This window comes from Macrotis lagotis, chromosome X (assembly GCF_037893015.1).
Source record: "Macrotis lagotis isolate mMagLag1 chromosome X, bilby.v1.9.chrom.fasta, whole genome shotgun sequence".
Classification (NCBI taxonomy): Eukaryota; Metazoa; Chordata; class Mammalia; order Peramelemorphia; family Peramelidae; genus Macrotis; species Macrotis lagotis.
Genome location: NC_133666.1, coordinates 6,879,261 through 6,951,349, shown reverse-complemented (window position 1 = coordinate 6,951,349; position 72,089 = coordinate 6,879,261).

Here is a 72,089-nt window from a genome sequence, read left to right as displayed (position 1 = left end):
GCCAAGGCCACACAGCTAGGTAATTATTAAGTGTCTGAGATCAGATTTGAACTCAGGTACTCCTGACTCCAGGGCCGATGCTCTATTCACTGTGCCACCTAGCCTCCCCGACCACCACCTACTCTTGAGATGTCTTCTCTGACCTCTGGTTCAGCCAACACTGATTGGCTGTTCTCTCTCTCTCTCTCTCTCTCTCTCTCTCTCTCTCTCTCTCTCTCTCTCTCTCTCTCTCTCTCTCTCTCTCTACTGAAACCTTTTAAAATAATTTTTTGTTTTATTTCCACCCTTGCTTTCCTAAGTCTGAATAATGATTCCTCATAGGCAGAACCCAACTCAAGTAGCCAGCAGCTGCAGCTACCGTGTCATAGATTTTAACATCTGGGAATATTCAACATTATCATCATTTTTCCCCTCAATATGTCTTAATATCTCAACCACTTGTATTTCCACAAAATAAGTCATTATTATTTTGCCTAATTCCATAAAGAAACTCCTTGGTATCTTGACTGATATTTGAGTGAAGAAGCAGTATTGTGCAATAGCTAGAGAACCTGCCTCAAAACTGGGAAGACTGGGTGAAACTTCTGCTTATGACACATATTGGTCACACACTGTATGACCCTGGGCAGGTCATTTAACTTCTCAATGTGAACTAGAGGTACCTACTCACATTAGTAGAGAGTTTCCCCATCCGAGTGTTTACTATACCATTGAAATCAAATGCCAATGCCAATCCTTATGGTTTCTTTTAGTGTAAGGGGGCTGGAGTTTTGGAGTCTGAAGACCTAACTTCATTTCTCAACCTAACTATTTTGTGACCTTGGGCAAGTTAACCTCTCTGTGCCTCAGATTCCTTATCTATCTATCTGTCTATCTATTTATCTGCCTATCTCTCTATAAATGAATGAATGAATGAATAAATAAAAATGAAGAAGCTGAACTAGATGATCTCTGAGGTTCCTTCTAGCTTTTTTGCCCTATGAGGATAATTTGGAGAATATTGGTATTTTCACTATATTTATCCATTTACCTATAAATATGGAATATCCATATCACTTAATGAGCTCATTTTTACATCTATTTTTTACAACTTTTTATATGTTCCATATATAAATATTTTATCTTTTTTTCACTTCTAATTTGAATCTTATTTTCTCAGCTTATTGCAATGGCTAAAATTTCCTATACTAGATCAAATGAAAGTAAAGGGAGTGGCATTCTGGTTTTATACCTGCTTTTAATTGAAGTGCTTCTAAAAAGAGAGGGAGAACCCCTCTGTCACTGGTTGAGTGAGTAGACAGTGTACGGAATGTAGGGTGTTGGTCTTCACAGGGTGTGGAGGGGGGCCTTTAGGGAATCCATTACAAAGGGGGAATGGCCCAGCCAATCACAAGACTGGAAGAGTTTTCCTAATCCCATTCCAAGGGTGCCAAACCCCAAACCAGTTCTCAACCAGTCAAGAGTGATCTAGAGATCTTGACCTAATGCAACTGAGTGATTGAATATTAACCCACACACCCCCTGTGACGATTGGGGTTCATCAGCATATCATTCGTCATATGATGTAGGGGGGGATCATGTTAGGGGCATGTCATGAAATGGGTGGACCTCTTAGATTGTAACTTAAACTCTGAGAGCCTAGGAAAATCCAAGAGTGGGGGGAAAGAGTTTCTGAGGACTATAAATTGCCTGACTTCCAAGACCAATTCATGCCTCAGATGAGGTATCCGGATCTTGCAAGGTTAGTGAATAAAATGTACAATTTTCTCTCACTCCAGCAGGTTTTTCTTTTCATTCATTTGTAACAAAAGGATGTTGCTTCTGACCTCTTTCAGCTTTCTCTTTGTGCTGACTTCTATCTTGGTTAAACAGGATAAAAGTGCTAGCACAGAGCCTGGAACTTAATAAATGTTCACTTCCTTCTACCTTCCATTCTTCATTGGACATCCTTTGCACCCAAGGTCTTGAGAGGATGGGACAGAGGTGGCTCCCCCGGCTTTTTACTGGTTTCCCATTAAGCAACCAGGAATTACTATTTAGCACCTACTCTCTAAGTGCTAAGCATAGATTCTGTGCTACCAAAACAAAACAAAAAAATAAGACAAGACACCAAACCCAAGGGGCTTATATGTTAGCATCTTACAGAAATGGCCACCTCAGAGGGATAAGCCTCTACCTTAATTTGACCAGACCCAGGCCTTTATGTATTTCCTGGTCATCTCCATATAGACCTCCCCCACCTCCATTCACCCATTCTTCCCATTCCATTTAGTGCATTGTCTTCATTGAGATGGGGAATGGGATTGTTTTACTAGCTTGAATCCCTATCCTCAGCTCTTAGTGTAGGATCTTGTGAGCACTTAGCAAGCACTTTTTATCTTTCTGTCTATTTTCAAGTGGTGCTGCAGTGGATAGAGTGCCAGACCTGGAGTCAGGAAGACTCATCCTGCAAATCCAGCCTCAGACATTGACTAGTTTGTGCACATTCCTTAACTCTGCCTCAGTTTCTTCATCTATAAAAATAAACTAGAGAAGGAAATGGCAAACCACTCCAGTATCTTTGGCCAAAATAACCCAAATGGGGTCATAAGGATTTGGACATGTCTGAAAACAATGAACAATTATCTGTCTTTCTATCATCTATCTATCCATCTATCTATCATCTAACTGCTATTGGTAAAGTAGATATCACCTCTTCACTCCACATTTCCACATCACTTTCTACAATTTAGTTACTTTTATCTATGTATTCCTAAAGCTTAACATTGTGTTTGTAAATTTTGAGGAAAATGTGGGAGTTTGGGTTCCATAAGAATGTGATGGGAGGATTGTGAGTTTACGTTACAAAGACCAGGGTCTGTCTATATTGTTGCCTATGGGCAGGTACTGAGTTAAGATAAAAGATTTAGCCTCCATTTGATTAAAAAAAACTGCCCCAGCTGTTTTTAAGTGCACCCAGTCTTGATCTAGTCCTTTTCCATGATCAAGGAGATCCAGCTGTTTTTGCTCTTTAGTAAAATGAGTAGGGAGGGGGAAATGTATGGGAACCAATGTATCCATTATATTTGTTTTTGTTTTGTATTTTAGGTTTTTTCAAGGCAAACTGGGTTAAGTGGCTTGCCCAAGGCCACACAGCTAGGGAATTATTAAGTGTCTGAGGCTGGATTTGAACCCAGGTACTCCTGACTCCAGGGCCAGTGCTTTATCCACTACGCCACCTAGTGGCCCCTATCCATTATATTTGTGACCCCAGCCTAGGGTTGGCATGAAGGGGGAGGAACAAAGCCTTTCAAAGTGAATAAAAGATCTTTCATTTCTGGAACTTCTTGCCCCCTCTCCCACCATGAGGGAAGTGTGCCATTTTGTTAAGATATCTTTTTTTTTAGGATTTTTTTGCAAGACAAATGGGGTTAAGTGGCCTGCCCAAGGCCACACAGCTAAGTAATTATTAAGTGTCTGAGACAGAATTTGGACCCAGGTACTCCTGACTCCAGGCTGGTGCTTTATCCACTGCACCACCTAGCCACCCCTTGTTAAGATATCTTAATAAAAACCATTTTAGTCACTCTGGGCTAAGTATTCTTGAACCATTTATAACATACATTGTAAGCACTTAAATGTTCTTTCATTTATTCATTCATCCATCCATTTAGTCATTCTTTTTGATTTTGAAAATAAATCATTTATCCTCCTTTAATATCATATTTCCTCTTTTATTCTCTGTGATCTTTCGAAGATCACTGATAGGGGTTCTCTCCACAATCCCAATGTCCTTCAGTACAGGTGAGTATAGTTCAACTGGCCCAGGTGGGGTTCCTACTAGTTCCTTTATTTACCTTGAGATTGAACTCCTTAATATCCATGTTTGTTCTTTTACAATTCAGATCAGTTAGTGTTGCTCTGGGGTCTACAGAAAAATAATTAAAATAGAGAATGATCAGATTCGTCTATCTCTATTTCTTCTTACATTTGTCCTCTAAGTGACTTTGTGATAAATATAGCACCACACCCAGGGAAGAAAGAGAAAGACCATACACAGAGAAGACCTGCATATCCTCATGCAGTTTCTTGAAGTATATTTTGTGCAGCAAGAAGATATTATGAGAGGCCTGGGGATAAGATGGGACACTCCTCAGGTCTATATTTCCAATTGGATCTCTATCAGTTATCTGGGTAGTGCTGAAGCCTATGGTCCCAGATCAGCAACTCCCAGAAGGTTGAAGAAGGTTGCAACACCAAAGATGCTTCACTAGGCTGTCCATTTAATACAAAAAAGTCCCACCCATGACACATGTGAAGAATATTTCAATTTCATGATTCCCATGGATTCTAGGGCAGGATTGAGGTGAATGGGATGTCCAGAAAGGATAATATAATTCAACTTTTTTATCTCCGCCTAAGATGCAGAAATCTATTATCTCTCATTCTAGAGATTGGCACTGCAAAAACCCTCCTTAATGCTGGGCTGAGCTTAGCATTATCACACTTTTGGAAACAGGGAGAGATGTTCCCAGCAATTCAGGGAGGTATGAAAATGTAGTGAAATTGCCATAAATTGAATGAATTGGGGGATGGGGGAGAGGTGAGATCAGTAAATAACAGACCTTCTAGCATAATTATTTTATCTCTAAATAATAGAATCACTGCCAAAAGCAAGAATGGCCTTGAGAAATATTCTCTGGAGCAAGGACAAGAGCACCTTGACTTAAAGGAGTTAAAACTTTCTCTTGATACATTCCTAGTAAATAGTGTCTATTCTTTCACCAGAAGGAATAATGATCTTTTAAACTGGTCAAATTGCTAAAGGGCAAAAATCCAGATAAACCTTATTAAAGAGGAATATAGCAGTCATTATGGAAATGGCCTGCCACAGTCATAGTTGTGTTGGCACCAATACAAAGAGATATATAGTAGGCTGACCAAACTATAAAGCTTGTTCTACCCATATATCTTGGACTTCAAAAGGATCATGAGTTGGGTTCACAATTAAATAGCTGGAGGAAAGTCAACTAAGTTATTAGGAATAGGATGGAGTCCATCTATTGACCTGGTCCAATACAAAGATCGATAGGCCATGAGTTCAAATTCTGACTGCAATTTTCTGCCTGTGGGATCATGTCGCTTATTTCTTTGGACCTCAGTTTCCTCATTGCAAATTAGGAGGAATTGAATTAGAAGGCTTTTAATGTCCCTTCCATCTCTATGGTCTATTACACCAAATATCTGGGTTTTTAAAAAAAAAAAGTTTTATCTTTTTAACACCAAGATTCTTCAGCTGATTTTTACATGACTGAACCATGGGATTCTTGTTAAGTCATTGAATTCTTCTTTTCAAAGAATTGAAATTAACGATTGATTAAAGGGCAACTCAGATGTTCATGGTGGATATAAATAGGCTGATACCTTACCAGAGAGGAATTATGCAAGTGGAGCAATAGAAAGGATATCAGAGAAATAAGAGAAAGAGAAGATTGACTAGTTATTTAATGGGAGGGTGGAATAATTGATGAACAACCTATATGCTCCACTGGTCTTCATGAAATCTCAAGAATGTAATGGAGACCTTCAGAATCTCGGATAGATAACCTGTGGAAAATGTATCTCCATGCCCAAGGATACTCAGACATGGAAAAACTGAAGTCTGTACCATTGGAAGGAGTAACCATAATGTTGAAATACATGATTCAAAATATATGAAAATGTTGGAAAATGGATTCCAAATATCAGTGTTATTTATAATGCCAATTTTGACTCCTTTCCTACAATCTCTAGTTCAGCTTGTTCATTGCTTATTCATTGTGAATTTTCAGACATTATGCTAAAGCACTAGTAATTATAAAGGGAAGGAAAAGATAGCTTCTGCCCTCAAGGAGCTCACAACACACTACCACTTTCAGAGTTGAGTCTTGGATTAAAGAGCAAAACCCAGCAATTGGAGAGATCTAGGGTCAAAACCTGACTCTGACACTAGTGATAAGGCCTTGGTCAAGTCACTTGGCTTCTCTGAGTCCTCACTTTCCTCACCTGTAAAACAGGAATGATTTCTTTGCAATAATGCTTCAGAGTTGGAAAGTACCTCAGAAGATAATCATGTTCATGTTCATATGAACTATTTGTGCCAAGTCTGTGGTAGAAGCTTCTAAGCTCATATTGATCTGATCCCAGCCAGTCAGACATACTGCACCTTGACCCCAACATAGTGATATCATTTGGTCTTCTTTGGGTAGGAAGGACAACAACCATCCAATAAGCATAAACATAATACTATTTATATAGAACATGATATCTGTTGTCTCAGGTGCTCCTCACAGTAACACTATGAGATAGCTGCTGCTGTTATCCTTATTTTGCAGATGACAGAACTGAGTCAGAGAGGTTAAGCAAGTGACCAGGGTCACATAGCTAGTATGTGCCAGATTTGATCTCCTTGACTCCAAATTCAGTTCTCTACATACTGTCACTGAGTTATGTATAACTCAACCTAAATCCTCCACAGGATAGCAGCCTTCAAATGTTTGAAAGCATCTGTCATGTGGCTCTTAAGACTTCTCTGGCTTAAACATACCCAGGTTTTTCACTGATCCTTGCTCCCTGACATCCCGATTTCCCTTCTTTGATCAACTGCCCAGCTTAGCAATCTCCTTCCTTAAATACTGAGAGGGATGAAGAAATGGCTGGGTGAAGACTTCTCAGGTTCTTGGGAAAGTGACCTCTGCTCTGTCTCTAGAAATACTGTAAAATTGTCCCCTTCTTGATGATCTTGTAAAGGTCTTATCTCTTCACAGAAGAAGACCCCTGCAAAAATAACCTTACCCAGTCTTGCAAAAAAAAAACCAAACCAAACAGGACAGGTTATCAAAGAAAGAATTTTGTCTTGCCTTATCAACATCTGTGAATTCTGGGCAGAAACACCCTGATGGGTGGTTGCAAGATTGTGAGCTCCAGAGGGGGATAGGATGGGCGTGATTGAGGAAATGCAGTTAAAACTTGTTTATCACAGTGTATAAAAATCTGTCTTGCTTCTTCCATTTCACCTCACTCTACCAGATTTGCTAGTGGAGATGATGCCCTATTTCTGCAGAAATGGAATAAAACTGCTTTCTCTTTCTACCCTGAGAAACCTCTGTTTTAATTGATTGTGTTGGTGGTCATCTGTCCCATACAACATGGTACTACAAATGTACATTGAACTGCGCAGATGATCATGGAATCCATAATCAATTGATGAGATTTAAGGAAAGAGGGCCCAAATCTGGGACTTGGAGGAGATACTTAGTGGAAATGACATGAACAAAGACCCAGCAAAGGACACTAAGGAGTGGTCAGATGCAAAGGAGGAAAACCAAGAGAGAGAAATTAGTGCAAAGCATTATATGGCAATACATCATATAGTATTAAAATTGATATATAAAAAATCAAAATTGTGCTGGTGGAAGAAAATAATACACACAATGACTACCATAATGAACAATTGAAACAATGCTATAAAATTATAATGATTAAACTTGTTCTCAAGAGATCTGATCAAAACATGTTATTTCCACCTTTTAAATTTGTTTTTTTGCTTTTTCCTTCCCAAGGATTTTTCCCTTTTTGTCTTGATTCTTCTTTCACTACATGACTCAAAAGACACTATGTGTATATATGTATGCATATGTGTCAATATGCAAATGTATACATATATTACATTCAAATATATATATATATAAAACCACCGACTTTGTGTGTGTGTGTGTGTGTGTGTGTGTGTGTGTGTGTGTACTTAAAAAAGACCCCCTGGCTTAGATTTGGAATCAAGAAGCCATATTTGAAATCTGTCTCTAGCACTTACTAGCTTTGTGACCATAGGCAAGTCGAGTAAGTCACTCAACTGCCAGAGCTCAGCATACCATCTATAAAATGATGGTAATCCTAACCCAAATGGCTGTAAGCCTCACATGAGATCATGTATAAAATACCCTTTGCCAACTTTGAAATGCTTTATAGATGTCATTAATTATAAGTAATTTTACTTGCTTGGATTTTTTCCTCCCAGAGCAAAGAGTCTTGGGGACATCCAGGAGTCCCAGACAACATTTTCAGAAATGCTGATCTCCTAATTTATATAGGGGAAGCTGTGACTCAAATTAAAATTACCATTCCAATATGACTTAGGGAACTAACAGTAGAACATGAACAAGACAGATTAAGCTAATTTCAACTCCAAGGCCAATGATCTTATACCGGTCTGCTTTTGAATCTAGTCCAAATCCTCCCTTGCCCCCATTTTATACATGTGAAAATTGAGGACCATAGAAGGAAAATATCTTCTAGGACATCAGACTTGTGAGTGACAGAACTGGACCTCAAACCCAGGTCTTCTTACTTCCCCATCTAACATCTCTGGCTCAGGAGCTGCCTCTGAAGGAGAGGCTACTCCAGGGAATAAAAATTTTGCCTTGGAATCAGGAGTGGAAATAAAAATGAATTTATAAAAAAGATAGTGATTTCAAGCTGGCATAAAGAATGAAACAGTCTGATCATTGTGTTAGCTGGGGCCCTGCCAACATATACCCATAATTTACCTTAAAGCTGCAAAATCTTCTGTTTCACACTCAATCACAATGTAGGGTTGTGCTGTCTTGGGCTCAATAGAAACCGTAGAGGGGGAGAAAATTAAGGGATTGAGGAAAAAGTGGATGGGGAAAGAGCAAATTTCTGATGAAGGAAACAATAGGGAAAATGAACAAGAAAGCCATTGATTTACATATATTTTTTAATTCACAAAAGAAAGGTTCAAGAACAAAAATTTGAAGAGGAATACAAAAGAGTGATACGATTTTGATGGATTGGGTCAGGAAATCTGAAGGTCAGAAGAAGTGGAGGTGGGCAAGGAAAGCTAAGGTTAGAAAGAAGGTTTGTTTGGTTTTGTTTGTTTTTAGCTATGTTGGGGAAAAGAGGAATATCAAAACTGTTGCCTAGGGTGGATGCTTTAATAACTGACAGGTGAGTGAAGGCAGAATGACTCAACTTTAAGCATCGGTATTCTCTGCCACAAATAAATTATCATTGACATAACAGAAGGATGTCAACATAATAGGACATAACAACAATGGCTAATTGGACATTAAATCACATAGAAAGTGGGAAGATAGTAAGAGAGCTTGCTGAATACCAGTCAGGAAGCCCAGAAGAATTAGATCACAGGGTACTGAAATATCCAGCAAACGGGATTGCTGTGCCACTGTCAATAACCTTTGAAAGATCCTTTGAAAACAGAAGAGCTATAAGGTTTAGATTTTCTCCCAGACTGACTGCAAGCTGATTTTGAGGCAGGAGTATGGTGGCCAAAAAAAGATTGACAAAATATCAGACTACATTAAGAGGCATAGTCGACTGCCCTGTTCAGACCACATCTGAAGATTTACATTCAGTTCTGGGTGCCAGATCCTAGGAAGGATATTGATGAACTGGAGCACGTTCAGAAGAGGACAATCAGATGATGAAGGACCTAGAGCTCATGCACTATAAGCATCTGTTGAAGAACCAGTGAAAGATTGGCATGGAAAAAAATACATAATTGTTGCCGTTGAGTATGGAAAGGGCTGTCACAAAAGAGAGGGGCACCATACCTCAGAGGGGTGGATTTCAACAAGTGGAATTGGTTGCCTCATGTGGGTACAGTTTGAATTAGGTCCTTCTTGGTCCTTGCCAAATTCTGAAATTCTGTAATCATCTGACCTAATCCAATCCAATTTGACAAATGAGGAAACTGAGACCTGGAGAAGTTATAGAAATTGTCCACTATCCCACAGTTTATAAAGAGAAGAGATGAGATTGAAGTCAATGTGTTCTGAGTCAATCCAGTTGTTATTACTAGTTCCTGACAGCAAGAGACCAAGTCAGCAGCAAAGGGAGATGCAAGTCAGTCACTTTCTAGCTGTATGACCCTGGGCAAATTTACCTTTGATAACCTCTAAAAGGGCCCTTTTACCACCAAATCTATAATTGTCCTTGATTTTGTCTTTTTCTTTTTTCTTCATCAGCTTACACATCTAATGCTGGAAAGTCAAATCCAATCCCTCATTTTATGGAGAAGGAAACTGAGGCAGACAGGGTTGTCCTGGGTTACATAGCAAATAAGTATCTGAAGTAAGGTTCATGAGAGATAGGATGCCCTCTCTCTCCCCAATAACCTCACCCCCATGATTCCAGCAGCTTTATCTTGGAACATCAACAAGCCTCTCTCTCTTGTCTTGTCTGTCTCTGTCTCTGTCTCTTTCTCTGTCTGTTTCTATTTCTTTGTCTTATTCACTGTCTCTTTTTGTCTGTACACTTTCTTTTAGGAGTCAATAGAAATCAGAGACCTTGGGCCTGGTGTTTCAATCAGCCTCACCAGTTCTTTCCCCTCCCACTTTGCCCCAAGACAGTTTCAGAGAAGTTCTGATTTTTAGCCACCTGAAAGAGCCCTACAGTTTTCACAAAGGGGACATCTCCATATCCACCTCTGTAAAATACAGGAAAAACTTGTGACTTGGGGATGTCTATGATGTCTTCCCAATACATAAGTCTTCCTTGTCTCCTATTTACTACAAACCTAAAGCTTAATATTAGCCTGATTGACTTTAGTTATTTATTTCTCCATTAGCACAAAGGGATTGTGGAAAGACAAGGTGATTTGTGGGATAGACGAGGACTCCTTTCTAGGTACAAATTATTTCTCTCAATGAACTTTTTTTGATCCTTCTCCTTCCTAACCTCTTTGTAGCATTTGACCCTATTGATCATGGTCTTTTCTTTGATATCTTCTGATATGATTTTTATGGTGCTGTTGTCTCTCAGTTCTCCTTCTGCCTGTGTGACTTCCCATCAGTCCCTAGAGCTGTCTCACATACACATCATGACCCCTACTTGTGAACATGCCTTATAACTCTTCTCCTGGACTCTCTTTTCTTCTCTCTCCTAAACTCATCAAATCCCATGGATATAATTATCATCTCTTTGTAAATGGCTTCCAATTCAATATACTTTTCCCTAGTCTCTTTCGTGAGCTCTGGATGGACATTTGAAACTTACTATGTTCAGAATAAGTATTAATCTCTTTTGGACCAAACCCATTCCTCTTCCCAACTTCCGTGATCCTAAGGCCCCACCATTCTTCCAATAACTCAGGTACACAACTTCGTTTTATCCTTCACTCTTCACTCTCCCTCAACTCACATAGACACTTAGTAGCCAAGTATTATTGATTCTGCCTCACATCTTTCTCATAGTCATCCCTTTCTCTCAATGCATAGAACCACCACCACCACCACAGATCAGGCCCTCATCTCTATTTGTATGGGCAATTTCAATAGGGTCTTAATTGGCCTTCTTTCATGTCTCTCCTCTTTTCAATCCACCCTCCACATATTTGCCCAAATGACATCAGGTCTGACCAAGTTACTCCCCTCTTCAATAAACTCCCAACAAACCCCTTCAGGATCAAATATATACCTCCTTATTTAAAGTCCTGCATAATCTCATTCCCATCTACCTTGCCAGTCTTGGGAAAGTAATTCCTCCTGTATCCACTTTTCAGTGCAGACAAACTGGTGTTCTTACTATTCATTGTTCCATTTTTCATTTCTTTGACTTTCCACGGGCTGCACTTTCCACCTGAATGCTCCCCCACATCCAACCTAGAAATACTAATTTCCCAGGTCCAGTTTAAATTCAACTTTCCCCAGGAAGTCTTTCTAGAGACTTTCCCACTGAAACTTCATTTTTTTTTAAATTTATGCTTGTGTAATAGAGGACCTGGACAACAAGGACCCAATCCTGAGAGCAAGTACGGTAGGGTCTATCTGTTGACAACTCAGGGAGGAGGTTAGGTGAGTCTGCTTCCAGAAGAATAAGAGGAGAGCTCCGGAATTCCAACTTCTTACCCAGATCTTCATTGATCTCATCTATGTGGTTTAGTATTCATTATTTGTTTTTACTTTTAAAAATTCAATTTTATTTTTATTTCTGAGGTTTTTCCTCTCCCATATCATTTCCCTACTCATTGAGAAAGCAAGAAAGTAAACAAAACCTACTATACATATGTATCATCACAGAAAACAAATTTCTGCATTAACCTTGATCTAAAAACAAACATAAAAAAGGAGAAAAATATGCTTCCAATTCCTTGCTACCACAATATATATAAATATATACTACATAAATAGTATATTATATATGAATATATATATATATATATATATATATATATATATACTATAAATATTTTCATATAGATCCTTTTCCTTTTTCTTTGATCTCTTTGGGATATGGACCTAGTAGCAGTAACTCTGAGTCAAAGAATTCCAAATTTTATTCCAGAATGGTTGGAGTAGTTCAGAACTCTACCAACTTCATATTAGTACACCTATTTTCCCTATCCCTTCCAGCATTTGTCACTCTTCTTTTTCTGTCATTTTAGCCAATCTGAAAGGTATAAAGTGATACCACAGAATAGCTTTAATTAACATCTCTAATTAGTGATTTAGAGCAGGACTGTCCAACTTTAGGTTATCTTAGAGACACATTAAAATACAATAATTATTTGATGGCTGCACCCAGAATAAAAAATATAATCTTCATTCAGAGGACATAGCACTACATGAGGGCTCTGGGGTCAAGGTTCTTAGATATAAAAGGTTGCCTCATAACTTCATAGAAAGTGGGAGACTGTCATAAAGCACAAAAACAAACACAAAGCAACAAAACAACAACACAAAAAAATAAAGGTAAGAACATACTGAGTAGTCTGCATCTTAGAGACAGAATGCATCTCACAGATCGATTGAAAATTCCATACTATATGTTCTATCCATAATACTGTTTAAAAACACCAAAGAAAATTCCCCATCAATGAGATTATTTATTAGTAATGGAATTAAAAATCTAAAATGCATTCCATGCAAATTATTATTTTATTTTTTGCTTGTGAAATCACAGGCAGGTTGCATAAAATCACACTACAGATGACATGTGGTATGCCGTATTTTGGATAGCCCTGAATTAGAGCATATTTTTCATATGGTCATTAATAGCTTTGATTTCTTCTTCTGAAAACTGCCTATTCATATCCCTTGACCACTTACCATTCAAGGAATAACTTTTATTCTTAAAAATTTGACTCAATTCATTATAGGTGTGTGTATAATATATATAAATATATATTAACTGTTATTTTTTCTAATTATATGCAAAGATAGTTTTCAACATTCATCTTTTTTGTAAACTTTTGAGTTCTACATTTTTCTACCATCCTCCCTTCCCCCTGTATATATTTTAGATGAGACTTTTTAACAGAAAAACTTGCTATAGAAATTCCTCCCCATAACCACCAGTTTCATGCTTTCCTTCAAATTTCATTAGAATTGGTTTTATTTGTAAATTTTTTAAATTTTGTATAATCTAAATGATCTATTTTATCTTCTGTGAAATTCTCTATCTCTAATTTGACCATGAATTCTTCCCTATCCATAGATCTGTCAAGTTATTTCTTCCATGTTTCCCTAATTTGCTTATGATACTGTCCCTGGATATTTGAGTTTAGAAAACACGAGGTTACTGTGCTCATTTTCATCTAAATATTATAAGCCTAATTTGTTTCACTTATAAACTCTTCTATTTCTTACCCAATACCAAAGTGTTTTCATGTTTATATTTCTATAGTGGAGTTTGAGATCTGGTATGGCTAGGCCCTCTTGCTTTTTTTTTTTTCTTTTCATTCATTTCATTGATTGACGTTTTGTTTTTCAGATGAATTCTGTTATTTTTTTCTAGCTTTATAAAGTAATTCTTTGAAAGTTTGATAAGGGTCTGAATAAGTCAATCAATCAATAAACATAAGACTACGATATGTCAGCACTATGCTTGATGCAGAGAATTATGAATGTAGCTTCAATGCTTTAATTGTTAATTGTGGAAGGCTGTTTGCTCCTGAGATATAAACTGACCCCTGGTGATTTTATCCTGTCTCCCCTTGATCTTGTTGTTTGTATCTTGTCTCCCATTTTCTCCTTCACCTAACCTTGGCCATAGACACTGGTGTGACAGGAAATGACATGTTGAACTTGGGGGTTGAGCACCTTGGGACAGGAAGTACCAGTAGTTTGCCATTGGAAGATACCTGACCCAAGGTGTAAGACCACTCCCCAAGTGCCATTCCTTGCCCAACTCACTACAGAAGGATATTTAACTAGCATTTCCTATGCTAGCCCTTCTGAGCTCTCTCTCTCTCCTTGATTTTATCTTTTGATCCCACAGGATGTCTACATCTCTCTCTTTCCTTCCATGTGCTCCCATACTAGACCCTGGTGGTTCACCATAGGCCCCCATGCCATGTGGCTGGGGCTGTTTCTCTTTCTCTCTCTCTCTCTCTCTCTCTCTCTCTCTCTCTCTCTCTCTTTCTCACTTTCACTCAAACTTCATCAAGCCTATTCTTAAAGTGTTTACTGTTTTTCTAGGAGTTTTAACCTGTACATTTGTAATAATTTGCTAAAATAAAATCCTAAGCAGTTTTAATATCCCAGAGAGTTCAAATTCTTTTCTTTTCAGTAGCTTTCAATTTATCACTTATCCCAAATTCTATCTTTAACTGGTGACCCCAAATCCCAGAAGCAACATTTTAAGTGCTGGGAATACAAAAAAGAGGCAAAAGACAGTCTTTGGCCTCAAGTTCCTTACGATCTAATAGAGGAAGCAACATAAGACAAGTATGTAAAACATACTATAGACAGGATAAATAGAAAATAATTAACAGAAAGAAGGCACCTTCAGAATTAAGAGGGTTTGGGAAAGGTTTCTGTTAGAAGGTGGGGTTTTAGTTGGAATCTAAAGAAGCTAGGGAGGTCAATAGTCAGAATAGAGGAGGGAGAAAGTTCCAGCAATGGGAGACAGCCAGAGAAAAAGCCAGGACCTGAGTGATGTAGCATCTTATTCATGCCCAATGTCACTGGAACAAAAAGTATTTGTCAGGGAGTAAGATGTAAGAAGACTAGAAAGGGAGGAGGGGGCTGGATTATGAAGGGCTTTCATGCCAGACAGAGCATCTTGTATTTCATCCTGGAGGCAATAGTTAGCCACAAACATTCATTTGAGTAGGGGAGGTGATGTGATCAGTTCTGCATTTTAGGAAAAATCACTCTAGTGACTGAATGGAAAGATTTGAGACACCAGCAGTCATTGTAATAATTCAGGTATGAGATAATGAGGACCTATAACAGTGTTGTGATAGTATCAGAGGAGAAAGGGGGGCATATTCAAGTGATGTCACCAATCTGAAATCTACAGGTTTGGACAATAGATTGTTTTTGCAAGGCAATGGGGTTAAGTGGCTTGCCTAAGGCCACACAGCTAAGTAATTATTAAGTATCTGAGGTCAGATTTGAACTCAGGTACTCCTGACCCCAGGGGCAGTGCTCTATCTACTGTGCCACCTAGCCGCACCCGCAATAGATTTTCTATGAGGGGTGACAGATAGGCGAGGAATCCAAGATGGCTTCTAGGTTGTAAGTCCAAGGAACTGAAAGGATGGTTTTACCCTCTACCCAAATGGGATGGGGGAGGGAGTGGATTGGGGGAAAGAGAATGAGTTCTGGTTTGGGACAAAATGAGTACTGGACATTCAGTTTGAGATGTCTGAAAGGCAGTTGGAGATGTGAGATTGGAGGTCAGTAGGGAATTTGGAGATGGTAATTAAATTCATGGAAGATGATGAACTAGTGTTGTCTTTTTTTATTATATTGACTTGGCCAAAAATTCATAAGCAATGAATATTTCTTCAGTTATTTAGACTTGTCTTTATTTGTATGAAGAGTATTTTATAATTGTGTTTATACAATTTTTATGTATCTTGGCAAGTAGACTCCCAAGTATTCTAAACTGTCTTTAGTTATTTTTAATGGAATTTCTCTATCTCTTCCTGAAAGATTTTGTTGGAAATACATCCTGCAAATTTTCTGAAATTGTTGTTTTGACCAGTTTTTTGGTTGACTTCCTTAGAGTTCACTTAGTGAACCTTAATATCATCTTCAAAAAAGTGATCCCCATTTTGTTCTTGGGTTCAGATCCACATAACTATGTCTCTGGAACTTGTTCCTTGCTCCTTGAACCTGTATGTCCCCTGCTCCACTGAAACTGCAACTGCTTCTCTCCACCCTGGAATTGTGTGACCCCTAACTGGGTAATGGTACAACAGGGCTTCCAGATGTCATCTGTTCCTACTTCAAATGCAAGTTCAGAGGTTTCCTAGTGTTCCTCTCTTCCCAGGTGCTTCCTACCCCATTGTTTAGTCTCAGCTTCCTTTCTATCCCTGGGCACTTGAATATAACTCAGTGTGACTGCTGCACTGAGCTCCTGGCCAGGTCCTGGCCAATGGTGTCTACACTTACTTCATAAGCTGCCCTGGGCTAGAAAAATGAATCACTCTGACTTTTTTCTTTCCCAATTATAGTTTCGCCTGGCATTTGGTCCAGGTTGTAGAGATGTATTGACTGAACTGTACAAAAATTCTATTCTTCACTCCACCATCTTGATTCCACCCCATCTGTTATCTATGATATCAGTGGAAAAATTGAATTAGAAGTCAGTGTTCTTAATGGAGGATTAGAAAAGACAAACATAAGATGCAAAAATAGAAAACAATAAAGAAGCAGTTGTCATCAACCAAAGACTATCTAAGGAGGAAATGGATGACTAGAGCAACACTAGACTCTGTGCCACTATGGAGTAGGGGGAAAATGCTATATTTCAAGCTAGAGAATCTGGGTTCAAATCCATTGCCATTTATCATCTGTGTGATATTGGGAAAGTGACTGTGCCAGGATGCAGAGTAAATTCTCTGAGGTCTCTTCCAGTTCAGGATCCTATGTGTGACCTTGGGCAAGTATCTTCTATTCCCCTGACCTTAGTTTCCTCTGTAAAATGAGCGCACTGACCTTTGAAGTCCAGTCTAAGTCTAGATCTATGATCCTATGCTCTTCCTTCCTACTAAGACTGCAGGAATTGAGACTTCCTCCCTTCCTCCAGGTCATATTTGAGGCACCTTTAACTTGAAGGTTACTGCCAATGCTAGACACTTGAGGTGGTCCCACATTGGTAGTCATTTAAGATCTTATCCCTCCATGCTGGGAACAACAGAAACCTCATGAATCCCCAGCTCTGGAGATCTAACATTTTGCATGGTCATCCACTGAGCATCATGTTGATCTACCACTTTTGTGTGTGTGTGTGTGTGTGTGTGTGTGTGTGTGTGTGTAGGAGGCAATGAGATTAAGTGACTTGCCCAAGGTTACTGAGTAAATAAGAATCAAGTGTCTGAGACTGGATTTGAACTCAGTTCCTCCTGACTCCAGGGCCAGTATCTACTAGGCCATCTAGCTGTCATAATCTACCATTTTTTGTTCCTCTAGGCTATACCCTGGGATGTTTACCTTGGCATGGGACCAGGGCCCAATGGACTCTCCATCTTGCTCTGCTTGGTTTCTTTTGACCCCAGTGTTGAGAGCTATTGCTGTTGAATCTAGTGTCTTTTTTAAGTAGATTGGTTTTCTCCATCTCTACAATGTGATTCCAAATGACTGGAACCAACAATAATTGCTTATTGGCTTGACTTGACTTAACTATCTCACTGCTTCCCTTATGGCATATACCAGGCAATGGGAGGTGACCTACAAATGAAAAAGGAACTGGGCCAAGACAAGGCCTGAACCCAGTTCTTCTGGGTATAGACTCCAGTATGTTCTCTTTCTGTTGAGCCAAGTTACTGATCTCTTCTGTGGCTCCTTCCAGGTCCCCTTCTAGGGTCTTATTGCTAAGTCCCATCTCCCAGATGCCCTGGGATCTCTCAGATTCCTAATGCCCTAGACCTACTTACTGACACCCTCCTCCCCAACAGCAGAGAAGGGCCATTTCTTCATCCTGTCTGATTGTACTCTCTTTCCAGACTCTCTTCTTAATTGATGAGATAGGAATTCCTTCCCAGCCAGTCCTAGCAGGTGTCTGGCAAGGGTGGTTTCATCTCCTTGTACCCCATTGTCTTAATTGAGAAATAGAGGTATTGCTAGGTTCCCCAAATAGGGCCCTAGGTTTTCCTGGCCCAGCAGGAGTTCAGTCTGATTGGCTCCCCCTCCCTGCCTTTTGCTGGTGTGGAAGCCTCAGGCCCATTCCCCTGGGATTTATTTTTTTCTGCTTCTACAGGAACACTGTTGGGCTTTTGAGCTACAGGATTTCGGGCCCTTAAACCAAACACAACCCCTTTTGAGACTGGATATCCATTTACTGAGCAAAACCACAACATCTCCTTTCAAAGCAAGTAGGAAAATGTTGGAGTTTTTTAAGACCAACCCACCATTACCCCCTCCCAATAACACCTAATCCACAAAATCTCTGGGAGATTTATAGTATAGTCTCCTAAAAGTTCTTGGAGCTAAGTTTGCTCTTACAAGAGAGCCCTTGGATGACTCCAGTATAAATGAATCAGACAAGATCTGATCAGATTTCCCTTGAAATACACCAAGTTTAGAGAAGGAAGAGGCCAAGGCCAAGCCAAATGCACTCTGGGTTTTGGGCAAGGTCCCCGGGGTGGCTAGAATCACAAACACTCAGCCAAAGTTTCCCGTAGAAGATGAGGCCTGGGGTGGGCTATGAAGTGGCCTGAGAGAACCTGAACTCGGACAGACCCTCACTAGCTCCCTGCTTTATAGTTCCCCAATCCATACCCATACAAGCCTGAAGTCAAATCTCCATCATAAGCTGGAGCTCAATTCACTTTTCTGAGACAGGCCACGCCTAGGATTCCTGCTTGCTGTGGCAACCTCCCAAACCAGTCCAAATGGAGTTTTGTTGCATACAAAACCCTCTACGTTCCCAGCTAAGGGCCCCTTGGAAAAAACACTGCAGAGGAACAGAAGATAATCAGATGTCATATTTCACAAGTGCTTTACATCCATCCTCTCCTTGGAGATACCCAAAGTTCCATTTTAGAAATGAGGAAACTGAGGCACAGGAGAGGAAATGCCTTGCAAAAGATCACAAAGTCAGCTGTCAGCAGAAACAAGATTAGAACTGTGGTGTTCTGACTCTAAGGCTAGCTCTCCTGCAACTATTCAGCATTCACATCTTGTCACAATTTCCTCAGCCTTTGTAGTGGCAAGAGCATAAAAACCAGACCTCAACATTTGAGCTCTGATATATCCCACTTTTCTGTATGAGTCTGGGCAAGTATCTCCTCATTGACCATCCTCTAGAATCATGGCATTTAGGTTCTGGAAACTCCTCAACATCTCTCTGCCACAAGTAGATACATTTCAAATGATCTTTTCCTTTCCCATGGCTGGTAAACTCCCTCCTCTGATTCTCTCCTCATTGAACCAGAGCCAAGGAGAACTTCTTAGGCTTTCTTCCCCATTCACCATAGGCAAGGTCCACTAGAATCACCATCCTGTTTTCCTCTCCTTTCCATGGTTCCCTCAGACCTTCTCCTTCTACCCCTTCTTTCCTGAACTGGACCCCTCCATTTCTTTTTTTTAAAAAGGAAATAAATCACTGTACTCTCTCTGTCTCTGTGTCTCTGACTCTCTCTTATTCTCTCCTATTCTTTCTTCTCTCTTTTTTCTCTCTCATTCTCTCTTCTTCTCTCCTCTCTTTTCTTCTCTCTCTCAAACACATGTATATATCTATACATACATACATACATATATAACTGATGTCTTTTGTTTTTTATATCATCTTCATTTCCAAATATAGTCCTTCCTTTTTCCCTGGCATATGGAGAAATTCCTGGTAACAAAGAATAAAAAATAAAGAGAAAATAAGTAGTTCGACAAAATTAACCAACTCATCAACTGAGTTTGCCAGTTCATGAAATGTTCCACACTCAAAGCTTCTCACATCTCTAAAGAATGGAGGTAGATCACATGTTTAACCTATATCAAATTTCCTGTATTCCCAGTAGGGGTGGGGGGAAGAAGGGGAAGGAGGGAGAGAATTTGAAATTCAGAATGTAAAAAAGAGAATTTTAAAATTGTTTTAGCATGTAATTGGAAAAAATAAACTATTAAATAATGAAAAAATGAATGGAGGTAAATCTATTTTTTATCTTATCTCTATTTTCAAGTTTAGTCATTATGATCACAGTGTTCCAGTTTCATTTTTTCTTTCCATTTTCATTGCTAAATCAATGTTTCTATTGTTCTTAATTCTGCTGACTTCAGTCTATATCAGTTCACATATCTTCTCATGTTTCTCTTCATTCTTTATATTTTTTCATTGCTTACTGCACAGAAATCTTCCATGATATACTCATGGACTGGCATTTAGTTTGGACATTGTCTGCTAGACCAGCATGTATTTTGTTTCCAGTACTTTGCTACCACTAAATGTGCAGCAATCATTGTTTTTTTGCTTCTGGCATCTTTTTTTCTGTCTTTGACCTTGTTTGGGTATATTCTTAACAGTGAGTTCTTTGAGTTAATGGCAATGGACATGTTAGTCATTATTTTAATATAGTTCCAAATTGTTTTTCAGAATAGTTGGAACAATCTGTAACTCTATCAACAATATATCAATGTGACTGTCTTGCCACAATCCCTTCAAAATTGATTATTTCCATCTTTCATCATCTTTATTCATTTTCTAGTTGTGACCTAAAACCTCAATGTTGTTCTGATTTGTATTTCTTTCATTATCAGTAATTTGGAACAATCTTTCATATATCTGATAATATTTTGAAATTCTTTTGAGAACTCTTTATTTATACCTTTCAAACACATTCACTGAGGAGAGGCTCTTGGTTTTATATATTGATACTAATTCCCAGTAGATCTTGGATACAGTTCTCCACGTCTATCAGGTGCAGATCAGTTGCCCACCTGCATGGTCGAGGGCATTCCTCACCCAGGATTTCCCTCTACCAGTGACATCACATGTCCAGTCTCTATGCCTATTAACTGCCCCAATTTCTTTGCTGGCCTTCTGAGATTTTCGAAGTAAACTACCACATCATCAACAATTGAAGGTCATTTGTCACCTTTTTTCCAATGTGAAAGACTTCAGTTGATTTCTCTTATCATATTGTTATGTCTAGAATTTCCAGAATCATATGAAATAATAGCAGTACAAAAGGGCCTTTTTGCTTCACTTTAGTTATGGGGAAAACGTCAAGGGTTTACCCATTTCAAATAATACTAGCTTCAGATTTTAGATATATGTTTTTATTCTTCTAAGACAAGTATTTACTAAACTATTATTATTTGCCAGTTCTGGGAATATAAAGAAAGGCAAAACCTTCCCTGCCTTCAAGAAATTTACAATTTAAAGGGGGGAGATAACATGCAAACAGTCATATACATGCACAATATATTTTTCTATTTTAAACAGAAATGAGTTTTATACTTCACTGAAGGTATTCACTTGCATTTATATACTATAGATTATACAGATTATATATTACATAGATATTATATATGTGTGTAATATATAATTATACAGACACAAAATATTTTTGCATCTGTGTGATTTGGGGTACTTTTATTTTTAATATGGCTACCATGGGGCAACTAGATGGCACAGTGTATAGAGCACCAGGCCTGGAGTCAAAAGGGCCCGAGTTCAAATTTGACCTCAGACACGTACTAGCTGTATGACCCTGGCCAAGTCATTTTACCCATTTGCTTCAGTTTCCTCATCTGTCAAAAGAGTTGGAGGAGGGGCAGCTAGGTGGCGCAGTGGATAGAGCACTGGCCCTGGAGTCAGGAGGACCTGAATTCAAATCTGTCCTCAGACACTTAGTAATTACCTAGCTGTGTGGCCTTGGGCAAGCCACATAACTCCCCCCAACATTGCCTTGCAAAAATAAAAACAAAAGAGTTAGAGAAGCAAATGACAAACCACTGCCAAGATGAGATCACAAATAAGATCACAAAGAATTGGATACAACTGAATAGCAACTTGGTTACTTAATATTTCCCTAAAGTTACGCTTTCCTTGCATTACTAGCATATATCCAATTTGGTAATAGTAAATAATTTAGTGACTATATTGCTACAACATTTCTGGTCAACAATTTATTTTAAAATTTTGCAAGAATATTTCTTAGTGATATTGGTGTAGTTCTCTCTTTCTGCTTTGGGTACTAGTCAAAATCAACCATCATTTATTAAACCCCTACTATGTACTATGTGCAAAAGTTATAAAGAAGGGTTACAAAGACAGTCCCTGACCTCAAGGAGCTTCCAGTCTAATAGGAGAGACAAGAGGCAAACAACTACATATTAAGGAGAGATTTTTTATTTTATAATATTTTACTTTTCTTCAATTACAGGTAAAACAATTTTAAAGATGATTTTTTAAAGTTTTGAGTTTTATATTTTATCCCTTCCTCCTCTTTCCCCTGACTGAGATGGTAGGCTATCTTTACATAGGTTCATATAAAACATTTCTGGAAGTGATGTCTTGCAGAAGATGAGAAATTTAGCTAAGATTTGAGGCAAGTTAGGGAAGCCAGGTAAGAAGGGAGAGAGTTTCAGGCATAGAGAAAATATCCAGTTTGGAGATGGACTATAAAATCAAAGAGACCAGTTTTGCTGAATCACAGAAAATGAGGAAAGGAGGGGTCAGATGACTATAAAGGTGAAAGCAAGGGTACAGCAGGTTATAAAGGGCTTTGAACACTAGACAAAGGATCTTATATTTGATACTAAAGGTAATAGGGCACTACTAGAGTTTATTGAGTGCATGAGGAGGAGAAACAGATCTGCACTTTTGAAAGATCCATTTGATAATTGAGTGAAGGATGGATTGGTTGGCAAGAATCTTGTGGCAGGCAAACCCACCAGCAGCTATTGCCAAAGTCCAGGCAGGAGGTGATGAAGGCCTGCACTAGAGTGATGGTTGTGTCAGAGGAGAGAAGTGGGCATATTTGAGAGAGATTTAGAAATTAAGACAGGAGTAGGTAACTGATTGGCTATTACAGTGAAAGTGACTAAGCAGTCAAGGATGATCCTTAGGCTGTGAGCCTGGGTGACTAGGAGAATGGTTGTGCCCTAAACATCAGTAGGAAAGTTAGGAAAAAGGAAAATGTGGGAGGAGGGAAATAATGAGTTCAGTTTTGGATGTATTAAATTTAAGATATCTTTGAGATGGCCTTGGATGTTTATATACAAATAACAGGCAAGTTGAACTAAAGAGCCTAAAACAATGAAGCAAATTGAACCTCAAGGTTCCAAGTTCCAACTTGGTGAGATGGGAACCCATGACAGTAATATGGCTCCAGCTGAGTGTACTTTTATAAACGGAATAGCCAACATTGAGTTAGGGAAGAGGTGGGGAGTCAAACAATCACATCTTGTGATTTCATCATTTCAGAAACGAAATCCAACAACCATAGAAAGGAAACTTCATAGAGGGCATTGGAGAGAGGCAGAATTAAAAATGATAATTGTCATCTGAGTATATTCTAGAACACCTGGAAAGAAAGAGGAAACAGATGAAGAACTCAATAAACATATCACTCTTCTGGCACAGAGGCATGATATGTTAGTGTTGGGGGACTTCAATTAGCCAAACATCTGTTAGAGCTAAAAGCAGAACCACTAATCATTTCTTGACTCGCTATATTGATTGTTTCATTCTTCAAAAGGTAGAAGGATAAACAAGGGGAAATTCTATTCTGGATCTGATTCTCACTAGCAGAAAGGAACTGGTTAACGAGGTGGAAATGATGAGGAAGGGTGCATTTCATCTTCTAATTTGTGAAAGAGCACGAGAGGAATGCTGGAAGGTCTGGCATTTGGGGAGGGCAGATTTCCAAGTTCAGAGAGAGTTTAGGTCTTCTCATGGTCTGAAATTCTGTAGAAAAATTCAGACATGAACAGGGAATTCTCAGCAGTGAAATGCTGTGGAGCCCCTGCACCTTCAGGCCCTTAGCACCTTGGTGTTGTGCTACTTTCCAACCCCAACAGCCTCTTTTACCCCTGGAAACAGGAAGTTTTGAAGAAATATTGGGAGCTTGGGAGGGACAAGATGGCTGAAAAATTGGCACCCTGAGCAGACTAGTCCAAACCCACATGGGATTAAACCATGCACTGACATTAGGTGTCATCAAGTGAGAGGGAGGCCTACCAAAAAAGGACAATTGAACAAGGTGATCCAACCTACCCAACACACACACACACACACACAAACACAAACACACAGTCATACATACTGACCATCACACTCACTGATTCTCTCTCTCACACACATACACATACACACACAAAAAAAACCATACACTCTCACTCACTACTCCCATTTGTATTTCCCACTTTCCTGTGCATCCTTATGGAGGAAATGACAACCTTCCAAATTCTGGCAAAGGTGGAAGCTAACTCACCTAAAACAGGCACCTAAAAAGGAGCAGGCACCATTTCTTGGATGGCAACCCTTGGGCCTCTGTACCATAGCAACTGGGGTGGATGGTGTTGAATAGATTCTCTTTTGAGTACTTCCCTAATAAGCATTCAGGGTTACCATAATATACTTGTTAAAGTCAGGGAACAAAGAAGGGAAGTGGTTTGGATACATCGCTGTACAGTGTTCCCTCATGGTAAGTTTAATCTTGCACTTATTCATTCATTATTAGAGGTGGGGGCTATAAATGAGAATGAATATGTCTGTTCCTTTACTGAGGGGCACATAGTTGATTAGAGATGTAATACCTTGTTATAATAATTACCTTATTTTAAACCCAGGACATTATAATACCTCCTAATGTCCACATGATTCTCTTCTCTTTACCCTTAGAAAGTATTTTTAGATGAGGTTTTACATCTAGTCAAAATTGTTCAGAGCTCCCAATTACATTGGGACCTCTGCCTTGATATACATCTATTTCTGTTTCTAATTAATCCCTGACCTCTTTGTTACTGAAGCAAAATTTAGTTGCTAGAAACTGTTGGATAATGAAACAACAGATTCTTTTATAGCATCTGTGGATAAACAGGCACTGGGAAGGAAATCTGGGAAAAGAATAGACCTTTTCTGGGACTTTCCTTCAGTGTTTTGAATAGGTGGGCAAAACTAGTATTGTATGCCTGAATCTGTCTGGCTCTGAAATAGTTCCTTTCTTTTATACAAATTCTTCCAGGTGTAATCAAGTTTTTCACACGATGGCTTTGATTGATTCAAGGTGATGTACAGGTTTAATTCACTCTTGACTCTGATTGATTGATTCAAGCAAGAAGTGTTCTTACCTAACAAAAGCAATGACTGTATTTGGCAACTTGCTGTATATTATAGAACACTGATTCCAGAGTCAGGATGCCCTGAATTCGAATAGAGCCTCAGATACTTACTAACTGTGTGAACCTGAGAAATTCACTTAGCCTCTGTCTGCCTCAATTTAACCATCTGTAAAATCAGGACAGTAATCACAAAGCTGTGAGAATCACATAAGATAATATATGTAAAGCAATTTGCACATTTAAAGGGCTATATAAATACTAGTCATGATGATGATGATGATGATGATGTGACAAGGATAATCAACAGAACCTCACCCTTACACCTGTCTTCTTATTTTAGTGTCTTGCACAAAAGGTACCTGGGCTCATAAATTTAGAATTATAAGGTCCCTTAACGGTCTTCACATTCAAGCCCTTTATATAAAGCTAAGGAAAATGAAATACACAATGGTCCTTAAATGCCTCTCAGAGCTGATGATCTTCTGAGGTAAAATTCAAACTTAGGTCTTCTTGACTCTATGACCAGAGCCCTTCATACAGTTACACTGACTATTATCATGGGGGGCATATTGACATCAAGTATGGGTGGGAGCAAATTGTCAGTCTGTGACAACTTAATGAGATATTTTGTAGCAGTTTTTATATTTTAAATCGTAGATGGAACTGAGAGGACCCTGAACCAGGGTGGTAGACAGGTGGGTGAAGTAATGATGAAAACCTGTCATGAGTTTGTATATCCATTTAGATACCTCATCAATCTGCCAAAGTTCCATTTGGGACTAGGCTATCCCTTGGAACACTACTCCTACTGCTCACCTGGGTACACTCTGCCTTGTGTCACATCAGAACAAGAAACAAGTTCAACAACAAGGGAAACGGAAGTTGTCTGAAGAGATTAATGTGGATGCACATTTGCATCCACTTTGTTTAAAATCAACTTTGATTCTAAAGTCTTGTACAAAAGATGGAGGAAAGGGCAGGTAATAGAGGCACAGTCCTCTAACAAAAGCATCAAGAGCAAGTGTTCAGAATGGGCTGAGGAAATGAAATCACAACAAGAAGGATTTCTATAGTTATTACTCATGATTTGGTGGCCCACTTCTTGGGTAGATGGAATGATTGATGATTAACTTCAGAAATAAGGCAGAGTTTTTAATTTGTAATTTGATTTTGTTTTCTCTGTCAAAGAGAATGATCTTTGGACTGTAAAAGAAAGGGCAAGTCAAAAATGGCTAATAGGAAGTTAATATCCAAGGAGATATGTGAGCAACTACATACAGAGCCTTGGGCCCTGAAATAAGGGTATTCAACAACTGAGCCATAGTCAATGATTTTTGAAAGATGGTGAATGGGCTCTGCAGGTACTGCAGAACTGGAGAAGGGAGAGTGTGATCCTGATTTTTTTTAAACTAAGAAAATTCTGCCTACAAACACACTCAAGTTTTCCTTATCCTTAAAAACAAAACAAAATAAAACACTCTCAATAAAAACAAACTAAAACACTCTCAGTAGCTATTGCTGTTAGTGATGGTCCTATATCTCTCTTCCCTTTCTCAGCCCAAACACCTGAAAGTGCTTTCACTTTCTTCTCATTCTCTTCCAAACTCTACAATCTGGCTTCCAACCTCATCAATCAACTGAATCGCTCCAAAGTTACCAAAGTTATTTTCATGACCAATATAATTGATGACCTCCTTGCTATTGTCCAAGCAAGACACTCCATCTCTCAATTCAGAATACTGACCTCTCTGAAATCCTATAAGTCCCAATTAAAATCCCACTTTCTACAGGAAGATTTTCCCAACCCCTCTTATTTCCAGTGCCTTCTCTCTGTTAACTTATTTCTTATTTGTCCCTTCTACAATTTCCATTTTTTTGGGATTGATTGCATGTTACCTTCCCTTAGGTTGTAACCTCCTTGAGGACAGAGACTGTTTTTTGACTCTTTTTTGTATTCTCAGTGCTTAGTAATGACTATTAATAAATATCAGTTGATTGATTGAATGACAAATAGCCTTGGTTTCCCTAAACAGGGAGTCAGAAACTACCACTACTCCTCATTTCTTTCTTTTTTATTTTTTAAAATTTATTTATTTATTTTCACCCATTTGTGCATGCTAATTTCCACGTTACAAAATTTCCCTCCACCCTCCTTTCCCATCCCCTTCCCCTCAGCAGGGAACAGTCAGGTTAGCATTTTACATACATATTTTGTTAAACATATTTACACATTAGTAATTTTTGGCATGAGGAATTAGGATTGAGGGAAAGAGATACATAAGAGATAATTTTTATAAAGTGTTTATCAGATTCGGAAGGGTCGGTTGTTTTCTGTGTGTTTTGTTTTGTTTTGTTTTTCTTCCTCTGGTTGGGGATAAGATAGTCCATAACCAGTCAAATACAGTTGTTCTAACTTTCTGGACTATCCAGAGGAGCTGCTTCCATCAAGGTTGTTCATCTCATATGTTGAAGGCTATTTGTTCTCTTGGTTCTACTCCCTTCACCCAGAATCAGATCCCATAAGTCATTCCATGCTTCTCTAGAGTTCAAGCATTTATGATTTCTTATAGAACAATAATATTCCATAATATTCATGTACCATAATTTGCTTAGACATTCCCCAATTGATGGGCATCTCCTCAATTTCCAATTCTTTGCCACTACACAAAGAGCTGCTATGAATATTTTGGAACATGTAGGACTTTTCCCCATTCTTTTACAATTTCATCTGGATATAAACTTAGAAATGGAATTGCTGGGTCAAAGGGTATGAACAGTTTTATTGCTTTGTGGGTATAGTTCCATATTGCTCTCCAGAAAGGTTGGATCTGTTCACATCCTCATTTCTTTCTTTTATACTTTCTTCTCAATGGCACCTATAAATCTAGATGGCAATTCTTTGGAGAGTAAGCAAGTTTCGAGGTCCCGCTTTCTTCCTCTGAAGATAAAGCCTTTCATTTCTTATTTAATTCACAATGTCCCATGAGCTTTCTTTCATTTACTTTCTATGTCATATTCTCCCATTCTCCAACTTCCTGACCTGGGCTAGAATCCCCTTCTGTCTCTTCAGAATCTTTTTTCTCCATTGTTTTTAACTTTAAGTCATTCCCCCACCTTTTGAAAAAACATTTCCTTTTCCCTGAGAGAGGGAGAAGAGACAGCCCTTACTTGAATTCCTTGACTTTCCCTTTGAAAAACAAGAACGTTTTGTACTTTGAGCAAAGATGACAATTAATTGACCATGGCAGACATGCAATGCCTTGTTCTCTGTGGAAGGCAGCACAAAATTCTGTCTCGAATCAAGATATTCAGTAATTCCTCAACCTGGCATTAAAGGATCTGCCCAATTTGACTCTAGCCTCTCTGATCTTTTGACCTATGACTCCCCTTAACAAACTCTATGTTCCAGTCAATCCAGACCAGTCTCTATCTCCTAGATCATCCTATAGCCCTCTGGGCATTCAGACAGGTCATCCTCCAAGCCCACAATATTCTTCCTCCTCATCTCTTCAAGGTTTATCTCAGAATCCTACCTGCTCCCATAAACCTTCCTGACAGATACTATCTCCTACTGAAAGCATTCTTTGCTTACTCCCGCAATTGCTCCCCTGGACTATACTTATCTGTGAACGTGGTTTCCCCCATGGTTTCCCCCACCCATACCCCCACAATGTAATGTCCTTGGTGGTTAGGGAAATGCCATTATTTCTCTTTTTCTCCCCAGCACTTAGCAAACATCTCCCATTCTATGCAGGGCTCTTCACAACACTCCTTATGCTCCCTATCTCCTAGAAGATTGTTCCTTAGTCCTGAACATAATACAGGACCTATAGTAGAATAGAAAGAACCCTAGATTTCAAGTCTGGAGACTCCAACTGGAGGCCTACCTGATGCTGTCCAGCTTATTAGCTGCGTGACCTTGGGAAAATCATTTTAAACTATTAAGGTTCAGTTGTCTCACCTATGAAGTAGAAATAATATTTGATTCTCTATCAGATACCTTAAAGATGATCAGATAAGATGGCGTGCTTTGGAAACCTGAAACCCCCATAGAGATGTGTGTTGTGAGAGGAGCCTTGTTTAAATTCTCTTTTAAACAAGTGGCCCGAGGATCAGGTCAGGATTTAAGTTGTTGACTGACTTGAATCAATTTAAGTGCCCATTAGCACAGGTGCTAATTGAGTGGCTTTTTGAAGTTTCCTTTTTTGCTCCAGAGTCAGAAAAATCCAGACACTGGCAGCCTTCACAAAGTTGTTTGTAATGTTTGGGGTATTTGGGGGCTTCCTCTGGAGAATGGCAATTAGAGGACACAGAAAGGCCTGTAATTTGAGACTTTCCATCTGTAAGACAGATGAGTGCCATTGCTGAGGAAATGCACAAAGAGAAATGTACTTGGGGACTGGACATCTAGTGAGATCTACCAAGAGGAAAACTGCCTCTTCCTGGGCTGGTAGCAGAATCACCCAAGCAATCTCTCCTGGGATTCCCACTTCCCTGAATTTGGAAGTGAAAAAACTCATGACTAGCACTAGAGGTGGGAAAGCTCAGGATTTTTATTTCACAAGTCAGCAAAATTCAGAAACAACATAGACTCAGGAAAGAATTTAGTTACAAACATGGAAAAAACTTAGAGGAAAGAACTGAAAGGGAAATGTCAGGGAGCCTGGGAGAAGAGAAGAGAAGAGGAGAAAAGTTTAGATCAACATAAATCTGGCAATATGGAGCTGGGGCCATATTGCTCCAGTGGGCCAGGAGCACTTGATTCTAGCTTAGAAAGAGAAAGTAGCTATCCCACAAAGAAGAAAAGAGACAAATAAAGAGAGTTCTATTGCCGGAACTCAAATGCATTGCCATAGTGGGTTAGACAAGGATGGTTCTTGGGAAGGGTTTAGCACCTGACTCCAGGTATTTCCCAATAGTATGCCACTGAGGTATCCCCCAAAGCAGTGGGCTAAAACAGTACTCATTGCACATGGGTGACTTCTATTCACTAGTCTTTCCTGTACCAAGGGCATTACTTTCAAGTCCATCATGGCCATTTCCCTGTGCCCTGCTTCAAAATCACATTTTCATAAAATGTTTGAACATCAACAGGACTTAGAACCTCAAATGCATAATGAAAACATTGAAAAGATCCTAAAGGACAAAACAGCTAGAACAGAACTTGGCCACACATCATAGAATGACAGAACTAGAAAGAAATGTAGATATAAAGTTGTGCAATCCTTTATTTGACAGAGGAGGAAACTGGGCCTAAGAAATTTAAGTTAAGTGGCTAACCCAAAGTCACCTAGCTATTCCAGACTTTGTGACCTTTAATATAGTCCTTCTGCCTCTATAGTATGATACTTTTACCCAAAAATACATCTTAAGTTTTTAGAGGGGTGACATTTAGCCCTAGCGTGAAGCCTAATGCCTTCCTTGCCCATAGGATGTCTCATAAAATACTCATTGAAATGAATGAAGTTGTGAATTCTCTCAAAGCAGAGAGATGATTTATTCAGTCAAATATGTCATTCCCTTTTCTCAAGAGCCTGACCTTACAGAATGGTAAATATCACATTTATTTGCCTTTGCTCCCCCACAAAATAAATTTGCTAACTTCTGAGAGTCTTAAGTTAGATTTCATTTTCCGAGATATAGCCAAAGCAAAACTAAGACATTCATAAAGGTCAACTGAAAAGTAAAGTGCTTCCAAGTGTCTATTTCTTTGTCACTTTCTGAGAGCTCGATTGAATGAAGAATTACTTTTTTCCCATCTATTCACAGCTGTACAAAGTAATGGAGATTGTCAGTGAATTTGATTTTATTTTACAGAGTCCTCTATAACTGAACTCCTCCTCAACCCTTTATACTTTCAAATTTTCCCATATCTAGGAATTTGCCTACTCTGTTTCTCAGGCATAGGTTATCACCCTATTGAATTCTTATCCACCCTACAAAAAACAAGTGTTCCAAAAAGGGTTCCCTATCCCTCCAGTAAGTAGTGACCTTCCCTTCAACTTTCACATTTCCTTTGCAGATTATTGGACATTTTTATTCCGTGTGTGTGTGTGTGTGTGTGTGTGTGTGTGTGTGTGTTTGTGTGTGTGTGTGTGTGTGTGTGTGTGTTTAATCCTAATGCAGAGAATCACGGGCAGAGGGAATATTGAAATTAACTGGAAGCAAATTTTGTAAATCTTTTGTTTGCACTGTTAAAATCTTGCAATCTATTTTTTTAAAGAAACATTTTATTTATTTTGAGTTTTATAATTTTTCCCCTAATCTTGCTTCCCTCCCCCCACCCCCCCACAGAAGGTAGTCTATTAGTCTTGACATTGTTTCCATAGTATACAATGATCTAAGCTGAATGTAATGAGAGAGAAATTATATTCTTTTTTTATTTATTTTTTATTCTCATTTTGTACAAATGTTTTTCTTTACATTAATAAAATATACTTGTTTACAAGTAAATAAAATAACCCTCCCCCCATGAATATAGATAGACTTGCTTGGGCAAAAAAGTAAAGGGGGGAGAAAAAAAATTAAAATTAAAAAAAATAATAGTAATAATTGTAGCTACGGCCAGGTGGCGCAATGGACGAAGCACCAGCCCTGGAGCCACTAGCACCCGAGTCCATATCCAGCCTCATAAACCCAATAATCACCCAGCCATGTGACATACAAGCCACCCGATCCCCACTGCCCTGCAAAAACCAAAAAGAAGAAAAAAAAGACCCAAAATAAAATAAAATAGTAATAATAGTAGGGGTGGCTGGGTGGCAGACAGAGCATTGGCCCTTGAGCCAGGAGCACCTGGGTCCGAATCTGGCCCCAGACACCCAATGATCACCCTGCTATGTGGCCCCAAGCAGGCTACGCAGTCCCACTTGCCCTGCACCCTCCCCCAAATAATAATAACAAAAAATGTGTTTCAGTCTTTGTTCCAACATCATCAACTCTGTCGTGAGTGGATCACATTCTTTATAAGTCCATCACAAAAGTTACTTCCATATTTTTCCAACGTTGCCATTACTGATCGCAACTCCCTCCTTTCTTATTTCTCCACTACCATGTACTATATTTTCTCTCTCCTTTCACTCTGACTCTGCTGTAGGGACAAGGAGTGGCGCAGCAGACAGATCCCTGAGCCCTGAGCCCCCATACCACCCCTTAGGCCCAAAATCCACCTGGCCTTTTGGTCCTTGGCAGGCCATCCAATCCCAGCCCCTTGCAAGAAGTAAAAAAGAAAATGTGTTATATCTGACCACTCCCCCCCCACCATGGTCCATCCTCTCCTCCTTTATTCACATCCCCACCCCTTCCCGCTGCTCCCCCCTCCTTCTTACTCCAGATGTCTATACCCCATGAGTATATTTGCTGTTTCCTCTCCTAGCCATCTCTGATGAGAGCAAAGGTCCCCTCATTCCCCCTTGCCTCCCCCCTTCCATATCATTGCAATAGCTCATTGTAATAAAAAAAAATTTATTATGTGAAATATCTTAGACTATTCCCCCTCTCCTTTTTCTTTCTCCCATTCCATTTCCCTTTTTTTCTTATTGACTCCATTTTTACACCATATTTTATCTTCGAATTCAGCTTTTTCCTGTGCTTCAACTATAAAAGCTCCCTCTACCTGCTCTATTAACTGAGATGGTTCATATGAATATTATCAGTATCATTTTTCTATACATGCAGTTCATCCTCATTAAGTCCCTCATATATCCCCCCTCTCCTCCAATCTTTATGCTTCACCTGAGTCCTGTATCTGAAGATCAAACCTTCTGTTCAGCTCTGGCCATTCCAACAGGAACATTTGAAATTCCCCTGGTTCATTGAAAGTCCATCTTTTTCCCTGGAAGAGGACATTCAGCCTTGCTGGGTAGTTCATTCTTGGCTGCATTCTAAGCTCTTTTGCCTTCCGGTATATTGTATTCCAAGCCCTATGAGCTTCCAATGTAGCTGCTGCTAAGTCCTGTGTGATCCTGACTGCAGCTCCACAATATTTGAACTGTGTCCTTCTGGCTGCTTGTAATATTTTCTCTTTGACTTGGGAGTTCTGGAACTTGGATAAAATATTCCTGGGGGTTGTTTTTTTGGGATCTCTTTCTCGGGGGGATCGGTGGATTCTCTCCATTTCTATTTTGCCCTCTGCTTCTAGAATATCAGGGCAATTTTCCTGTAGTAATTCTTTGAAAATGATGTCAAGGCTCTTTTCCTGATCATGACTTTCAGGTATTCCAATAATTTTCAAATTATCTTTCCTGAGTCTGTTTTCCATATCAGTTGTTTTTTCAATGAGATATTTCACATTTTCTTCTAATTTTTCATTTTTTTTTGGTTTTGAAGTATTGATTCCTAATTTCTGGTAAATTCATCAATCTCCCTGAATTCTATTCTTTGTCTGAAGGATTTATTCTCCTCAGAGAGTTTTCTTATCTCTTTTTCCATCTGGCCAATTTTGCTTTTTAAAGCATTCTTCTCCTCAATAACTTTTTGAACTGTTTTATCCATTTGACCTAAGCTGGTTTTTAGCATGCTATTTTCTTCAGCATTTTTTTGGATTTCCTTGACTAAGCTGCTGACCTCATTTTCATGTTTTTCCTGCATCTCTCTCCTTTCTTTTCCCAGTTTTTCTTCTAACTCCCTCATTTGGTTTTCAAAGTCTTTTTTGAGCTCTATCATAGCCTGAGCCCAATTTCTGTTTTTCTTGGAGTCTTTAGATGCAGGAGCTTGTGCTTCCTCATCTTCAGACTGAGTATTTTGATCCTTCTTGGACTCATTTGCAAAATATTTCTCAATGGTCTTCCTCTTGTTTCTTAGTTTGTTCATTTTCCCAGCCTAAGCCTGTTTTTTGGGGGTGCTTCCTGAGCTTTTGGGACACTCCCACAAGGGTCTCAGTGTGTGAGGCTCTGTCCTCCCTCCTGGTCTGTGAATGACCATATGCACCCCCCTCTGCCATGGGGCCAAGGTGGGGGGGGGCCCTGTTGTTCTATGGGGGGGCCTAGACTGCAATCAGGATCTGAATGTGGTCAGAGCCCCAGAGTCCTGTTCCAGGGGCAGAGGACAGAGCTCTGCATTCTCTCTTCACTCCCCTCCCTCAGTTCAATGTGCTCATGCCCTGGGGGCTCCTCCTTACCAGCTCCACCTGCTTCTGTTTCCAGGTCTAGGCTGCCAAAAGACCAAGCTGCTCTCTGTGTGCCCTGAGGGCTGGGCTCTACCTGCTGCCCCGGCAGAGGTCCCTCGCTGCTCCCCCACTCCGTACAGGTGCTCCCCGGGGTGCAGCTCAGGAGACTCCCCCGCTGCTGTGAGCTGAGGCTCTCAGTGCCCTGGGGCTGCCTCCGGGAGGCTGAAGTTACTTGGCTCTGGCGGGCCACCCCCCCGGGCGGGCTGCCCCTCCGGCCCTGGGGAGCAGAGCCTCTCTGCTCTTTTCCAGGTTACCTTGAGTAGGAGAACTGCCTCACTGGGTCCCTTTGTGTGTTCTGTCTCTCGAAAGTTTAGTTAGAGTCCTTAGTTTATGAGTTTTATCAGAGAGCTCCTAAGACTGGATCCCTTCGTGTCTCCATCTTGGCTCCACCCCTCGAGAAATTATATTCTTAAGGAAGAAAACTAAAGTATAAGAAATAGAAAAAATTACATAATAAGATATAATAGTACATAATAAGGTATTTTTTCCTAAATTAAAATTAAAAGCCTTTGGTCTGTGTGACAGTTTGTCTAATAGGACAATATTGTTCCATGACATACATATAACATAGTTTGTGTGACACAGTTTGAAGGATATTCACTTAATTTCTAATTCTTTGCCACCACAATCAGGGCCGCTATGAATATATTTGTACAAGTGATGTTTTCACCCTTTTTCATAATCTCTTCAGGGTATAGATCCAGTAGTGGAATTGCTGGATCAAAGGGTATCCACATTTTTGTTGGCTATTGGGCATAATTCCAAATTTCTCTCCAGAAAGGTTGGGTGAGTTCACAGCTCCACCAACAATGCATTAGTGATCCAGATTTCCCACATCTCTTCTAACATTAATCACTGTCCTTTCTGGTCATATTGGCCATTCTGAGAGGTGTGAGGTGATACCTCAGAGATGCTTTAATTTGCATTTCCCTAATAAATAGTGATTTAGAGCAATTTTTCTTTTTTCATTTTTTTACTTAAAGATTTTATTTATTTTGAGTTTTACAATTTTTCCCCTAATCTTACTTCCCTCCCCCCACCCCCCATAGAAGGCAACTTGCCAGGCTTTACATTGTTTCCATGGTATACATTAATCCAAATTGAATGTGATGAGAAAGAAATCATATCCTTAAAGAAGAAACATAAAGTATAAGAGATAGCAAGATCAGTCAATAAGATATCAGTTTTTTTCCCCTAAATTAAAGGGAATAGTCCTTGGTCTTTGTCCAAACTCCACAGTTGTTTCTCTGGATGGAGATGGTATTCTCCACTGCAGACAGCCCTAAATTGTCCCCGATTGTTGTACTGATGGAATGAGCGAGTCCATCAAGGTTGATCATTGTCCCCATGTTGCTGTTAGGGTGTACACTGTTTTTCTTGTTCTGCTCATCTCACTCAGCATCAGTTCATGCAGATCCTCCAGGCTTCCCTGAATTCCCATCCCTCTTGGTTTCTAATAGAACAATAGTGTTCCATGACATACATATACCACAGTTTGCTAAGACATTCCCCAATTGAAGGACATTTACTTGATTTCCAATTCTTTGACCTCACAAACAGGGCTGCTATGAATATTTTTGTACAAGTGTTGTTTTTACCCTTTTTCATCATCTCTTGAGAGTATAGACCCAGTAGTGGCATTGCTGGATCAAATGGTATACACATTTTTGTTGCCCTTTGGGCATAGTTCCAAATTGTAGAGCAAGTTTTCATATGACTATGGATCGCTTTGTATTCCTCATCTGTAAATTGCCTTTGCATATCCTTTGACCATTTGTCAATTGGGGAATGGCTTGGGTTTGTTTTGAAAATTTGACTCAGTTCTCTGTATATTTTAGAAATGAGTCCTTTATCAGAAATACTAGTTGTAAAAATCGTTTCCCAATTTACTACATTTCTTTTGATCTTGGATACAGTGGTTTTGTCTGTGCAAAAGCTTTTTAATTTAATGTTATAAAAAATCTTGTAATCTATTGATCCTCTAACACTCTGTTAAAACCCTTCACTTTGACTTCCAATCTGACCTCGGTCATGTTCTAATTGGTAAGGCAATCTAACTTCTGCAGGTGTGAACAAAATCATCTTGAGACTACCCAGACCAGAATGGAATTTCTCCAATGGAAGACCCTTGATCCTTCTCCAAAGACAAACTCTCCAATGCAGGACTTGGACAGCTCCCAAGCCACCCCTCTTCCTATGAACCTTCAGGGGGAATTTAAGGAGATTCTAAGGGTGCTGCTCCTCTCTTTTCTTTCAGACTTCTTTAATTTATCAACCCACTTGCCTGGTTAGTGGCCTTCTGATCTCTCTTAACTTCTCAATCACTTTCCTTGTGTTGTAACAGCTTCTTAATAAATCCCTATTTTTCTTTATTCACCTGAATTCCTGGGTTAATCAGTGACTCATCACAGAAAACATCAAGGCCTTGTGACAATCCCACCCCAATAAAATGGATGTTCTATGGAGGCAAGAATTATTTTATCTAAACATATATGGCAGGGACCTGAATGAATGGTTTTGAATTGAAATGAATTGAATTGAATCAGAACCTGCTTTTTTGACATGCTAAGTTTGAGGCAGCCTCATATCCTGTTGAGTTTATTCTCTTTTAGGTATTCACCTGGACTCTTACTTGCCCATCCTGGGGCTTTTCCAGGTCCCTGGGAGAGGAATCGAAAGTTGAGTCTCTCTTTTCTTCTGTGTTCCAAAGCACTGGGTTCTGGGTGAGGAAGAATTCTGAGATTGGCATTAGGGTCTTTTTTTGCATGCCACCTTCACTAACTAGAAGCACTGGATAAGAAAGGACTATAGCTCAATGTTGACATAGGTTAGAAAAGTAGCATTAGGATCATAGGATTTTAGAAGTGAAAGGGACTTCAGAGAGCATCTCGATCAACTCCCTCATTTTGCAGAAGAGGAAACTGAGACTTAGGGAGGAGAAAGTGACTTGCCCAAATCCATATACTTGATCCTAGCTCTAAAGGTGGAAGGCTCCTTAGAACCCATCTGTAGAGTCCAGGTATTATTAACCTGGGCCTTCCTTCCTTTCCCTTTCCCTCCTTCCTCCCTTCCTTCCTCTGTCCACATGGGGAACCATACACTTACATGTGAGTGCTCTGCTCAAAGGAAAATCTGTTTCTTGAAAGAGAGTTCAGGAAAAACTAGGCTTTAGTAAGACCCATTGGAATTCAAGTGGAGCGACTTGAGAATGTCTTAAATCCAAATCATTCTGGCTCTCACTGATTGGCCAATAATCAATCTCAACCCAATCTTCTGTTGGTCTTTTGTTGAACTTTGATGGTGCAAAGTGTAAATAGCGGTTGTTTCAGTTCTGACCACAAACCCTGAGGGCTTTTTTTTTTTTAATTTTTTGACTTGGCAAAAGAGGTCATTTTTTTGCCTCATTTATTACCTAGCCTTAATCACTGAATGAGTATTACCTCAGTCAAAATGAGATTCGGAGAAGACCTTAACTTAAAAAGATCAAGATCTCCCAGTGCATCCAGGGCCATCTCTAGACATCCTGATTTATATCTGGCACTGGAACCGGATGGCTCTTGAGGAGATAGTGAAACTGGCAAATTAGCACAGCCCTACCTCACTGAGATCCAATTCACCTCCAAGTCGTAGACCAGAGGTTCAAACATCTGGGCCACATGCAACCCACAACAGTCCCATGTGTACCAGAACCAGATTAAAATGCAATCAAAAATATTTTGTAAAAAAATAAAAATACAATAAAACATAGATAATGTTAATTTATGGTATTCTAAGTCAAAATGTTGCCCATGAGGATCCTTATATATGGTTTAACAGTTTCTGTTTCTATATAAGTTTGATGTCATTGGTCTAAACAATTTCAATAATCTTCTAACAGATCTTCCTGTCTTCACTCTTATCCTTCCTTAAATTCATCTAGATTAATCTTTTTTATGTAGAGAAGTAGCCATGTCACTCCTTTGCTCAAAATCTTCAGTGGTACCTGGTTGCTTCCTGAATTGTGCTGATTATACAAGGCTTTTCCCAATTTGGCAACACTGTGCTTCCAGTCTTTTCTCAAATTATTCCCTAATATTTACCTTTTATATACTCTTGTGTTACTCTTTTTGTGTAACCCCTGAAGACTGTCCCCTAGATAAAAAATGTCCTCCTCCAACCTCTCCCCACTATTAAATTCCTACCCATCCCTCAACTTCCATATTTCCTCTTTTAAGAATGCTCCTCTCATCTCCCAAACATTAATGGCCTTTCGTCCCAGACCGCATGCAGCACATTTCTTAATTTGACCTCTAATAAACTCATTGTGTATTTTTATAGCTATTTTATTTTATATATTTATATATATATATACATATATATATATATTTTATAGCTATTTATGAAAGCATGAAAGCCTCCTGTAGAATCACAGAAAACTACAGGGGGAAGGAACTTTAAATATCACATAGCCCAAGTTCCTTATTTCAAAAAGGATGATGCTGAGGCCCAAATAAAGAACATGATTTTTCCTAGCAAGTTATAAATCAAGATTTGAACTTGTTTGCTGATTCTAAGTCCACATTGAGTAGCTCCTCCAAAGCAGAGGACAGTGTTATCCTCTCAGTCCCCAAATAAACAAATGGAACTGTTACCTCATTTACTCCTCCAATGATATGGATTACAAGTCATCCATACCTGCCCAGCCTAAGCTAGCTTAGTCCATGACAATGCAGCAATTTGCACAGAAAACTTCTTCTAGACATCAAGAGGATATATCTCAATGGAACTCAAGACCTGTCCTTCAATAATTCTTTATCTTTCCTGAGTGAACTCTCCATCATTTTTACTCATATATTTTTATTCTTTACTTCCCCTTCACCATTTCTTGTTTGTTATGTGTTGCTCATGCCCACAGGAAGTATTCGAGAACTGATTATTGAAATTATTTGAATGACCTGGACTAATTTTTCCTAATAGTGATGAAGAGAATTATGAATGTAGAAAGTTTATAATTAGAAACAAATTTTGTAATCTATAAGGCTGGGAATCTTGTTAAGGTGTGAAAGGCTCTTTGCTCTAGAGATATAAATTGACTCCTATTATTTCATTATCAAATGAAAAATTTGTATCCTGTATCCTTATTCCCAACCTCCAGTTTCCAATTTTCTACCTGTTTTCAGTCACATGGGGGGGGGGATTTCCTCTTTTGCCCTCAGTACCCAGATAATTGGCAAGATTATAAAACCTGGGCTGGACCTTCACTTGGGGCTGTTCTCCCCTCCCCGACCCAGTCAGCTCCCTCAACCAGCCTTTTGTTATTCACACCCTGTCCTAAAATTGCCTATTGCTTCTCTGGGAGGGAGAGGAAATTTTTTTAAACCTTTTTGCTTTTCTATATTTTATAATAAAATCCTGAGCAGTTTTAAAATCCCAGAGAGCATATAAATTTCTTCATTATTCAGAACCCTCGATTTCTATCTTTGGTGATTGATGACCCCCAACTGGCAACAATAGGAAGTGAGGAGAGTTGTGACAAGGGTGGGAATATGAAGAGAATTGGCTTTTGAAAGCATTAGTGGAGCAGCTCAAAGGGAGGAAGAGTGACCTGTCCAAGACTGTTAGCAAGAAGATAATGAGATGTAGTGGAAAACATTGAATTGGAATCAAAGAATTTTGTATTGGTTTTACCATTTACTCACTGTGACATCAGACAAATCACGTCACTTCTCTGGGAATTGATTTTTCTATCCATAAAATCAGGTAGTTAGATTGTATGATTCCTAAGACCTTTTCCAACTCAAAATCCTATGGAACTATGACTAGTTCTCAAATTTATGTTGGCCCTAGGCTAGAGTCCTTATTTCTCCTAACAATGCCTCTCAAATAGGGACTCTGAATGAACTTCAGATATCATCTCATCCAACTCATAGAGGGAAAGGAATCCACAAATCTTCAACATGCTTGAAGACTTCCAAGGAGGAGAAATCCAAACCTTTGGAGGCAACTTGTTCCACTTTGGGATAGCTCCAGGTATTAGCAAGTTTTTCTGCCATCAAACCTAATTGACTTTCTTTGCAATCTCTCCCAATTATTCCAGGTTCTATCCTCTAGCATAAAACTAAAGAATTCAAATCTTTCTTCCACATGAATGATCTTAATAGTCTTGAACATAACTTAATTTCCCCCTGAGCCTTTTTTCCTATAAACTAAACCCAGTTCCATCATCTGATTGTCATGTGACATAAAATCAAGTCCTTTCACCTTCCTTGTTGCTCTCCTCTGGACACACTCTAGCTTGTCAATGTCTTTCTTAAACCATAGTGCCCCAAACTGAGCATAATAGTCTTGATGAAAGATCCAGTGTCACTTAGATCTATATTCCACTATTCCAGGCCTTGCCCAAACCGCTTTGTGGTCAGAGTCACTGAGAACCCCAACAGAAGCCATCGATTCTATGTGTTCCAACTAACTTGCCATTTACTGCTTGTTACCCTTATGATTAACAAACTCTCACCACCTGATACATTTCTAATCCCTGTGTTACTTAAAATCTGGTCATCTAGGAATAAATAATCTATAACTCCCACTTCTTGCTTTCTCATCTCCATGTTCTTCAATCCTATTTCTCTGGTGTCCATTTCCTATAAATTCCATTGTGCCCATTGTGCCCCAAATTTCCCTTTACACCAGACCTTTTTATTTCTCATGCTCCTTCCATCTATCTGCATTGGCAGAGATCTGACGTCTCTCAGAAAGTACCATATTCCTAAGATCTCTGCTCTAGCACTGGCTTCACTTTCTCTTATATCCATCAGCATACTGGAGATTGACTGTCCTGGAGATTGAGTCATAATACTTTTTGCTCTTTGTCACTTCTGGACTCTCACTTTCCTACCACAATGTATCAAAATTTGTCCCTCTGAAGTTGACATTATATGTCGATCCTCGTGGCTGCTGGCTATCAAAACCAAGTCATTCTCCTTTTTTACTCACAATCTTCTTTTCCTTCCCATTATGTTGTTTATTTATTTCAGTTGTATCTGACTCTTCATGACCCCATTTAGGATTTTCTTGGAAAAGATTCCCATTTCCTTCTCTACCTCATTTTATAGAAGAAGAAACTGAGGCAAACAGGGTGAAGTGACTTGTTCAGTGTTACATAGCCAGTCAGTTTCAGAGGTAAGATTTCAGCTCAGGAAGATAAGTCTTCCTGATTTTAGGTCCAACACTCTATCCACTGCAGTGCCATCTACCTTAGAGATTTCAAAATTCATGTCAATGATCTCTCCTCTATCCTGATCATCCAAGTTCCTCAATCTCCTACAATCCCATAACTTATTGCTCCACCTTACTTCATCCTGGATTCCACCATTATCTCATAAGCAGTCAACTTCCTTGATCATTTTTTACATTTTTCTATTAGATTATAACTTCTTCTAATTCCATTCCTCCCTATGTCTTTCTCCTCCTAAATCTACTCTTTGACCTCAACCTGACCTCCAATCCTTCTGCACCTCAGGCCTTTTTCAAGTCATTACCCCTTGTTTCCTCCCTTCTCATTCTCAACCTATAGTTTATCAATTAAACTCCACAACATTCTCTACTCTTGAATCCCTCACCCCATTACCAAGTTCCCTATAATATTCCCACCAACTTCCTTTTCACTCCTTTCACTCACTTTCTGCTGAATGAAGCTGGTGGAAGGCATAAAACCCAGCTGACTGGGTCCATCACACATTTGTGTTATCTTATCTCAACTGAGCCTTCATTGCAGCAAGGGAATTCTTTGACTCCACCCCAGTTGGTTCTTTATACTACTGCCCACAGAAACTGGCCCAAATATTGTCTTCTGTCTTCAAGTCTCCCTTATCTTCCCCTTGCTCCCCCATTTCAGCTGAGACCTTAGTTCTTACTTTAGTAAAAAAAATTGAGGTCATTCACAGTGAACTCACTCTATTACCCTTTTCATCTCTCCTCATTTCTTCCAGTCTCTAATAGGTAAATGGGTCCTTGATCTCATTCATTACAACCTTCTCAAGTAGATTCTCTTTTAATCCTACCCCCCACCTCAAATCTTCAACCTTCTATATGATTCATACATGCTCCAATTTTCCCCCATTTCCTTACATTTTTCATCCTATTTCTTTCATCCATGTTGCAGATAAACTCCTAGAAAAAGTCATTTCTACCCTCCATTTTCACTTTTTATCACATCACCAATTGAATGCTGTACCTTCCAAACTGTGTCTTAGACACATTTCAAATCCAATAATATGAAACTAAGATACAATATCTCCCTCCTGCCCAAACACAGCCTGCCCCAGCCATGCTCCAACCACCCTTCTATGCCATTTCCCTTTAACTGTCCTTGCAGTAGTTCAAGTTTGTAACTTTGGCACAAACCAGACTGTTCCTTCTCCCTCACCACCCATTGGCAATCACTTTTCCAAACCTCGCCATTTCTATCTTCACAAAAGTTCTCTCATCATTTTGGCCAATCATCCAGCTAGTACTGTAGTTTAGGGGGTCATCACCTACAGAGTAGATTATAGACAACAGCCCAGGCAATCCTCCATACTGCTGAGAAAGGGATTTGTACCAAGGGTAGATCTGGCCACCACAAGAGATCCCTACTCAATAAGCTCCAGCGGCTTTCAATTACAATGAGAATCAAATGTACATTCTTCTGTTTAGCTTTGAAAACCCTTCACAACTTAATCTTTGTAGTCCTATTGGATATTACCTCACCATCACCCCTCCTCCCCCAACTCCAGCTTGCATAGTGCAAACAAAAAACCAAAAACTCTGGAATTTCTCTCAATTCATCACATAAAATACTTTGTCCCACATTTCTGTGCCTTTCCATTGGCCAGTGCTGGGAATGGACTTCCTTCTTACCTCTGCTCTCAAAATTCCCTCCATTCCTTTAAGATGCAATTCAAACACCATCCTTGTCATGAAGCCTTTCCCAATCCCCTCAATTTACCCTAATGATCTTATATTGAACTATTTTGTATATATTTGTAATTATTTAGTTTATGTTTATACTATTTATATTTTATATATACTTGTAACACACACACACACACACACACACACACACACACACACACACACATTGGAATGTAATTTGACAGTAGGAGTGATTCATTTATCAAATCTGGGTCCCCAGAACCTAGCTCAGAGTCTGGCCCCTAGTAGGCATATAATATTCATCAAAATGAGTGATTGCATCTGCTCCTTAACCTCAAGTCTTGGCCACCAGGGCTGAGAATTCCCTGCTAAGGAGATGAAAGGCCTCAGGAGCCAAGACTCTCAGAAGACAAGGGAGGGCAGGCTTGGGCAGGCTTCCTGCTGGTCCTGTGCATGGGTGTTTCTCGGTTTTTTAAAGAACGGAAGAAGGGAGGAGAGGGCAGGGAGGAAGCTGATGGATGGGTATTAGGATGAGAAAGCAAGGCAGTACCTGCTCTTCTCTGGGGAAGGATTAGTCAAGAATTTCAACTCACCACCAATGTGGAGGTGAAAGTGACCCCAGTGGGCCAGTGTATTGTGGCAGAAGAGCAGTGTTTGGCAGCAGTTGAGGGAATAAGCCATGAAGACACTGGGAGCCTCTCAGCAGTCCTTCAGCATGGGGTTGGGACTTCATGGTGGCCACATGTGGCCCCTTTGCAAGCACCCCTTGACACAGGATCCATGGTCACTTTACTTCCCTTGGGTGTGGGACCCACCACATATGTTGGCTCACTCTAGACTTTAGCTGCTTGCATTCACTCCTTGTGTCCCCCCTCTCCGTGTGTGTTCCCTAAATGTGGGGCTACTCTTCCTGCTGATGTCATGTGCATTTATGACAGAGTAAACCCAGGTTTATTGGGGACATGTTTTGTTGCTACTTTTCTTACTCTGCCTTTCCATGAAAAGCTTTGACTTTGAACTCATCCTGTCCTCTGGCTGACTAGAAGAAGTAAATATTTTGATGGGGGGGTCATCAACATTTCTTTTAGTGGATACATATTGACAGATCCTCCCATCAAGCTATATTTGGGGGGCCCATAGGGCAGAGGGTTGTCCCAAGATTCTCCACAGGATAAGCCCAGAGAAAGGCCTTTCTCCTCTTGGCCTCAGAGGCAAAAGCAGAAGCAGAAGCAAAAGCAAAGGCTCTTGGGACAAAGAAACCAATGAGAGCTCCATGCCAGGCAAATCTGACCAACTGGAGCCATCCCCCAGAGGAAGGGGCTGCCCTGAGAATCAGGCACCCAGCTAGTTGTATAGGCTTTTTAACCACCCCTCCTCCTGACACTTACTCCAAATATCAGGTGACCACTTATTAAAATTCTTCTTCTTTCCATAGTGTTTTTTTTTAATTGGTTCAAAGAGCTCCTGGCATTTTTCTTTCAAATCCTTTAGCCCTGTTATATCCATTACATCAACTTGATGCCTTATTGGATAGAGTGTAATACTTGGAGTGAGGAAAACCTGAGTTCAAAATCAGCCTCTGCCATGCACTAGCTGTATGACCCTGGGCAAGTCCCCTAAGATCTCTAGCACCTAACTCCAAAGTTGTTGTGAAGATCCAAAGGGAGACTATAAAATGCTTTGCAATTGCTTTAAGAACTATCAAAATGTTAGCTATTCATTATTATTATTATTATTATTATTATTATTATTATTATTATTATTAGAAAAGATGGTGATTGCATTCTCACCCACATCTGCAAATAGCCCTCCCTTTGAAGGAAGGAATTTGGGAATCAAACTCCCTCTCTTACTTATTTTTAGCCAATAACTTGGGTTCTTCTAGATGACGAGATGCTTGTAAGGCCGAATACTGCTGACAAAGCAAGCGATTTTGCTGGAGAAAGAGAGAGGAAGCAAACAACCTTTTATAAAGAGTTCCCAGCACATGCACTTGCAGGAATTTTCTAGTTCAATCAAAATCTGTAAGTCTATTGAACAAAAGACATAAAACCAGCTGACAAGTCTTAGTGATCCTATCTCCACATCTTTCACCTAAGCCAACTTCTCTCCATTTCCAAGCTGTGTCTTAGTACAGGGATCCCTCACCTTTTCCCTAGACTATGGGTAGCAGGCCCCCTCCTCCCCTTCAGTATCTCCCTTCTCTAATCTAGCCTCCACACCTCTGCTAAATGGCTGCTTCTAAAATACCTAACCAGTCCTGTCTTTGACTTCGTTGTAAAAACCAAACAAACTTTCCATAGTTTTTTTTATTTCCTTTAGGAGAAAATGCAAACTCTTCTCCTTGGCACGTAAAAGTCTTTTCTAGGTTTATTGCAAGTTGCACTCCCAATTCGAGTCAGTCTGTCCTGTCAGCTGCTCCCTTCCCCTTTGCCCAAGTGATCTCCCATGAACAGAAGATCATTCTTCTTTACCTCACTCTAGGAGCATCTCGGTCTACATTAAAACAAAACAGTAAGAGGCCTACACAACCAATTGAGTGCCTGCTTCTTAGGAGATCCCTTTCTCTGGGAGATGTCTCCAATTGGTCAGAAGATTTACCTGGCATGGAGTCCTCATTGGCCTCTTTGTCCCAGGAGTCCTTGCTTCTGCTTCTGCTTCTGCCTTCAGGGCCAGGGAGAAGGAGAAAGACTTTTCTCAGGACTTGCCCTGTAGAGAATTTGGCCTCACATCTGCCCTGTGAGCCCCTGATGTAGACTGATGGGAGGATCTGCCAACATGTAATCAATCAAAGAGATACTTATGACCCCACCACTACCACCACCATATTTACTTCTTCTGGTCAGCCAGAGGACAGGATGAGTAAGGCAGAGTAAGAAAAGTAGTAACAAAACTTGTCCCCAATAAACCTAGGTTTACTCTGTCATAAATGCACATGACATCAGTGGGAAAAGCAGCTTCACATTTAGAGAACACACACAGAGCGGGGGAACACAAGGAGTGAATGCAAGTGACCGAGATCCAGAGTGAGCCAACACATGTGGTGCGACTGCTGGGGGGTGGCTGTGTTGCAGCACTGCTGGGGGGCTCCCAGGGTCTTCATGGCTCCACTTCCCTCAGCTACTGCCAAACAGACACTGGCCCACTGGGATCACTTCCACCTCCACGTTGGAGGGGAAGTTGAAATGCTTAGTTAATTCCTCCTCAGAAGAGAGCAGGTGTTGCTTTGCTTTCTTATCTTTCAACCCATACATCAGCTTTCTCCCTGCCCTCTCCTCCCTCGGCTCTTTAGAAAAATAAGAAACCTCCATGCCCAGGACCAGCAGGAAGTTTGCCCTCCCTTGTCTTTGGAGAGTTTTGGCTCCTGAGGCCTTTCATCTCCTTAGCAGGGGATTCCCAGCTCTGGGGGCCAAGACTTGAGGTTAAGGGACAGAAGCAATGAATCATTTGATGAACAAGGGTTTATCATGTGCCTACTAGGCCCTGGGCTAGTTTCTAGGGATATAGATATGAGAAATGAACCACCCATAACCTCAAAGAGTTTACATTCTATAAGAGGAGGTCATAAGTGTATGTGCATGTGTATGGGTGTGTATACATACTTTTATGTATATATATAAAATATAAATAAAAATATAAACAGAATAGTTCAACCCAAAGTAACTGTGGAAGTTGAGGGAAACAGGGAAGGCTTCATCCCAAAGGAACTGAGGGGCAGAGATAAGGATGCAATGCTTTCCAGACATGGGGGATGATCAGTGGAAAGGCTCAGAGATAAGAGTATTATGGGCATGTAGCAAAGAAATCAGTTTGGCTGATTTGCATAGCCAAAGACAGAGCCAGAGAGAAACAGAAGCAGACAGAAAGAGAGACAGAGACAGACAAACAGAGAGAGCCAAAGAGATAGAGGGAGACAGACAGACAGAGAAATGGAGACAGAGACCCAGAGGAGAGAGGAGGAGAGAGGAGAGACGAGAGACGAGATGGGAGGGAGGGGAAGTCCAGAACAGAGCCTTTGAAGAATATCTTGAACTAGGAGATATGGTGTAGATGAATATCCAGAAAGAATATGAGCAGAAATAGATGAAAGCCAAGCAACCAGAGGTTTGAAACTCCATAGGAAAGAGAGGGTTCAGGAGTAGAGGGTTACCAAGGCTGATACATGGGGTAAAAAAATCAAGGACTGAGAAAATGACTTGGGACAATTAAGAAATCATTGATAAAGGATCAAGAAAGCATTTTCAGTAGAAAAACCAAGTAGATAACCAGGCTCCAGAGAATTTAGAATGGAGTGAGAGAAGAGGAAGAGAAAGGAGGTGCTGATTATAGATGATCTGCTCTAGATGCTAAGGATGGTGGCTGGAAGGTAGGACATTGGGTAGGGAGGAATATGGAAGGAACAGAGAGAAGGAAAGAAGAAAATAAGGAAAGGAGTTAGGGAAGGAGGGAGGGAAAAACTGATAAAACATTGTTGCTATGGGGCTGTTAGGTGGCTCAGTGGATAGGGCACTGGCCCTGGAGTCAAGAGGACCTGAGTTCAAATCTAGCCTCAGACACTTAATAATTACCTAGTTGAGTGACCTTGGGCAAGTCACTTAACCTCATTGCCTTGCCAAGAAAGAAAGAAAGAAAGAAAGAAAGAAAGAAAGAAAGAAAGAAAGAAAGAAAGAAAGAAAGAAAGATTGTTGCTAAGTGGAGCTGTGAACTGACCTGACCTTTCTGGAATTATGCCATAAGGGCAACAAAAATGCGTGTATCCTTTAATCCAGGACTATCACTACTGGGTCTGTATCCTGAAGAGATCATGAAAAGGGGTAAAAATCCCACATGTACAAAAATATTCATAGCAACTCTGTAGTGGCAAAGAATTGGAAATTGAAGAGATGTCCATCAATGAGGGGAATGGCTGAACAAATTGTGGTATTATGTATATTATGCAACACTATTGTTCTATTAGAAACCAGGAGGGATGGGAATTCAGGGAAGCCCAGAAAGACTTGCATGGACTGATGCTGAGCCAGATGAGCAGAACCAGAAGAACACTGTCCACACTAACAATTTGCGGTGATGATCAACCTTGATGGACTTGTTCACCCCCAGTGCAATAATCAGGGACAATTTTAGGGGATCTGTGATGGAGAATACCATCTGTACCCAGAGAAGGAACTGTGGAATTTATTTTTTTTAGTTGTTTTTTTTTGCAAGGCAAATGGGGTTAAGTGGCTTGCCCAAGGCCACACAGCTAGGTAGTTATTAAATGTCTGAAACCGGATTTGAACCAAGGTACTCCTGACCCCAGGGCCGGTGCTTTATCCACTGCGCTACGTAGCCGCCGCCCCCCCCCCCCCCCGAACTGTGGAATTTAAACAAAGACCTATCATCTTCAGTTTTTACAGTAGTCCCATGTATTACAACATTTTGCTATCGCAATGTTTTCTTTCTTCCTTTTGGAGCGGTTTCTACTCTAACAACACATTCAGTTTTGTTCTATACATACCATGGATGCAAATGTAAAGACTATCAAATTACCTTCTGTTGGGGGGAAGGGGAAAGGAAAGGAGGGAGGGGGGAAATTGTAAAATTCAAAACCTTACAAAAAATGATTGGTAGAAACTACTATTGTATATAATTGGAAAACAAATAAATATTTATATAATAATAAAAAAAGAAATATTGTTGCTATGTGCAAAATGCTCTACTAAGCACTGGGCAGCTGAAAGGAGCTCCCATTCTAATGGGAGTAGCCAATACATGTAAAATGGTTCAGCTGCAGGGCAAATGGCAAGAACCAGAGTCCTTAGGATACAGCTGTAAAGTAGATGGTGCTGTTCATTTTGTAATGTTATTCTCAGATAAAATCAGATCCATTTCTGATATTGAACCATTTGAGAGTGCGAAGGACACTGGTGGCATGGTAGTATCTGGCAAGCATTTGGAAAGGCTTGAAAAGGCTTACAGTCTCGGTTGCCTTCTGATGCCCCTCTCTTCTCACACCTGCCCTTTCCAGCCTGAGATTTGCTACTGAGGACAGAGACTCTTTGATATGCAGAGCGCATATCAACTTTAAACATTGTTTTAAAAGTCCAACTTGGAAAAGATTTTGTGTTCCTCCGTAACTTCCCTACACAAGAAATGCCACTTTCTAAGAAGAAACAATGGCTGTTGGACCAGCTTCGAGCTCCAATTTTCACTTTGTGTATTTTGGTGACATCTTCTGGTTATTTAGCATTTCAGTAGTTTTTCTCTGAAAAAAATTCTATATATATAGTACAGTGTAATAATGAGAAGTGTCACTGGGTGGCAACAGAGACCAGATAACTTAGTGTAAACATTAAGCAATCATTTCCCCTCCCTCAAAGTCAGGAAAACTCAAGGCTGAAAGAAATCTCAGAGGCTATCTTGTAGTTTAACCTGAAAAAAATGGTCACCCACTATTTGCTGGTAGGTAGATCTCAAATGAGGGAGCACAAATTTCTATCATCCATTCTTTACTATTTCTTTTAAAAAAGATCACATAATTATATTTTATTTTTGTAGTATTTTCATTTCTGAATAGATGCTTCTCCCTCTCCAGAAGGAAATGGTGATGGTGGTACTGGGGAGGGGGAAGGCAAATTAGCAAAGTGAAACAGAGCATTAACAGAGTCTCACAATGCGTGCAATATTCCATACCCATAGTCCCTCACTTCTGCAAAGAAAAAATTTTCTCAATTTTTCTTTAAGAAAAAGCTTGGTAGTTATAATTAGTATATAACTTCTGGTTTTTTCACTGCTGTTATTTATTGTTCTTTCCTTTGGAATTGTTGAATTCATTGTGGATATATTTTTCTAGCTCTGCTTACTTCACTCACATCAATTCATAGATATTTTTCAAACTTCCCAAAATTCATCCTATTCTTCTTCCTCCTCCTCCTCCTCCTCCTTCTTCTCCTTCTCCTCCTCCTCCTTGTCCTTCTCCTTTTCCTCCTCCTTCTTCTTCTCTTTCCTTCTTCCTCCTCCTCTTCCTGTTCCTCTTTTTTAGTATTTTAAAGTTTACAAAGTTGTTTCCTCATTTTCTTTTTGGTCTTTTTAGTTGCTTTTTCCCCTGTTACATGTAAAAACAAGTTTAAATATTCATTTTAAAAACTTTGAGTTCCAAATTCTCTCCCTTCTTCCCACCCCATTTCCCCTCATTGAGAAAAGAAGTTATTTGATATAGATTAAAACTGTGTAGTGCTGTGGCAGCTAGGTGGTGTAGTGGATAGAGCATCAGCTCTATCCTGGAGTCAGGAGGGCCCAAGCTCAAATCCGACTTCAGAACTTGATACTTGCCTAGCTGTGTGACCTTGGGCAAGTCACTTAACCCCATTGCCTTAAATAAATAATTTTTTTGAAAAACGTGTAATCCTGCAAAACATTTCCATGATAGTCATGTTGTGAAAGTAAACACAACCTCCCACCACCACCAGAAAAAGAAACCTCAAGAAAAGTAAAGTAAAAAAGAAAGTCTGCTTCAATCTGTATTCAGATATCATTCACTCTCTCTGGAGATGGAGAGAATTCTTTATCATAAATCGTTCAGAGTTGTCTTGGTGTCTGTATTGCTGAGAAAAGGTTCATTATTTATAGCCGATCATCCTACAATATTTCTGGTACTTTGGATATAGTACATTTCCTGTTGCATCTGCTCAGGTATCCTGATTTCTTTTTACAGCACAGTCATATTCTACTATGTTCATGCACCACAATTTGTTTAATCATTAATGGGCAACTCCTCTGTTTTCAGTTCCTTGCCCACACATAAAATCTACTCGGAATACTTTAGGGAATATGAAAATTTCCTTTCTGTCTTTGAATTTTCTTGGACTGTTTGCCAAGTCATGTCCTCTATCCTTATATTTCAGTATATGAAAGGGATTTGTCCATGGAGTTGCTCCTTGCAAAATGTCTGTCCAACCTGGTAACCCTTATCGTCCTCCTCCAATAAATCTTAAGGGATGGGAAGTGAGGAAAAGATTCAGTCATTCTGCTAGTATTTATTAAACAATTATTGTAGTCCGGGCATTATATCAAGCTGCTAAGAGATGGGGATATAAAGAAAGGAGAAAGGGTCACGTCTCTCTAGGAAGTCATATTGTAGTGAAGGAGATAATGTGCATATCAGTATGATCCAGTGTAAATGGGAGGTAATCTCAGAGGGAAGACAGTTTCAGTGGAGGACTCTGAAAGTGGAAGACCTCTTGCAAAAGGTAGGATTAGAGGTAAATCTTTTTTTTTTTTAGATTTTTTTGCAAGGCAATGGGGTTAAGTGGTTTGCCCAAGGCCACACAGCTAGGTAATTATGAAGCCTCTGAGGCCGCATTTGAACTCAGGTACTCCTGACTCCAGGGCCAGTGCTCTATCCACTGCTTAGCTGCCCTGGAGCTAAATCTTAAAAGAAACCAGGAGACAGAAGTGTTGAGAGAAGGCATTCTAGACAAAGGCTCAGAGTTGGCCCATGGAGCATCCTGTAGGAGGAGCCACAATAGGGTCAGTGCTGGGGGATCGATCATACAAGGAGGGGAGGAAGGGAGAAAAGATGGAAATTCAGGAAGTGGTAAGGCTGTGATGTGGATTCTACATTTGATCCTGAAGGTAATAGGGAGCGACAGAAATATATTGAGTAGGGAAGTGATATGGTCAGAATTGTGCTATAGGAAGACTATCATTGCCCTTAGATTGAGGGGTCTCATATGTCATGTTCACCAGATTTTGGCAATGAGAAACAAAGTTCAGGTTGCCCAAAGTATAGTAGGGATCCTTCCCAGGTCAGATCCCCTAAACACTATGAGCCACAGGAATAGACAAAAAAGTAGCTGGGTCAATGACCCAATACCATACTACTCACTTGGACTAGAGACTGATATACTACATTGATGAAGTAATCGATATGACTATCTCTCTAAAATCTACTGTAAACCTTTAGGTGTCATCGGTCTCCTTCAATGGCCACAAAAGGAGGGTTACCATAAGGAAAGTTGGTATCACCAAGTTCTCAAGCCTCCTTCACCTCCATCACTAGAGTGGAGTAGTTTTCACTCTTGCTGGTACCTAATATTACTTAGTGTTAAGTACATGGTAGGGCTTGGGCAACATCAAATATTTCCATTTGATTCTACCACAATAATTAGTGTAAAGATTGCCATAAATACCTGTATAGGTACCTTACATTCCCTCCCAGATTTCATAATGACTTTTTTCTTTCATGTTCTCTCTCCCCCAACCCCATAGAAACTGAACTGGCATGATGACAATCGGGTGGTTGTTATTTATATCAAAATGGAATGGGAGATTCCAAGGATGCCTCATGCCTTGGTAGCCTTATACTTGGGTTGTTGTTCATCTTTAATCTCAAAGAGGGCCAATGACTTTCATGTTTGTTGAGCTTCACCAGCGCACCCATTGATTAGCCATCAGGTGGACTGAGCACTAGCTTTGGAGTCAGGAGGATGGGAGTTTGATTCCAGCCTCAGACACTTTATACTTACTAGCTTGTGTCATCTAGGGCAAGTCATTTAACCCTGATGGCCTTGAATCCAAGGCCATCTCCAGTTGTCCCAATTCACATTTGGTCACTGGATCCAAATGGCTCTTGAGGAAAAAGTAAGGCTTGTGATTTAGCACATCACCCCCTTACTCAAATCCAATTTAAGTGCTTGTCATGGCATCACCTGATGTCATGGTCTTCTTAGAGAATGGAGGACAACCATCAGTACTGTTTCTGAGTGTGTTTGATCTTTCTATTACCCACAAGTCTTTTGCTTCTGTGTTCATGAACTTGGAAAGTCCTTTATCTGGTCATCATCTTGTCTCATTCCAACTTTCCCTCTTCCTTACTACCCCAACCCTGTTCTCCTTCACCATGATCCCTAGACCCTTCATCTCCCACCTCTTAGCCAGATCATCTCCTCTGTGCTTTCTTTCTTCTCCTAGTTCAACTTCTTGGGGAATCAGATCAACTGTCCTCTTCTCTTGTCTTCCCTTCTCTTTTATTCCCAATTTAGTCAAGCCTTAACTTTAGGTCACTCCTAATGTTTGTTCCTACTAAACAAAACTGGAGGAAATCACCAAATTGTTCTAACTGGGTCCATTGCAAATGAATGCTACAGAATCTCAACTGGGACCTCACTGGAGAATTCATCCTCTGTCCCAGTGAAATATTAAAAGAGGCTGACCTGCCTTTTGGGAAGGCAACTGAGGGGCTGACTACAGCATCAGTGTTTATTCCACTAATCCACAAGGTCAGGCACACACCACACTGAAAATTTTGGTGCCTAAATTGAATGGTAGAATATCAACTAACATTCATTTGTTCATCAGAACAACAATGGAATGAACTCTTTCCCTGCCCACTGTATAGATGAGAAAAATGAGGCCCATATGTGACATACTCAATGTCATACAATGATAATGACAAGAAAGACAAGAAAAAGAATGACAGTAACAATAACAGTAATGATAGCTAGTATTCACAGTATTTTTAAGGTTAGCAAAATATTTTACAAATATTATTTCATTTTGTTCTCATAACGGTCCCCATAAGGCAAATGCTGTAATTCTTTCCATTTTACATATGAAGAAATTGAAGTAAGGTAAATTGACTTGCCCAAGGTCCTAAAGCCGAGAGGAGCAGCAGCAATAACAACACAGCAGTTGCTCAAATGCCTGGCATGGCATACCCACATGAAAAAAGGCACTATACTCTGTAAGGAAAGCAGAACTTCAGTAGCTCAAAAGAAACATGAGATGATCAATGGGAATAAAATGAAAGATAATAGTGATATTGCTATTAATTAAAAGCATTAATAAGATATATTATTAATATGAATGATGCTATTATTGCAGCTAGCATTCCTATAGTGCTTTAATATTTCTAAACCACATTTTATAAAAAAAATGTTATCTCATTTGATCCTTTTGACAGCCTTGGAACATAGCATTATTACACTTACTTTACAGATGAAGAAATAAAGGCAGACGGAGGTTTTATTTATTTTTCCTTCAGACAGAGGTTAAGTGCTAGCAATAAGAACAACAAACAGCAATAATACCCGGTATTTATCTAATGCTTTATGGCTAGAGAGAGGCTTGCGAAGAACTTCTCCATTTAGCCTTACAACCACTCGGAGAGGCGGGTAAGATAAAATAAGAAAGTAGATAAGAGAACTACTTGACCAAGTCCCAATGATAGCAATAAAACCAATTACAATGATAATACCGATCATAACAAACCGACAATGTTCCAAGCAACATTGTCGAGCTTAAAAAATATCATTATTTGGTTTGTTTCACAACAACCCTGGAAGGCAGGGGACTATAAATGTGAAAACATCTACAGATGGATATGAATTGACTTGTCAAGAGTTGTCAAGAGTCACACAGCTAGGTGGCGCTAGGTGGCGCCGTGGATAGAGCACTGGCCCTGGAGTCAGAAGTACCCGAGTTCAAATCCAGCCTCAGACACTTCATAATGACCTAGCTGTGTGGCCTTGGGCAAGCCACTTAATCCCATTTGCCTTGCAAAAACCTAAAAAAATAGCTAGTAATAATAACAATGTTATTAATAGCAATAACAGAAATGAGAATAAGAATAGTCAATATTTCTATAATGTTATAAAGTTTGCAAATTTGATACTCAGAACAACCTGAACTAAAATTTCTATTAGTATTCTCACTTTATAAATGAGAAAACTGAGGCACACATAGGTCAAGCATATTGCCCAAGATCACTGGCAAATTGCAATTGTACTGGAAATAATCTTAATAAAATCAACAGCAATAGCAACTACAATAAAATTATGAATGGAATAATAACAGTGGCCAGCTTTTCCATAACTCTTTGTTATCCAAAGAACTGAACAAATGTGATTTTCTTTGAACCTCAAAACAATACTGGGAGTTTGATGATGATATTCTTCACATTTTACAGATAAGGACACTGAGGCAGGGATCATACCATTATTATCTTCTCTCTGAAGAACCATAGAATTGATTGTGAGACATGGGACACATTAGCCCAGGATTACCCAGCATGATGTGCCTGCATCAAAGAAGGCGCTGTGTTCAATGAGCAAAGCAGAATGGCATTAGCTCAAAAGTAGCATGAAATATATACATTTAGACAATCCACCCCAAATGCTCATATGGACTATCTGTGCCCGATCTGTGGGAAAGCATTCTGAGTTCATATTGGTGTGATCAGTCATAGCTGGACACACTGTAATTTGATTCCAATAGAAGGGTGCCGGGGCAGCTAGGTGGCACAGTGGATAGAGCACTGGCCCTGGAGTCAGGGGAACCTGAGTTCAAATATGACCTCAGACACTTAATAATACCCCACTGTCTTGCCAAAATCAACATAATGGTACCATTTTGGTCCTTTTTGAGAACAAAAGACAACAACCAGAATCACACAGCTATCAGTAGAAGGAATGGGAATGATGATGCAGAGGAAGAGGATGATAGCTAAAACAATAACAGTAGCAGCAGCAGCAGCAACATGATTAATAATGAGTCACTATTCTTGTAGGGCTTGAAGGTTTATAAAGTTCTCTTTGAACATTGATGTTGTATGATTTTTAGAATGATTTTTAGAGGTGGGTGCTTTAACTATCCCCAATTGTCATGTGATTAGCCTGAAGTAGAGGTCAAGTGATTAGCCTAGGTCACACAGTTAGTCGGCATTGTAAAAATAATAGCAATGATCATTGTCTAGAAATGGTGATGCTAAGAAAAATGGCATAGCAAACTTGAAATGTGATAGTAATAAGTAACAATTTGGCGTTCAGAGAACACTTTGAGCTTCCAAAGTGTTTAACCAATATTATCGCATTTAATTCTCCGAACAACCTTGGGATATAGGGGTTATTAGTATGCCTATGCTAAAAACGAGAAAACGGAGACTGACCTAAGTCAAGGGACTTGGCCGGCATCAAAAGCAAATAATGATGATGATGATGCTGACAGCAGGAAAATAACAGTAATTATAATATTAGCTAACATCTGTGCATCACTTCAGTTTTTAGAAAGCAATTTACAGATCTCTAATTTTATCCTTCTAAAACCCCTGGGAGGTGGTTTTATTATCATCATTTTATAAATTATTATTTATTATCACTATTTTATAAGTGAAGAAACTGAGTCAGAGAGCAGCCAAATGGCTTGCTCAGAGTCACAAAATAAAAATTATAACAATAATTTTCTTTTCCTTTTAGCAATTATATCTAGCATATGTTGAGTGCTATGAGTTTGGAAAGTGCTTTATAAACATTATCGTATTGTATCCTCAGAACAAGCTTGAAATGTAGATATTACTATTCTTCCCAGTTTACAGAAGAGCAAAGTGAAGGGTAAACAGAAAAAATTGTCTCGGATCCCACAACAAATAAGAATATTAAAACAGCAATGATGTAAAGTAAAAATAATATCATATTATTCTTTACATAATAACGCTTGGCATTCCCATAGCATTTTAATGTTTACAAAGAGTTTTTAAATATGATTTCATTTTGTCTCACAACAAGCTCAAAAAGTAGAAATTTTACAGATGGGGAAATTGATGGAGCCGGAGGTGAATTGCCTTACCTAGTCATAGAACTAGTAATAATAGCAATAATGATATTAGTATCAACTTTAATAATAACAAAATAGTGAACATTTCTATAGAGTTACAAAGTTTGCAAATTGCTTTACAACTTTGACTTCATTTGATACTCAGAACAAACACAGGTCAGAGTTTCTATTAGCATTCTCACTTTATAAATGAGAAAACTGAGGCAGTCATAGATAAAGCAATTTGTCCAGAGTCACACAAGTTACAGTGATGCTAGAAATATTATTCTAAGAGGAACAGCAATGATATTAAAAAAAAAAACAATGAATGGAATGATGATGATGATGATGAGAGAGACCAGAATTTATATAACACTATAAACATTCCAAAGCAACCCTCTCAGAGGTGTTTGAGAGTGTTATTATCTTCACTCTATAGCTAAGGAGAATGAGGTAGAGATCAAATGACTGATCCAAGGACACATAACAATTAGTAAGAGTAATAGTGATGATGAGGAAGGCGATCGTGATAATAACTCTAGTCAATTCTCCTGCAGTGCTTTAAAATTTACAAAATTCTTTACAAAAAATAATTTCATACAACTCTCAGGATGATTATTGAAGCTAGGCGCTTTGATGAAGCCCACTCTACCTGTAATGAACCTGAAAAAGAATTCAAATGACTGCACATCTAGTTGTAGTTACAGTAGTAATGGCAGTGATAACAGTGCACAAATATTAATAGTTAATAACAATAATAAATAGTTGGGGTAGCTAGGTGGCACAGTGGGTTAGAGCACCGGCCCTGGAGTCAGGAGGACCCGAGTTCAAATCCGGCCTCAGACACGTAACAACTACCCAGCTGTGTGACCTTGGGCAAGTCACTTAACCCCATGGCGTTGCAAAAACTAAAACAACAATGATAATTGTTTATAGTTATCAATGGCAATAGCAATAGCAACAGTAATAGTGGATTAGCAACAGGAAGAGCTGACACTCACTAAGCATGGCAAACTTTTGGGCAGCTCCTTATAAATGTTATTTAATCTTAGAACAACACTGAAATGAATTAGATATTAGTATCTCCACTTTACAGTTGGGAAATATAAGGTAGAACTAGGTTAAGAATGACTCAGCTAGGGGCGGCTAGGTGGTGCAGTGGATTATGCCCTGGCCCTGGAGTCAGGAGCACCCGGGTTCAAATCCGGTCTCAGACACTTCATAATGACCTAGCTGTGTGGCCTTGGGCAAGCCATTAAACTCCATTTGCCTTGCAGAAAAGAAAAAAAGAATGACTCAGCTAGCTTTTACTGTAACAGCAATGAAAATAGTAATAGTCACGGAGAGCATAAATAGCAATAGCAGTAGCAATAGTACTTGTCAAAAACAGAACAATGACATATTAATAGTAGCAGTAAAAATCAATAGGAATAGCATCAGAAACCTAAAAGCAACAGTAAAAGCAACAGGAACAGCAATAGAAACATAATCATCATGACCAGTAACAGCTGTAAAGGTAGCAATACTAGTAATAACACCAGCAAATAAATAGGAAAAGCAACAACAGAGAAAATCACAATGATACTACAAATTATAATAATAAAATAGCAAATGGAAATTCATTCAGAAATTTAAGTTTTCCAAAGTGCTTTACAAAAATCATGGCAACCTTGGGAGTCTGGTGATATTATTATCCCCATTTTAAAAATAAGAAACTGAGGCAATGGTCAAGTGATTTGACTAGATTCACATAGCTATTTGTAAGAATAATAGTAATGATCATAATGATAATGTAGACAATAATAGAAAATATGGTTAACATTCATGAAGACTATAAGGTTTAGAAAGGTCTTTTAAAATGTTATTTCTTGTGATTCTTTTTTTTTTTAGGGTTTTTTTTTTGCAAGGCAAACAGGGTTAAGTGGCTTGCCCAAGCCCACACAGCTAGGTCATTATGAAGTGTCTGAGACCGGATTTGAACCCGGGTGCTCCTGACTCCAGGGCCGGTGCTTTATCCACTTTGCCACCTAGCCTCCCCTCATGCTCTGCTTATTTTCACTTTGCACATGGTAAGTATGAAACAGAGATCAAGTGACTTGCCTAGGGTCACACAACTAGTTGAAGTTGTAATAGCAATAGCAATGATATTGGTAATAGTTATAGTAGTAATAATTGTACCAGTAATTATAAGAGCAATAGAAATAATAGAATAGGATTGGTAAAGGAAGAGGAATAGTTGCCATTTATAGAGCAATTTGACATTTTTGGAGGGCTTAAAAATATTTTCTCATTGTATTCTCAGAACAAGCCGAGGATATAGCTGCTAATGGGACCCTCACTTTACAAATCAGAATAATTTGTAAAAGACTTTGGGAAACATGAAATTTCCCAACTAGGGAAATTTAATGATGCAATTATTTCCATCTTTCAGATAAGGAAGCAGAGAGAAATCAAATGGCTGATCCAGGATAAAAAAATTATTAGTGATAATACTGCTGCTGATAAATAACCAATATTCATGAAGGATATTAAGGTTTACAGATATTTTTACAAATATGTTATTTCACCCTCAGAATATTAGGTAGATAGGTGCTCCACTTAACATAGGAAAAAGAAAGGCAGTTATCAAGGCTACAAGCTAGTCTTGGTAGTAAAAGTGAATGAAAGGATAATAGTAATGGTAAAAGTAATGATCATAGTAATGGTAATAGCAAAATCATCACCAATAGCAATGGAAGGAAGTGGAATGGGAACAGAAAGATGAATAGCTGGCATTCACATAAGTCGTTGTTTGTAAAATACTTTACAAATATTAATTTCATTCTTAGAAAAAACCCTAAAATAATAATGGCTATTAGTGTCCCCACTTTTCAGATGAGAAAACTGAGGTAGATGTCAGTCAAGTGACTTGAGCAGGATCACATGGCTTATTGTAGTTACCAAAAAATATTCACAATGATAATAGTAATGGTATTGATAATAGCAATTATAATAGCAGTTTTAAAAATAGGAATACGAATCCTTGGCATTCATAGAAGTTTACAAAGTCTCTTGTCTTATTTTATTCTCAGAACAATCCTAGGATATAGTTACTGTTGGTATCCTCACTTTACAGGTGAGAAAACTAAGTCAAATTGGTTGCTTCTTGTCCTTCGCTATTGAAGAAGTGAAGAATAACATCACTATGTTTGAGACAAATTCCAGTGTGTCCAGCTGTGGCTGATCAGACCAATAGGAGCCCAGAATGCTCTACCACAGGTTGGGCACAAATAATCAAGGTGAATACATGGGTACTCCCTCTAAACTTAGGTATCTTACATTCCCTTTGAGCTATTTCAATTCTCCCTTGCTCATAGAGTGCAGCACCCCCATAAGTTGAAGTGACTTGGCCAGCGTGATGTGGTAAGTTATTTATGTAATGATAAACGTAATAATAATGATCGTTATGAGAGAAATCGCAATAGTATTAACAATATTATAGTAATATATATTATTATAATATAATATTATCGTAATAATCATAATATTTGCAATAGCAACAGCAAAACAATAATAATAGTAATTTTAATAATAAAATACTATTAATAACAATAGCTTCACAAACATCACTTCTTTTTATTTGCACAACTTTTATAGTTTATTGATACTATTATTTCCATTTTATTCATAAAGAAACTGGGGCAATTGTCAAATTGTGTCCTGGATCACACAGCTATTGGTAGAAGCTACAGTAGTGATGATGGGGATAAAGATGATCCTAAGGGTAATGATGATGGTGATCATGATGATGATGAAGATGATAATGATATTCACCACTTATGTAGGCTTTTCAGATTTACAAAATTCTCTACAGATATAATTTCATTTGATTCTCAGCATGATGGGGTTGTCTGATTAGCCTCGTTTTACATATGACAAACTTGAGGTAGAGGTCAAGTGAATTGCCCAGGGTCTCAGAGCAAGTCACAGTAGCACTGTTTATAATACTAGCAATGTTAATAAGATTTTAATAGTAGTTGTAATACCATTCATAGTTGTGATAGGACTAATATTAGTAATAGGCATGACAACATTACGTGCCTTATGAATATTATTTCATTTTATCCTCACTACCACCTTGGAAGTTTGGTGATATTATTATCTCTGCCTTACATAAAGGAAACTGAGGTAGAGGTTAAGGGACTTGTCCAGGGTCATATAGCTATTAATAGGTGTGATAGTAGTGATGATGACAATGATAATAATGCTATTAGTAATAAATTGTCAGCACTCATGAAGGGTATCAAAGTTTACAAAGTTCTTGGCAAATATTTCCTCTGATTATCAGAATGATTGTTAGAGGTAGGTGTTCTGAATATCCCCACTTTACATATCAAAAAACTAAGGCAGAGGTCAAGTGACTTGTCCAAGGTCAGAGTTAGGCATAGTTATAATAGTAATGGAAATAGAAATGGAAAAAGGAATAGTTAGCCCTTATAAGGTGCTTTGTGATATCCTTTGCAAATATTATCTCATTGTATTCTCAGACACAGCAAGTCATATAATAGCAATAGCAGGAATAAGAATGGAAAAAGAAATAGGAATAAGCAAAGGAATAGTTGGCATTCATAGAGTCCTTTGCTGTTTGTGAAATCCTCATTGTATTTTCAGCACAACCCTGGGATGGAGCTGGTATTAATATTCCCATTTTGCACATGAGAAAAGAGAGGCAGATACAGGTCAAGTGTCTTGTCTAGGGTCACACAGAAAGTCATAGTTATAAAAAGCAATAGTGATAACGGTAAGAATAATAGACAAGATAATAGTAACAATAATAGCAATAGCAGTAGGGATAGGAAGACTTGGTATTCATAAAGTGCTTTGGAGTTTGTGAAGTGGTTTATCAAAATTATCCCACTTTAAGTTCTATTAGTATCTCCACTATAAAGATGAGACAAGAGGTAGCCAAAGCAAGTGACTTAACCAAGATCACACTGTCAGGGGCGGCTAGGTGGCGTAGTGGATAAAGCACCAGCCTTGGAGTCAGGAGGACCTGGGTTCAAATCCGGTCTCAGACACTTAATAATGACCTAGCTGTGTGGCCTTGGGCAGGCCACTTAACCCCATTTGCCTTGCAAAAACCTAAAATAAATAAACAAATAAATAAATAAACAAACTAAATAAAAAAAAAAAGATCACACCGCCAGTCATTGTCATCATAGCACTGATAACAGTAATAGTAATGGTAATGGTTAGCGTTATAGCACTAGCTCTCATAGTAGCAATAGAAATCGTTATACTGATGGTTGCAGCACTTTAAATACCAACAAGGAGAGTCATAACCATCATAACCATGATTATTCAGAGAGCACTTTGAGATTTGTAAGGCGCTTTACAAATGTTCTCTCCTTTTATAGATGGAACAACACTGGGAAGCAGTTGGTATGGGCGTCTTCATTTCATAGATGAGACAACTGAGGCAGACATAACTCAAACTACCGAAGCAGAGCAAGCTAATCATTTACAATAATACTGAAAAAATATAATAACTATAGCAATAGCAACAAAAGCAACAAGTCCCTTAGTGTAGTTCATTCTCACAACCAGCCCAAACGTTTGAGGTTATTATTATTCCCATTTTGTAGAAAAGGAAACGGAGTTCTTGTAGAAGTTATGCTAGTGGTAATTTGGATTAACGTGATAGCAACAGCTATAATAAGGTTATCATTCATATAGGACTTTCAAATAGTCCCTTACCAATATGGTCTCATTTGACTGAGAATTATTTGTGGAGGTAGGTGCTCTGATAACCCCCACTTTACATATGGCCAAACTAAGAGCTTAAATGACTTCCTTTAGGTCACACAGCTAGTTGAATATGTTCACCTATAATTAGTGGCATAATTATAGTAATATTGTAATATGACCAGCAACAGTCATAGCAAGGGTAATTTTAATGGTATTTGGAATAGGAATACTATTATTAGCAATAGCAACAGTAATAACAATAGAAATCGAAAATAGCAGAAATAACGGCAATAGTAATAGTTGAACTCTCTGAAGTTTGCAATATTTGCAAATATGATCTTACTTGATTCTCACAATAATGCTGGGATTTTGGTGCTCTTAGTGTCTAAACCTTCGAAGTCAAATGATTTGCCCAAGGTCACAAAGCAAGTTACACTGATAGCTGAATTGATAATAATAAAAGTGTCAATAATCAATAAATAGTATGAATGGAATCATAATCATCATAATGGTCAGCATCCATACAGTTCTGTTTTTCAAATATTACTTCATCTTATCGTCACTACAACCTTCGGAGTTTGGTAATGCTATTATCCCCAGTTAACAGATAAGAAAACTGAGGATGAGATCAAGTGACTTATCCAGGATCACACAGCAATTAGTAGCAGTAGCACTGATGATGATAGTGGTAGGAGTAGGAGTAACAGGAATATTTGGCATTCACAATTCACTTTCAATTCTCCAAAGTGCTTTGCAAATATTACTTCATCTCATTCTTAGAACAATCCTGAAAGTTTAATGATGTTATTTTACCTACGTTACAGAAAAGGCAACTGAGGCAGTGATCAAGTGGCTTGTAATGATCATATCCCAAAATTCTATAGGAATTATAATAGTGATGATGAGGATTGAAATAAGAGTAATAATAACCATTCATGTAGTTTTACATAGTTCTTTACAAATATTAGTTCATTTGATTCTCAGAACTGTCCAGGAAAGCAAGTGCTCTGATTATCCCCACTTTACAGACGATGAAACTAAGGCAGAGGTCAAGGGACTTGAGCAGAGGTGCATAGCTAGTTGCAGTAGTATTGTTAAGAGTAATAGCAATAGTATTTGCATTGGTAATAGTACTACTATTTGTGGCACCATCCATAACTGATCATAATAATAGAAGGTGTTAGTATTAACAATACTACTGCATATGAAACACATAACAGCAATAACAGTTCAGTGCTTTGAGGTTTATGGAGTGCTTTCCAGATATCTGCTTTTATTCTCAGAATAACGCTGTGATAGAATTATCATTGTGGTCTCCACTTTACATATGAGAAAACTGAGGTAGGTATGGGTCAAGTGACTTGCCCAACATCATACAGTGAGTGACAATGGTGCACTCAAATGATAATAATAAAAGCAACTATCAAAAATGTAATGAACAGAACAATTCATACGGCATTCATACAGACCTTTAAGTTTTCCATCATTTATTTCCTCTTTCATTTATCGTCACAAAAAGCCCCGAAGTTTAGTGCTGCTGCTATTATTTTTAATTTACAGATAATGGTTTTGTGCTTTATTTTTCAAGAAGACCACGGCATCGGGGAGTACATGACAAGTACATGAATTGGATTCGAGTGAGGGGCGCTGTGCTCAGTCACCACTCTCCCTTTCTCCTCCAGAGCCATCTGGGTCCAGTGGCCAGACAGGAATCACGACAACTGGAGATGGCCCTGGATTCTAAGGCAGAGATCAAGTAACTAATTCAGGGCCACACAACAATTAGTAAGAATAATAGGAGTCATGATGATGCAGATGATAGTAATAAAAACAGGCACCACTCATGTAGGGTCTTCAGGCTTACAAAAGTTCTTACAAATTTTAGTGTATTTGAGTCTTAAAATGATCCAGGGAGGTAGATACTCTGATTAAGCCCAATTTACAGATGATGAACCTGAAGCAGAGGTCAATTGACTGAACCTGGGTAACCCAGCTAGAATTAGTAGTAATGGCAATGGTAATAGTCAGAGTCATAATCATAATAGTAGGAATCCTAATTAGTAATTAATGATAATGGCAATATTCTTAGTAGCAGCAATCGTTATACTGGCCATTCATAGAGTGCTTTGAAATTTATGAAGTCCTTTACGCACATCATTAGTTCCTTTTCTTCTCATGACAACTCTGGGTTGTAGATACGCTTAGTATGCCCACTTTACAGATGAGAAAACTGACACAGATGTGCCAGGGTTACGCTGCCAGTTCCACTGGTGTTGGAAGCAATCATAGGGAAAGCAGGAATAATAACAAAAATAAGGAGAAGCATAATAATGATAATAGTGACCAGAATTTATATTGTGCTTCATGTTTTCCAAACTGCTTTTCAAACAATTCATTTTATCCTCACGAGAACCCGGAAATTCAAGGGTGTTATTATCCCCACTCTTAAGATAATGAAACTGAGGCATCAGGCAAGAGACTGTTCTAGGTTCACAGAGCTATGAGTCGCAGCAATGTTTGTGATGATGATAAAGCTAATAATAAATAGTCATCAAGTTTCATAGAGCCTTAAGGTTTCAAAGCAGCTTGGAAAATTTCACCTCATTTGATCCTCAGAACAATCCTGGGGTCTTTACAGTTGCAAAAACCAAGACAGACAAAGGTCAAATGACTTCATCAGGGTCACATAGCAAGCAATAATGTTATTTGTTCATAAAACAAGAGACATTGGCGGAACAAAAATAACTCGCCGTTCTACTGCAGTAACAGCTAGGAGTCATTTCATTGTTTTCGGTCATGACGACTCTTTGGGAACCCATGTGGAGGCCTTTTCTTTGCTGATACTAGACTGCTTTGCCATTTCCTTCCCCAGTTCATTTTACAGACAAGGAGACTGAGGCAAACAGGATGAAGTGACGTGCCCAGGGTCATATAATGAGTAAGAGTCTGAGGCTAGATTTGAACTCGTGAAGATGAGTCTTCCCGACTTCAAGTCTGTCACTCTATTCACTGGAGCACCACCTGTTTTCATAAATATACAATGCAAATATCATCTCATCTTTTTATTTAACAATCCAGGAAAGCAAGTATCATTATAATTGTTGATTTACAGACATAGAAACTGAGGCAGAGAACTGTCAATTGACTTGTCCAGAGTAACAGTAATACCCTGTAGCTAGTAATAGTATAATTATGATATTAATACTATTATCATTATAATCATGACATTTATCAACACTGATATAATGTCATGTTTTTCAATATACTTTACACACACACACACACACACACGCACACACACGAGCAAGCCACTATTCTGGTGTTACAGAAGACATGGGATATAGATAAAAACCCTGTCCCTAGTTCTGTGGTTAGAAGGGAGACAAGAAGTGCTATTCATTGATTCTGAAGGTCCTGCAAGTTCATCCCCAGAGGATCTCTCCCAACCTGCAGGAGGCCTTCTTTCCTCACTCACTCACTCACTCACTCACCAGTGGGAAGGGTGCTGGTCACATGCCTCCTCTCTCTGCCTCTATACATTCTCCCTTGCTGACCTCATCAGCCCCCATGGATTCAATTAGAGGTTCTATGCAGATGATTCTCAGATCCATTTGTCTAGCCTTAGCCTCTCTCTGGGCTCTGGGTTTTGCATCCACAGTTACCTGGTAGACATCTGTAACTGGCAGTCATGTAAACCTCCTTAGCAGCATAGCCACAGCTGAACTCATTAGCTTGCCCCCAGATGTTCCCCAGTTTGGGATTTCTTTATTACTGCTAACAGCAACACCCTGCTCCCAGTCACCCTATTACCAAGTCCTGCTGTTTTCACTTTTTGCACTCTCTCTCCTCAACTGCCCCCTCTCTCCTCTAACAAAGCTGACTCAGGTGCTGGCCCCTCATCACCTCCTGCCTGGATTCTTGCGATATCCTGCTGATGGGCCTCAAGCTTCTCCCCATTGTACTCTAGGCTCCTCTCAGTTGTGAAATTGATTTTCATAAAGCTCAGGTCCAACCATGACACATCTTAATTGATAAACTCTACTAGGTCCCCTTTCCCTCCAGGATAAAATGTAAAAATTGTCCATTTTCTTTTGAAAAAACCCTTCAGCAATTGGTGCCCTCCTCCTCTCTTCCCAGGCTCACCACCCCCTCCCATGAGCCAGTGACACTAGCTTTCATGCTGTTTCTTACAGAGGCCACTCCATCTCCTGCCAGTTTCGTGCCTCTTCCACGGTTGCCCCCCATGCCTGGAGCTTCTCCCTCTCTACCCCCCGCCTGGTCTCTACCTCCTGGCTTGTTTCAGATCTCAGCTCAAATCCTGCCTTCCCAGACTGCCTCAAAGCTTATACTTTCCTCCTCTATTTGTCTCTAATTTTCTCGGAATCTATCCTGCATATAGAGAGTCATTTCTATAGGGTCTCTCCCACTATCAAGTGGGCCCTTTGAAAGCAGGAGTTGTCCCCTGCCTCTCTTTACATCCCAGCCCTCAGTACTGTGATTGATACATAGGGAGTATATCATTTTGGTGATCTGACTTGCCTGTTCTTTTCTCAAGATCCTGTATTATTTTAAGATGTAATATCTTGCCCATTTCCATTGCCCCCTGAGTGATGTCCCCATTTAGTGTTCTAGAAGCTTCCAAGGCTTGCTGTTGTATTGCAGAATGGGAAACTAGGAAATGAAAACATGGGCTTTGCTTCCACAAAATGCTAGGGGGCAGCATAGATGCATCACAATTTCCTACAAGTAATCCAGCCTTGACTGGTTTGTTGTTATTGGGTTTTTTCCTTCTGTTCAAAATTTGGACCCCAAATGTTGTCCATCTATACTGACTCTTCCAAATGCACACACCACCTAGCTGACAGGAGACATGTGTAAACAAGGAGGATTATAATTGAGAATATAATTTAGAATTTAGAACATGGCAGGCAATTTTGATATGGTACAAAGAGGACTGAACATGGAGGCAGAAATCCTGAGGGTCCAAATCTTGGCTGGTTGCCTACTAGACCTAGGACTGGAAGGAACCTAAGAGGCCATGGAAAATCAGGAAAAAGAGCCCCAGGAAGGGAAGGAACTTACCTAGGGTCACACAGACAATAAAGAGCAGAGCTGGAATTCCAACTCTAAAGGAAGCCCTCCTTGAGGTCAATACTTTTCATTGTGCCACAAGATAAATATGCCATTTACTATCTGGGTGAACATGAGGAAGTCACTTACTGAACCTCAATATTCTCATCTGAAAAAAAAACTTGCACTTTTAAGAACCAAGTGAAAAAATGGAATATACTGTGGATCACAAGCCTTAAAAGTCTATATAAATGTCAGCCATTCCATAAACTGTATTAGATTGCTCTCTTTTGGGGAGAGGTAGGGAAGGAAGGGAAGGAGGAAGAAAAATGTGGAACTAAAAACCTTATCAAAAAAAGGATTCTGGAAAACTATCTTTGCATGTGGTTGGAAAAATGAATAAAGAATTTTTTAAGGTTTTGCAAGGCAATGGGGTCAAGTGACTTGCCCAAGGTAATTATTAAGTGTATGAGGTCAGATTTGAACTTAGATCCTCCTGACTGTATTCACTGCACCATCTAGCTGCCCCAAATAAAGAATTTTTTAAAATGTTAATCATTCCTATGATTCTAAGTCCATCCCAGAGATCTAAAGTCAAGAGATAGTAGTCAGCAATCCAATAACAAGTCAATCAACAAACATTTACTATATATCTACTCTAGGCCAGATTAAGCTCTGGGAATAAAAATACAGGAAGAAAGAGCAACAGTCTCTGCCTTCATGGAGCTTACATTCGATTGGAGCAAGGTAACATATGAAAGAGACTGAAAATTAAAATGGAAGTGAAGATATCCAATGCAGGACATAGTAGAGGGAGGAGATGAGGAGAAGGAAAAAGACTTTCTGCCTTCAGGAGCATACATTCCAATTAGAAACAAAATCCACAAAACCTAGTCAAAATTGTTTTCAGATTGATTATCTTCTGTGTTTTTCACAAAGCCTTGGGAAGTAGATAGTGGGAATATTCTTATCTCCATTTTATGTATCACCCTCAGAGAGCACCAGTGAGTGTGGTAGAACAGCAGGACACCCAGGCAGAGCTTGAGATGCCATATCTGTGGCTTTTGTGACTGTTCCAGGCTTTCCATGCAAAGAGCAGTTTTTTGGAGTGAAGGAAACATTCATAGACAACATAATATACTATTTTGGGATATATTTCATATATATATATATAAATATATAAAGTATCTATCTATAAAATTATGTAAGTTATTGTTCCACCCCCCCTCCCAACCAGTTAAAATGTAAGCTTTTTGAGGACAAGGAACTCAGAGGCCAACTAGCTCAGCTCATAGCAGAACAAGAATCCCCCTCTGTTATACTCAGAAGGCAGAATAAATAAGAGCTCTTTTGATATTTGGAACCAACTACTCAGTCAACCTTCTCCTTCCTGGAGAAACAACTGGTTCTTCAAATAGTCATCATGATCTCTAGGCTCATCAGCATCTCAGTGATTCTTTTCTGGACACTCTCCACCTAATCAATGTCCTTCCTAAAATGTAGTACCATATTTAGTCTGACTTAAGGGAAGGGGCTAATGGTTTATCAATTTTCTCCACTTGGACCCTTAGGTGGCCTTGTGAATTGAGTACTGCACCTAGAGTCAGGAAACCTGAAATCCAGATATACTTCCATATCCTGTGTGACCCTGGGCAAACTGTATGCTCCACTTTCCTCATCTGTAAAATATGGATGATAATAGCACCTCCCTCTCTAGCTATCCCTGGGAAGATGAAGATAATATTGGTAAAGCAGTTGGCATGATGTTTAGTACATAGTGAGTACCTACTAATGCTTATTGCCTTTCCTTTCCTCCCATCCTTTCCTTTCCTTCACTTTCTTCCCCCTTGCCTCTCCCCTTTCCTTTCCTTTCCTTTCCTTTCCTTTCCTTTCCTTTCCTTTCCTTTCCTTTCCTTTCCTTTCCTTTCCTTTCCTTTCCCTTTCCTTTCCTTTCCTTTCCTTTCCTTTCCTTTCCTTTCCTTTCCTTTCCTTTCCTTTCCTTTCCTTTCCTTTCCTTTTCCTTTCCTTTCCTTTCCTTTTTCCTTCCTTCCTTTCCTTTCCTTTCCTTTCCTTTCCTTTCCTTTCCTTTCCTTTCCTTTCCTTTCCTTTTCCCTTCTTTTTCCCTTCCTTTTCCCTTCCTTTTTCCTTTCCTTCCTTTCCTTTTTCCTTCTCTCCTTCCCTTTCTTTCCTTTTCCTTCCCTTCCCTTTTCCTTTTCCTTCCTTTCCCTCCCTTCCTTCTTCCGTCCTTCCTTCCTCCCTTCCTTTTTAAATAAAGTTTTATTATATTTTAAGTATAAAAAACACCCCCAAAACCAAAAACTCTACCATTCTTAGCTCTTAGGCCCTACTAAAACTATACTAGAGGCCAGGATTTGACTTTAGTTTGCCAGCCCCTAGACTAAAAGATAGTGGAGGCTGACAGATTCAGAACCCAAATAGAGTGACTGAACCCAAATAATATACACCATTGGGTTACTATCCCTTCTAAAACAAAGGGGTTGAACTAAATTTATGAGCCTATGAACTTGGCAGGTGGTCTCCAGTGGAGTGCCTCAGAGATCTATGCTTGACCCTGTGCTGTTGTGCTATTTAATTATCTATATCAATGACTTGGCTGAAGGCAAAGATGGCACACTTACTATATTTACAGATGACATGAAGATGGAAGCCTAGCCATGACACTCACTGGATGACAAAAATCTCTTGGCAGCCTAGACTATTGGACTGAATCCAGGGTGATGAAATGTATGAATGTAAAATAATAATGATAATAACTCATAGTTATGAAATAAAGAACCATTTGACAGTCTGTCTGAAAAAAGAAGCGGGGGCTAGTGGACTGCGTGCTTCAAATGAGCCAACAGCATGACATGGAAGGGAGGAAGGACACAGAGAGGGAGGGAGGGAGGGAGGGAGGGAGGAAGGAAGGAGGAAGGAAGAAGGAAGGAAGGAAGGGAGGGAGGAAGGGAGGGAGGAAGGAAGGAAGGAAGGGAGGAAGGGAGGAAGGAAGGAAGATTTAGTTCAACCTCTTCATTTTAGAGTCAATTTTAGAGTCACCTAGTGATGTATATACCATTTAGGTTCAGTCACTCTATCTGCCCTGAATTTGCCAACCTCCGTTATCTTTTAGTCTAGAGGTTAGCAATCTAAGGTCAAATCCTGTCTATAGTCTGTTCTGGTAGGGAAGAATGTTCATTTTTTAGATTTAAAAATACAATAAGAATTTATTTAAACATATGGCTATGATTCTTGCAGGGCCTTACAAAAACAGGCTGTAACTGGATTTGGCCTGTGGGTTATACTTTACAAGTCAGTTTCATCCCATATCTCTCCATATCTCTGCACATGAATAATGTGAAGGGTTTTACTAAAATCTAGAATATATGTATAATACAGCATTCCTTTGATCAATCAAGTTAATAACTCTGTCAAAAAAGTAAATGGGTCAGCCCGGCTTCTTGTATATTCCATCAATAACCATTCATTTATTAAGTACTTACTGTATGCTAGACAAGTGGGAAAAATGAAAGTGATCTCTCACCAGCAAGGAGCTTACATTCTATCAAGGAAAACACTGAGTTAGCTTACATCTACATATCTGGAGAGGAGAGGGGAGAGGAGGGGAAAGGAAAGGAGAGGGGAGGAGGGAAGGAGAGGGGAGGGGAGGGGAGAGGAGGGGAGAGGAGGGGAGAGGAGGGGAGAGGAGGGGAGAGGAGGGGAGGTTTTCAGAAAGATCTCTTTGGCAGCTGAGTGGAGAATGGATTCTTGAAGCCAGCTTACCTGTCATCTTGGGTTTCTTTTTCAGATATTCACTGGTAATTGCCTTAATATAGTTAGAGAGACCAGACCTGTCATTTGGATTGGAATTGAGAACTCCCAAGTGAGGAAACTCCCTCCACTGATGCTAGTTAGCACATTATCTTCAACTTTTAGTCTTCAAGATTTACCAGGAGCATTGAGAGGTTCACAGACTTGCACAGGGTCACACAGCCACTGAATGACAGAGGTGTGTCTTGAATCTAGGCCTTCCTGTATTTGAGATCAGCTCTGTATGCACTATGCTACATGGTGTTTCTAGATGTTCATCAACTGTTCCATTAATGCCTTAGAATTTGATAATTAAGCAGAATGAAGAAGTACCAACCTGTCATTTTTAAACTTTGTTCGTTTCCCTGATCAGTGTTACCTATCCTTGGCCCCAAACAAACAGTGACTCAGTAAAACTCAGGGGAGACCCAACATTCCCAAGTTCTGAGGCCTAACCCTAACCTTGAACTGCCCATATTTTATAGGGAGATCCCAGAAATTCCCTCTCTTTGCCCCTCCAACTTCAATCCCCCAGTCCAGCCTTACTGGGCCAAAATATCACTTGTCTCTAAAAGGAAGAGTCTCTTCCCTGCCCCCCCCCCCCCAACACAATTAATACATCA